This window comes from Protopterus annectens, chromosome 2.part1, assembly GCF_019279795.1.
Source record: "Protopterus annectens isolate FY-2018-M chromosome 2.part1, PAN1.0, whole genome shotgun sequence".
Taxonomy (NCBI): domain Eukaryota; kingdom Metazoa; phylum Chordata; order Ceratodontiformes; family Protopteridae; genus Protopterus; species Protopterus annectens.
In genome coordinates this window covers 1,874,945,236-1,875,017,324 of record NC_056729.1, presented here as the reverse complement: position 1 = coordinate 1,875,017,324, position 72,089 = coordinate 1,874,945,236, and the positions used below count along the sequence as shown (strand labels likewise).

General features: G+C 43.4%; 1 non-coding gene and 2 pseudogenes across 1 annotated transcript; all 3 read left to right on the top strand.

The window, feature by feature from the left end:
* Positions 1-25,912: 25,912 nt before the first annotated feature.
* LOC122795096 lies at positions 25,913-26,062 on the top strand (annotated as a pseudogene).
* A 307-nt stretch (positions 26,063-26,369) lies between these two features.
* LOC122795239 lies at positions 26,370-29,916 on the top strand (annotated as a pseudogene).
* A 2,712-nt stretch (positions 29,917-32,628) lies between these two features.
* LOC122795086 lies at positions 32,629-32,781 on the top strand. Its single transcript, XR_006363729.1, has one exon. It is a non-coding gene; the product is annotated as a 5.8S ribosomal RNA (ribosomal RNA).
* Positions 32,782-72,089: the final 39,308 nt, after the last annotated feature.

The window sequence follows — 72,089 nt, the reverse complement described above, 5'->3', positions numbered from 1 at the left end:
TAAACTATCCTGTAGAAAGAAGGAATTGGTTTAATTTTTTGAATCACATGTATTGGTGCTGCATCATCAACATGAGGGTCCTTTAGCTTGACATAAATATGACTTTTTAAAGGGAATCTATCTATTGCAGAGTGCTATGTTTATTTTAAGAATAAATCAAAGAAGTTTTAGACTTAAAAATTCATGACCCAGACTGAACGTTTGCACTAGGTTAGCTCTATGTATACTTCCATGAGTATGTCAGCTTATTTGCTCATACTTTAATAATATCTGCCCCACTGTTAGATCCCCAGATTGCTCCATCTGTTGGCTCCAATGCAAAATTTTGTCATGTGGGCTACAATTCCTTTGGGAGTCAAACTCAATGGTAACCCATTTATGCATGTAAATTTAACCCAACTTCAGAATGCTGGCACTACTGTGCTCGGCTAAGTAATCGGATACATGTAAGGTAGAAGGGTCCAAAGATTCAAAACTAGTGGTCTACAGCATTGTTTTATCAGCTCACAGATAATAATGTTATAGGATTTGATTGAGTCATTTCTAATGTTTGTTTTACTAATATCTGTCTGCTCGTTTTACCACCCATTGCTGTCAAGCATGCAATATTTCAATCAGTTAACAGACCAGATCCAATTAAATAAAAGGTTATAGTCATTCCAAGAATCTACATATTTTAAAAATATATAAATAACCGGCACCACACAGAAGAACAAAGGGCAACTATTCTTCATTTGCATTATTTGATCTCCCATTATAAATATTATGTTTTGTTATAATACTATTAGATGTAGTTTTGATACAAATATTTTCTAGAAAACAAATAAAAATCTTCTGAAAATGCACTTGTATGCGTTAAATGTACATGCCTTCATACTCATGTTAAATACATAAGAAGTAATATTATGACAGACATCAATAATGATATCATTAACCACTAGAGGGTAATTACTCTTGACAGTTTTAGAAAGTAAGCACAACTGTATACCCTAACAAGTACTGAAAGCTTGGGGTCCAGATATTCTGCTTGATCTCTGCTATTTGCGTTCATAGTTTTTCCTAGTTTGTTCAAAGGTGCATCCTTATTTTTCATTCGCTAATATCTTGGATCTACGATTAACCAAACAAACATTAACTGTATACATAACATATTTTCATATTATGTAATTCCAGATGTCATAACTGCAGTTTTAATAATTCTATGGTCATCTGAAATCAGTTTGTTTGAAAAAATAAACAACAAAAACACTTCAAACAAAAACCGACTTAAAGGAAAAGTGCTGATGCTGCTTCTAACAAATAATATTTCTAGTACTCCTCTGTAAAGATTCCATTCATTAATATTCCTTAGAAACAGTACTGACCTGTCGTCCCTGCATCACCTTACTCTTGTGGGCTGGTCCTAACCCTATTACATGCCCTGACATTAACTTCAACCCTGCATATTACCATCCAAAAAACCTTTCCGTAGCAGTACTACTACACAACACAGGCACAGAAACTAAATGCACAAATACACAAACAATCCCCCCCAAACACACACACACACACACACACACACACAGTGAATCCACTACCTGTCCTCCACAAAACTGCCACCGATCCTCTGCAGCTAAGTCCACAAAATGGCCGCCGATCCTCTGCAGCATGGGTCTCCCTCCACAAAACGGCCGCCGATCCTCTGCAGCATGTGTCTCCCTCCACAAAACGGCCGCTGATCCTCTGCAGCATGGGTCTCCCTCCACAAAACGGCTGCCCGCGCATGGGTCTCCCGCGAGAGATGGCTAGTCCCACAAGAGTAGTAGGCTGGAGCCTCTTTCCTGCGGGCAATGCAGTCCGGTGACCTTTCGGTCTGTGCGGTCATCACCGCACAGACCTCTGGGCTGGAAGGGCAGAGTTTTCTGCCTTTCCTATCTGGACTACCTAACAGAGCAGTCTGGAGCTCTGGAATGAGCACGCATGCATACATGGAGTTCTCAGGAACCATGCACGCATGCGTGGAGTCTGTGAATTTTTTTTTTTTAATTTTATTTTTCAAGTTTATTGTACAGGTGGGGGGCTGCAGTCCTGCAGTCCTATAGCATGAGCTGCCCCTGCCTGAACCTCACCTTCCAACTAATCGACAACGCTGCTGACATTCCTTTAGTAGCCATGTCTCCAGTATTTCCATAAACAAGTCCTGCCTGAACCTCACCTTCCAGCTAATCGACAACACTGCTGACATTTCTTTAGTAGCCATGTCTTCAGTATTTCCATAAGCAAGTCCTGCCTGAACCTCACTTTCCAACTAATCGACAACACTGCTGACATTTCTTTAGTAGCCATGTCTCCAGTATTTCCATAAACAAGTCCTGCCTGAACCTCACATTCCAACTAATCGACAACACTGCTGAAATTTCTTTAGTAACCATGTCTCCAGTATTTCCATAAGCAAGTCCTGCCTGAACCTCACCTTCTAGCTAACTGACAATGCTGCTATTTCTTTAGTAGCCATGTCTCCTGTATTTCCATAAACAAGTCCTGCCTGAACCACACTTTCCAACTAATCGACAACACTGCTGACATTTCTTTAGTAGCCATGTCTACTGTATTTCCATAAGCAAGTCCTGCCTGAACCTCACCTTCCAGCTAATCGACAACGCTGCTGACATTCCTTTAGTAGCCATGTCTCCAGTATTTCCATAAGCAAGTCCTGCCTGAACCCTCACTTTCCAACTAATCGACAACACTGCTGACATTTCTTTAGTAGCCATGTCTCCTGTATTTCCATAAGCAAGTCCTGCCTAAACCTCACCTTCCAGCTAATCGACAACGCTGCTGACATTCCTTTAGTAGCCATGTCTCCAGTATTTCCATAAGCAAGTCTGCCTGAACCTCACCTTCCAACTAATTGACAACACTGCTGACATTTCTTTAGTAGCCATGTCTCCTGTATTTCCATAAACAAGTCCTGCCTGAACCTCACTTTCCAACTAATCGACAACACTGCTGACATTTCTTTAGTAGCCATGTCTCCTGTATTTCCATAAGCAAGTCCTGCCTGAACCTCACCTTCCAGCTAATCGACAACACTGCTGACATTCCTTTAGTAGCCATGTCTCCAGTATTTCCATAAGCAAGTCCTGCCTGAACCTCACTTTCCAACTAATCGACAACACTGCTGACATTCCTTTAGTAGCCATGTCTCCAGTATTTCCATAAGCAAGTCCTGCCTGAACCTCACTTTCCAACTAATCGACAACACTGCTGACATTTCTTTAGTAGCCATGTCTCCTGTATTTCCATAAGCAAGTCCTGCCTAAACCTCACCTTCCAGCTAATCGACAACGTTGCTGACATTCCTTTAGTAGCCATGTCTCCCATATTTCCATATTCATTGTCATATATACTTCTTGCAATGCCGGACGGTGTTATTTTTTTCTTATGAGGTGAGTTTTTGATCTTGAAATAAATGTGGTGGATTCTCCAGGTATGGAAATACATGTCATAGAATGAACTTTGGTTATTATAAAAGATAACTTTATAACAGTGGCTCAGATAAACTACTTAGCAGTTAGTCATGTTTCTAGAATGTATTTTGCTGGCTTAAAAACATTCACTTCTGCATAAATTTCAGTTATAAATAATAATAAATAATTTCAACATTATAGTCTTTTTTTTTCTATTCTGTACCAAAATTATGTCATTCAAACAGTGCTCCCACAACCACCTTCCAGGTTCACTACACTATGAATATTTTCTTTCATTTCCCATATTATTCCACTTTCTTTTCCTTCATCATCTGTTTGATTTGCCAGCCTGTTGGCTTGAAATGCTTCCAGCACACGTGGGCTGGCCTTGTCACTGGTAGGGCGTGTCCTAAGTAATACTTTATATTACACATTGTATAAAATAATTATGAACCAACTGTAGTAAACTTTATTTATTTATTTATTTGGTTGTTTGATTATTTTCTTTGAATACAGAAGGATGGTGAGTGAACCTCACCATCCTTCTGTATCCAAACGATCGTGAGTGAACCTCATAACACTACAAGATCATACCTCGATACATCGGCTTCACATGTCGCATTTCTGAACAGACTGTTGCCACAGCCTGGAGGAGACGGCAATCACATTCATATCTCTAGCAAGGTACATAAATTATGAATTTTCTAACAAATACTTGTTGTTATGTATCCATTGTTTCATTTTAACAATCTTTCATTTTTTTCCTGAACTGCATTATCTGTATCAAAGACTTTGTCAGTAAATTTTAAGATTGATAGCAAATGTAAGTAATGTTTCTCTCAGAACATCTAAAAAGGTAATATCATTGTCAGTGGTTCATCAGGTTTCACAGTTACCTTTGGTGATTGGAAAATTATGGTGTGGGGTTCATTTGTTAATACTAAGCCATCAGTATGTAGACTATTACAAGCTTTGCAAATAACCAGAGATTAGAATCAACTCATGTACCTTACATCTGTACTAACCCCACCCACAGGGGTGCTTGTGCTCCACTAGATGTTTGGTTTCATGTTAAAGTACTGGTATTACAAGGCAGCATTAAACGTGCTGTACTCCAAGAGGTTTCTCTCTGAGCTGGTGTTAATGTAACTATATTTAAATATTCTTTAACACTTAAGGAGAAGACAAAGTTCTGTTGTCACTTTAACTACTAAGTCAGATCTCCACTGAAAACAGGCCATAGGCCCTACGAGACAAACCAGTGAAAAGTGATTTGCTTACTCATAAGGTGTCATGGAAAATGACAAAATCTATTTATTGCATGACTACCTAATTAGTAATGCAAAAAGAGAAAATGCACTTATTTCAATAGATGCTAGGCTAATTTGTTACTCCTTAACCAAAAGATCTACAAAACATTATCTCTTATTAACTTACCTAGATATACGCATTGATAAGAGATGCAAATTTCTGCTGACTCAGAAGGCATGATAAGATGACTGAACTGGTTAAAAGCTCTAAAGGCTTGGGTTGGGGGAGGAGTGCTGTGTCATATTTGTGTTGGGGAGAGTTGTGTAAGCTTGTAATGCCACACCCTTTCCTTAAAACTGAGTGAGGCAGAGTAAATTGTCTGCAGCTGTTACATCTGTGCATGCTTTCCCCTTTGTATCTCTTGCACTGTTTCTCCCTTTTTGCTATTTCCCTTTTTTGCTATTTCCCTTTGTGTATCATATTCAGTAACTTTGCTTGATGTTTGCACAGTTAGCTCTTTCAGGCAGAACAGCTACTCTGGTGCGTGAAAAGATCTGTGACTGTGAGTATTAATTACTCTCTTTGCATAATCACTGCTTGTTATTAATGTTCCATTTAGTTAACAGAAGGCCTCTTGCTGAAAGCATGAGTGTTTTTTTTTTAGGAATTGTGTTGTAATTGGTAGATGCATTTTGTTATTGCACCCTCTCCTGTGATTCGAGACTGCAAGCAATTTTAGGAAAGTGATGCTTTCTAAACCTTGGAACCTAATTTATGTTTCTGTATATGAGATGTAAACCAGATTAGAGAGTTAATAATGTGCAAGGTTCATAGCTAGGCTATTGACCTGAGGGTGTTTACAACCCTAGCTGTTAAAGCTCAATATAATACTAGATTAGAGATATTGTCTATGACCAATGTTTCTCTACCAAGGAGTAATCATGTCCAAGAGAGAAGCGGGGGCAATCCCCGGCACGAAAGTTACAGTTTCTCATCCAGTCGTCCAGGTTGTGCTAAAACAGGGTCATGGAGGTGCTCATCTTGGCATGGATTGGAAGCCTATTCCAGAGGAGTGGCAGCTTGACATTTGTTTACTGGGAAAGTCCGACTGCGCCAGAAAATGCCCAATTTCAGTGGAGGCTGGGAGAGAAAAGCTCCAAAGTAAGAACCTTAATCACTTAACCAAGGCTAAAAATAATGGTATCATTCTTAAAATAACCTTCTTCGAATGTTTACATGAACAAAGTAAATTCATCGTTGTTGAAAATTTCTCCACACTGTAATATTTTAGTACTTTGTTGCCTTTGTCCTGTCTAGCAAATCAATTTATTCACTACTTTGAGTCAACTAGTAATTTCTGTCAGTATATGATGGGAAGTTAGAAGAAGCTGATGACATGTAATAAACAAACTGGGTAGACCCCTTGCACAAAGATTGCATTGTCACCAAGGAAATAGTGACCTGTGGAGTCTAATCCCATAACAGACAGGTAGGGCAGGAAGGAGTGAAGGGTATGTGTGTGATAGGTGGTGAGGGAGGGAGAGGTTTTGGCTCCCTGTGCTGGGATTATTGCTAGCACTGTATTGTTGCAAAGAGCAATCGTTTTCATACCGTTATATGTATTTCTACTGCTTTTGTTGCATTACTATACTTTTAATGTTGCCGTATGGCTCAGGTTTTGATTGAAAAAGGTCCTTGGATCAGTTCACTTTCCTGGTTAAGGATGTAAAATAAATAAATGAGTCTCAGAATCCCATCATGTATGTTGGGAGTCAATACTGGACGTTTTGCATAATGTCTCTGGAATGGAAGGAAGTGAAAACCATGATGGCATCCTACCATTCACTGGACTTGTAGGATAAAAGATAGCAGGGTACAGAGAAGTCATGGACTTGACTGTTATTTTTCACTATGACAATTAACTAGACTAACTTCACAGATTATCACTGAAGGTTGTTTATACAAAGATTATACCATGCATAACTGACGGCTTCAGTTCATGGAGTAGGCATGCTTATCCTGACGGGGGGTGGTCACACTGGGGGCAGTGATGATTTTATTCATTTTTATTTTTTTGCAACTAGGGTAGAATGCAGCTCTAGTGGACCTCTTTCAGATTCAGCCCAGGGATACAGTAAATCTATAACATAGATAGAGAAAACCAAGAAATAATTGGAATTGCAAAGAATATACAAACTTTTTTTATTATGAGCTCAGTCCTCTGGTAAAATGAATAAGGAACATGACATCTAGGTAATTGGACATTGCAGGATGTGTGAGAGTCATTATGTACATTATTTAAACTGCCAGTTCAAGAGCTGTGACTGCCTTCCAAATACCGTTTACCTTCACACTAGAAAAACTGATGAGAGGGAAATGGGCAAAGGAAAAAGGCGAGAAGAGTATCGCAAAGGGTACAAGAAATGAGTGCGGGAAGGAAGGGGGATGCAGTGACGAGGGTACAGGTGAAAGTATAAAAGTATGTGAATGGTGGGTAAGGAGAAAGGTGAGAAGAGTTAAGGGTACAAGAAATGAGTGCGGGAAGGAAGGGGGATGCAGTGACGAGGGTACAGGTGAAAGTATAAAAGTATGTGAATGGTGGGTAAGGAGAAAGGTGAGAAGAGTTAAGGGTACAAGAAATGAGTGCTGCAAGGAAGGGGGATGCAGTGACGAGCGTACAGGTGAAAGTATAAAAGTATGTGAATGGTGGGAAAGGAGAAAGGTGAGAAGAGTTAAGGGTACAAGAAATGAGTGCGGGAAGGAAGGGGGATGCAGTGACGAGGGTACAGGTGAAAGTATAAACGTATGTGAATGGTGGGTAAGGAGAAAGGTGAGAAGAGTTAAGGGTACAAGAAATGAGTGCGGGAAGGAAGGGGGATGCAGTGACGAGGGTACAGGTGAAAGTATAAAAGTATGTGAATGGTGGGTAAGGAGAAAGGTGAGAAGAGTTAAGGGTACAAGAAATGAGTGCAGGAAGGAAGGGGGATGCAGTGACGAGGGTACAGGTGAAAGTATAAAAGTATGTGAATGGTGGGTAAGGAGAAAGGTGAGAAGAGTTAAGGGTACAAGAAATGAGTGCGGGAAGGAAGGGGATGCAGTGACGAGGGTACAGGTGAAAGTATAAAAGTATGTGAATGGTGGGTAAGGAGAAAGGTGAGAAGAGTTAAGGGTACAAGAAATGAGTGCGGGAAGGAAGGGGGATGCAGTGACGAGGGTACAGGTGAAAGTATAAAAGTATGTGAATGGTGGGTAAGGAGAAAGGTGAGAAGAGTTAAGGGTACAAGAAATGAGTGCAGGAAGGAAGGGGGATGCAGTGACGAGGGTACAGGTGAAAGTATAAAAGTATGTGAATGGTGGGTAAGACTGTAAGGGGGCAGTAATTTGTTTCATTACAGTACAGATGTGCCACTGGGTAGGAGTCATTATAAGGGGTGATCAGAATCCATGCTGGTTATTAGATCTGCGGTGGAGGATCCCAGACCATGGAAGACAGCATTATAGGTTCATAGATTAGATCTAGGCTAACTGCCCTTGCAAGTCATTTTAAGCCTAGCCAATTATCTCTTGTGAGACTCAAACCCTGCACCTTGTGTTTGTAAGGCAAACACCTTAACCAGTAGGCCACCCTCCTTCAAACTCAAATACCTACTGCTCAAAGGCAGAAGTCCCACCACTAGACCAAAGAGGCACAACTATTATTAACTATGTTTGAATCATAAATATGTCTACATTAACAAAATTCACAGCAAGGCTGCCAGTGTTAATGAGTAACTGGCAGTGTTGTAGTTTGCCATATTGGAACAAAATACAGTTTCTTTGTTTAGCCTTTAAATAGCATGTAGTTTAGAGAGTCAGGCGAGAGAGAGAAAATGTTTGTATAACCTTTTAGCCCATGTAGCCTCTTCTTGGTTTCACAAGCACACCGTGTCTGTTGGTCTAAAATGTTCTGTAGTCATTTATATTCTGCTTATTGTATTAATGCACCATACCTCTGCTGTATTGCACTGACATGAAAATGTAAGTACTGCGACTTAAATGGAGAGGTAGCAGTCGATAGGTTTCATGGTCTGGCCTAATAGCCTTATACACGCATGAAAAAATGAGATCTGTTTCAAACGTGGTGTTTGCAAGTTCATTGCAATGACTAGCTGTCTTTTGAAACTGCTTCTGGCAAAAAGTAAAGACAAATAAAAGAAGCAGTAGGTGAAAGTTCAGTTTTACTGAGAGGCTTCCTTTGTAGCTGAATGTTTCTAGGAGGGGGAAAGTCTTTTCTGTAGGGTTCTGCTTTGTGAGTACTGTTTAGGCTGAATTTTACAGAAGCTAAAACAGTCTCCAATGCTTCACTTCATAGAGATAAATTGTGCATCTGTACTGTACAGTGCGTACCTTCAAAAGCAGAAATGACTTAAATTTGTTAACTAACAGTACTGTTTAGTGTTTGAATGATGAATGTCCGCATATCATCACGTGAGTTAGGAGGGAGAGGCCGTCACTGAAGGTTGGATGTACTGCATAATATCACTGGAATGGGAAGAACTGAAAACCATGATTACATCCTACTGTTCATTGGATTTGTAGGAGAAAGGTTAGTCTTGAAGGTAATATACCTGTACTCACCAAGGTTAGTACAGCCTTGGAGTACTGTTTTACCTTCTATAAAATTCAGCCTTTTTTTACTGTTTGCATAAAACCCACCCAGGGTAGACCATACTGAGCTGCCCAGGGCAATTTTAGGCCTAATGCTACCGATGGAATATCATCAGTAGATGGGTGAGGTATTACTGGGCTTAGAAAACAGAGACTGTCAGAAAAATACTTTGAAACTGTTACTTAAAAATAATTTGTAGCTGACTTTTGAAATTAAATAGTTTGAGCACCACATAAAGAACCGCAGTGTAAAACTATTGGATGCATGCAGTTAGTTTCACACAACTGTTTTTGACTGCACAGAGCTCTACACACACACACACGCGCGTGAATATATATGTATATATATATATATATATATATATATATATATATATATATATATATAAAATGTGTGTGTGTGTGTGTGTGTGTGTGTGTGATATATATATATGTGTCTGTGTGTGTATATATATATATATATATATATATATATATATATATATATATATATATATATATATATATATTTATATATCTAACATAGACATATATATATATATTACACACATATATATATATATATATATATATATATTACACACATATATATATATAATATATATATATATATATATATATATATATATATGTGTGTGTGTGTGTGTGTGTGTATAATTAATATATATATATATATATATATATATATGTATATAAATGGGGTTCCTATTACGTAATCGAATAGCCAAAACATCGAAATGGCCGCATTTTGAAGTTTGTATTGTGGGATCGCAGTAAAGTGAAGACTGGGATATTTGCCCTTTCCTCACTGTAAAGCGATCTCTGAGTTGGAATATATATTTAGTAGGGGGTGTTGGGGGCACAGCCCCCCACAATAAAAGTTTTGAAATGCAGCCGTTTCAATGTTTTGGCCATTCGATTACGTTATCTCTTGATAACGTAATATGAACCCATATAAATGTGTGTATGTATGCATGTATGTTTTTGAGGTGTTAGATTTCATCTAAAAATTCTCATCTCATTTAAACATCCTTTGCCTGTGCAGTTCTGATTTCTAGCTGTTGTATTAAAGTGAATATGCTTAATGGTTCTGTGTAAGAGTAAATGTGTTTGTGTGGCGTTTGGCACAGAGGGTTAAGGCTATTAGATGTAGTTGCTGGGGTGCATGGTTTGATTCCCTTAGCAGTCATTTGCATACTGTGTAACTTTGAGCAAGTCGCTTAACATTGTCATTACTCCTGGGCTCTTCCTGAAAAGAGAATGTGTGCCCAGTGGATATACCTGGTTAACAAATTGGTATTATTATTAACCTGGTTAAGAAATTGGTATTATTATTATTATTAATGGTCCCTGATTTATTCTGTTTGTCTTCTGTGGAATGCTTACCATGAATATGTGTCAGAGAATGGATGAATTCCAGATTTCACTCAGTTCAGCAAGTGGAATGTACTTTTTACAACAACTGAAGATCTTTTCTCACAAAGGTTTGTTTCACAGAACAAGTGTTGTGTTTATTCTAATATCTTTTTCCTGAGAAAAAGTTTCTGTCTGTTACAAAATGTGTGATTAGTTTATTTGAATATGTTCTGCTGAAGTCTCTGAATGGATAAAATAGCTTAACAAACAATAAAAACATTTTTTTTTTTTTTATGAAAAAGTTTCTGTCTGCCATTTACTGGGCATCTTCAATGAAGCATAGATTGGGATATACGATTACCATATTTATTTGCTCAAGAATCAAGAGACACAGTCAAAATAAATGGGGGAGAGGGACAAGGCCCAAAATCATGGAAACCTTTTAAATATTACTCTAATTCATTTAAAATGTTCATGGAACAATGCATTTTACATCAGCTTGCATTTTCTGACCAATAAGTAAGCAAAACTAATGCATGGCATTACTGACATGAGATCGTCAGTGATGTACCTAAAGTCATTTTTGTAAATGAGAGGTGGGTCTAAATAAATAAATAAATGAGAAAAAATTAGGGACATTCTGCAAAAACGAAGGACAGTTGAAAGCTATAGGAAAATGAACAACAGCAACCACCAAACGAAAAGAAAACAGCTAAATACAACCCAAAGGTGATCCACAAGTTGAAAACAACTGTAGAAAAACAAGGGATAGTACCCATAGAATATATACTGTTTCTCCCAATAATAGGATGAGGAAACAGTATAATACTTTGTATTTTGTTACTACATGTGGGTACTTCAGTACTGAATTGATGAGATTGGTGAGACATTATTGGGAATATTTTAATTCCCTTAGTAATGTGTCAGTTTGGTTAAATGAAAAATTAGGGTTTTCCTTTAGAAGAGGTAAAAATATACATAATTTTTTGGTTAGGAGTAAATTTTCCATGCCTTCTATGCATTTAGAACGTAGTGTACTATCTAGTGGGACTTTTATGTGTGGTAAATGTAAGGCTTGCAAGTTTGGAGTAAAGAGTTTCCCTCATATGAATAATGTATTTTTTAATACATGGGATAATTTCACCTGTAATTCTGAGGGTGTTATTTATGCACTCAAATGTCCATGTAACCAATTTTATATTGGTGAAACTAAAAGGGCATTTAAAGCCAGACTAATGGAACATGCTTGAGACATTGTCAATAATAAAGAGGAAAGCTCTGTGGCTATGCATTTTAAAAAAATTTCATCAAGGTAAAAATGAGGGGTTAAAAGGAACAGTGTTGGAAAAAGTGAATGTTTCTTGTTTTGATGCTAACATTTCTCAAACAACAATTATGTAAAGAGGCTATTTATATTTTAAAGTTTGGCACTTTATACCCTCATGGATTGAATGAAGAAATGAATTGGAGGGTATTAATTTAATTATTTTATTGTTTTATTATATTAGTTGGATAAAAAAAATTAAGTGGGTAATTAACTAATTATCCAATTATTTGTTAGTATATAAAATGTGTGTGCTCCTATGGTTCTTTACTCCTTGAAGGCTACGGCTGAGATGTCAGAGGAAGATAGTGTGTTACAGAATTAACTTGTGGATCACCTTTGGGTTGTATTTTACAGTTGAGAGCTATGCCTGTGCCAGGTTGGCTAAACAGTAGTAAAAAATCTAATACTTTTTACAGCTCCCACATCAAGTGAGTACAGGACTTGTAGCAGCATTTAATTCTCTCTGCAATACTCAGATGAGTGTATACACTGATTCATTGTCAAGTGATGCCTTTACTTCATATAGGATCACAGGAGGTTGCTAGGCTAATGGCCATAAAGCCTTTTTAAACCTAGACATTCATGCCTCAGTTTTACCAATTATTAATACCAGTGCACTAGAATGTCTTTGCTATATGCCTGTGCAGGGCATTTACAAGCTGCCGGTGTCCATAAGGGCCACAGGGTATAAGCCAGAGGTGAATTTGCAATTTCCCATCCATTAGCCCAAATTACGTTTGAACAGGCTTAGGGAAGAGCTCTGTTTCACATGAATGGGGAGTCTGTTCCAGAGAAGGGGTAATTTCTAAGACACATACCTGTCCCCCCAACATGGTTTGTTTATTTCACAGATGAGGTTCGTAGTGTATAAACCTGGATGTTGGCTCATGACGCCATCACAACACCAAACACATCACACACACATAGACAACACAGCAGTGTCTCACAAACACAGCCCATTAGGCATAACAATAAACCAACGCAGCCCATAAGGCATAACAGTAAACCAAACATGCACTTAAGTCTCTCCACAACAGGTACAAGTATGACTCTGTCATTGTCCATGTTGGTGTGAATGAGACGTACCTCCCTGGACTATATATTGAGCTCTCTGAGTATGTGTCCCAGGCAGGTATGACGGCCTAAGCAGCATCCTACCTTCACCAAGAATGATAATACAATACCAACAAAAAATAATTGACTTCAGCAATTGGCTTATTTTCTGGTGTCTTTCCAAGGCGATCCAGTATTTCTCTACCTGGGATGACATGGTTGACAGGCCTCAATGCTTTGCCAGAGATGGCCTCCACCTGTCACCCCTGGGGTTATGGATCTTGGCCAAGGCTGTTGCCTCCCCCATTGTGCCTTCTTTAGGTTATGTCCCAAAGAAAAATCTTCCACTATAAAAGATCTGTCAAAAAAACAAATTGAAGGTCATGCTGCTTAACGCTAGGAGCCTTAACCTGAAAATACACTCACTGAGGGCTCTCCTCACACTGGAAGATGCTGATGTCTGTGCGGTCATAGAAACTTGGTTCAGGGCTGCGGAGAGTACCCCTGCCTTACCAAGCTGTACCTCATTCCACATTTCCTGACCCCAAAACAAGGTTGGAAAGACTAAGGGTGGCAGAGTCTCTATCTTCATTAAGGACAGGCACACCTTCAGACTGGTTTGCCTGCATGATGCACTGCAATTACTCCAGGTGCAACTGATAGTTGCCAAGACACTCATCCAAGTTATAGCCAGCTATAGACCCTCCCTCTCCATCACTCAGGGCACCCACTCCTCCTACCTGGACCTACTCGACTCCATCAAGGTGCCCCCTAACACCCTGATCCTTGGTTACTTCAGCTATCTCACCATAGACTGGGTGAACTATTCCTGCACTAATGCACTCAACCAACAATTCCTTGACTTCATCAGTTCTAATGCACTAGACCAGCTCGTGTCATCCCCCACAAGGGGACATAACATTCTGGACTTGGTTCTCACCAACATGGGTGACCGCTACACATACCTCTCAATTGTACAGATTTTCGCAGAATGTCCAGATTTTTGCCTCGTATTTTTAGTCCAATTTTCATAAATTTGTGGTTTTCTGGCAAATTAGTGGCAAATGCTTAACGATTAAAGTTAGAATATAATGACGGACATTTAAGTTTTAGACTTTCTACCCTTCAAAAAAATTAATGCTAATGCAAAACCTGCTATTCTATCGACTTTCTATGTTTGTAAGAGCAATATTTAAAAACTGTCCCTATTTTTGGGCCTTTGTCCCACTTTCCCTTATGGCTTTGTCCAGATTTATTGCTCTAAGATGTTGAGAGGTATGCCACTGCACCACTCCCATAGTGTGTTCTTCCCTGGTGAGATCAAATCGTCGGTCTCATTCAATGTTTCTGTCCCACCTTCCAGCCATAACCAGGCTAAAAAAACTTCTCAAAAGCTGATGGCTATCAGTAGCTTCACACCACTGCCCCCCTCAGAGGATGCAGACAACTATGCTGAACAGTACGCCAATGCAGTATACAAGCACCTGTACAACTGCATGGACTCAGCCATAATCAACAGAACTAAAACCTGCTCCTCCATGAAAGACAAACCTGTCTGGTGGACATCCAGTATCAACAGGCTTTACAACAAAAGGAAGAAACTGTTGTCCAAGGGTAAAAAGGAACAAATTCCAAATTGGAAAAACTCCCTCCTCATCCTCAAGCAAATTAGGTCACTAGCGAAAGCCTCCAAAACCAGTTATGAATTGAACCTAGCCTCTGAAACAAAAGGAGACCACAAAGCTGCCTTCAGCTGTACCAGGAACCTCCATGGCAAAGTCCAAGTTTGTTCCGAATTAGTACTTGATGATACCACTTACACTGATCCTGTTGACTTGGTCAACCTGCTAGCTGATGGCTTCAATGCAAACTTCATCCCCCTATCCCCCCCAAAGGCCCATTCGACATCACCAATACTTTTCTCGTACCTCACATATCTATAGATCAAGTGTTTAAAAGCCTTATCCAAGGCAAAGAATACAGCTTCCATGGGACCTGATTGTATCCTAGGCTGTATTCTCCACCATTTCCAGCAAGAACTAGCTTCGCCATTGAGCACCCTATTCAACCATAGCATAATTACAGGTTTCATTCCAGCAGAGTGGAGAACTGCCATTGTCATCTCCTTGCACAAAGGTGGTGCCACTACTGACCTGGGAAACCATTGCCCCATTAGCTTGACAAGTATGAGCTGTAAAGCCATGGTGCATATTATGGATCTCATAAACAAGGACATAGGCAATCTCCAAGCAGTTGACCCCGCCCAATTCGGATTCGTCAGGGGCAGATATTGCCTGTTGAACCTGGTTGATTTCTTAGACTGAAGATACCAGAAACACATTCACAAGTACAGCAGGTGCAAATGGCCAAAACTCTAAGCCAACAGTTCAAACCCAGCAGCCAGCACCAAAGTGTAATAAGCACACATATAGTTTATTGGCTAAAATAGAGTGGTTCCGCCAACATCTTACTGGTTTCGGCATACTTACCTTTTTCAGTGACAAAATAACATGTTAGTAGATTCAACACACAATTATTTATAAAGAATAATTTAATTAAATAAATCCATCTTCCTGTTACATTACGTCATGTGGGGACCAGAAACTAATTTAAAATTGATCATTAAGCCCAGGAGAAAAAAAGACCCCTTAACTTAATTACCCAGCTCCTCTCTTTTCTGTTTGAGTGCCTGCCAAGTTTGTTACTTCAATCCCCTGGATTTTATCAATAATCATAAAATAGAATTTAGCAGAATTATGGGAAGTGCAATGTCTGTACAGGGCATTGGTTAATCGTTTGTTCCATATATCGCTAAGGTGTTCAGACATGTGAATACATAGGGGACAGGAAGTTTGACCTATGTAGAATGCTGAGCAGGTGCAGGTGGCCAAGTATATAACCCAGTCAGTTCCACAATTAGCAAAGAAACTTGTATCATAGAAGTGATCAGTGTTTTTGCTAGGAAATTGTTTGGACTTGTACATATGCTTGCAAAATGTGCAGTGGCCACATGGAAATGAACCCAACAATTTGACCCCAATAATAGTCAGTTGGTGGTCAGAGAATCCCCTGGTGCTATCATGTTTATAGTGTGAAAAATATGATCCCAGAATCTTGCCCCTCTGAAAGGAGAATTGACATTTTGAGTTAAGGACTTGGTACAATTCCTCATTGGCCAATAATATGTTCCAGTATTTAGCCACCATGTCCCTAACCAAATTGACATTTTGCCCATAAGTCGCGACAGACCTGATGGTATCTGAGTTATCCTCATGTGTTTTATTTTTATATTCCCACAACTGTGATCTTTCTTGTTTAGAGGCCCAATCACTGGCAGACATGATATCCTGTTTGTAGCCCCTGACCTGAAACCTATAGGTCAGGTCTTGCTGAAATGAGACAAAATCCTCTTGTGTTGAGCATATTCTTTTAATGCATAAAAATTGAGATTTAGGCATATTTTTGATGATATGGTATGATTGCAGACTGGAGGCAAACAGTAGATTGTTATACTCCCCAGTATAATAAGACCTGAGCAAGACCTGATTTTCTTTTCTTTCCAACACCTTCCCAGACTCTTTAACTTTCCCTTCCTTCCTGTGGCACCATCTTTACCTCTCTGAACCACTCTAATCCTTTCCCTATACCACTGCTAGAACGTCCCTTACCCCCTTGCATACTTACCTCTGAACTTACTTTTTTTTTTTTTGTTCATTGAACTTGATTCTTCCTTCCCTTGGCTCTACCCGTTCCATTCACCATGCGGGCTCACTCCGCTCCCTTACCCTGCTCCCAAATCTCACCCACCCCCAGTACCTTTACACTTATACTTAGCTATCCACTCCCACCACTTCCACTATCCAATCCAAACTACCCATTATACCCTTGGCAGCCTGCAAGCGATGTGGGAGAAGACTGGTACCATGGTGCTGTGGATCGGAAAGCAGGGGGGCTTGGAAGCCCCGATGGGAGCATACCTGCCCCTCGGCAGCCGAGGGGAGTTCTGCAAGGCTGGCTGGAATCTGAGGGAAGCTCCCTGTGAGGCCCCCTGGGGCATGGGGACACTTCCCATCTCAACAGCCTTCAGAAAATCTGGGGGAAGAAGGGGGCCGTGGTGCTCTAGATCGGAAAGGAGGGGCACTTGGAAGCCAAGGGAAGTTCCATGGGGCTGGCCAGGATCAGAGAGAAGTCCCCTGAGAGGCCCCCAAGGACACGGGGACACTGCACAGTCTGACAGCCTTCAGGAGATCTGGGGGAAGATAGGGACCATAGTGCTCTGGACTAGAAAAGATGGGGGACTCGAAAACCCCAATGAGAGAGGACCTGCCCCTTGGTGGCCAAGTGGAGTTTCACAGGGCTAGCCAGGATCAGAGCAAAGCCCCCATAGAGGCCCCCAAGGGCACGGGCACACTGCAAAGTCCAGCAGCTTGCAGGGGACAGGGAGGCAGCGGGGTTCCCCAAAGTGAGGCTGAGGCCGCAGGAGGGGAAGGAGGTCTCTCTGCAGCGTCGAAGGGGAGGCCCGCCTGGGGTAGGCCTCAGCAGATGTCCTTGGGGAGTGTCAGGCAGAGGTCTGCGAGGCCCAGAGAGCTCCCAGCTGGACAGAGACATCCGACCTCGCCCCATTCCTGGAGATGTTAAAATCGTCCCCAGAATCGCACTGGACCGGAAAAGGAGGGGGACTCACAAGCCCTCATAAGAGTGGATCTGGCCCTCCACGGCTGAAGGGAGTTCTGTGGGGAGTCCCACCCTGCAGATTCACCCAATCCCAGTCATCCACTGGGCATGCACAATCTGGCACGATTTGGCAGACTCCAGGATGTAAGGGACAATGGGATGTCCCATCGGAAGTGCGAGTCTGGATCCCAGCCCTGGGGAGAATGTCTCCTGCTAGGCGCCTGCATGGTGGGGTCGAGGTACCTCTCCCCACCATTCATTGATCGGGCCGAACGACTCCCACTGTTGGAGTGCCCCTGTGGCATGGCTCTGTGGGTCACAGCTTGCTGGTCAAGCTTCTCCTCCCTGGGAGAAAGGCGTGGGTAGGGGCTGCAGAGCATTCTGCTCCCCTCGGGGCAAAGTCAAGGTAAGACCGATGAGCCAGGGCCAAGGCGAAGGGGTCCTGTCAAGTGCCAGGCTGCTGCAATCCAGCGGTTGCCCCTGAGCAAGGAACAGCAGGAGCTCTTTCCCTTACTCTCTGGCTCTGAGCACTGCCACGCTCCACACTAGCCTGCAGCCCTCCGGGAACATATTCGCCTGTCCACGACCAACACCCGGGCTTCCCCCTCCATGGGGAGAGGGACTTCTCCCATTGGCAGAGGTGCAGGCTCTGGCCCCTCCTCTCCACCTGCCGAGGTGCTCCTATCTTGTTGATCCTGCCAGTAGCCTATGCTTGTCTCAAAGATTAAGCCATGCAAGTCTCAGTGCACATGGACGCTACAGTAAAACTACAAGTGGCTCTTTAAATCACTTATGGTTCCTTTGATAGCTCCACCATTACTTGGATAACTGTGGTAATTCTAGAGCTAACACATGCTGATGAGCGCTGACCTCCAGGAATGCATGCATTTATCACACCAAAACCCAGCCGGGTCATGGCCTAGCAGATTTAGTGACTCTAGATAAACTCGGGCTGATCACGTGCTCTTGTGGCGACGCAACATTTGAATGTCTGCCCTATCTGTGGCTACTATAGTGACCACGGGTAATGGGGATTTAGGGTTCAAGTCCGGAGAAGGAGCCTGAGAAATGGCTGCCACATCCAAGGAAGGCAGCAGGCTAGCAAATTACCCACTCCAGACTTGGGGAGGTAGTGACGAAAAATAACAATACAGGACTCTTTCGAGGCCCTGTAATTGGAATGAGTACACTTTAAATCCTTTAATGAGGATCTATTAGTGGGCAAGTCTGATGCCAGCAGCCATGGTAATTCCAGCTCCAATAGCTTATATTAAAGTTGCTGCAGTTAAAAAGCTCATAGTTGGATCTTTTGATCGAGCTGGTGGTCTTCCATGAGGTGAGCTACTGCCTGTCCCAGCCCTTGCCTCTCAACCCTCCCTCGATGCTCTTAACTGAGTGTCCCAGGGGTCTGAAGCATTTACTTTGAAAAAAATAGTGTGTTCACAGCAGGCTGATTGCTTGAATACTTCAGCTAGAAATAATGGAATAGGACACTGGTTCTATTTTGTTGGTTTTTGGAACTGGGGCCATGATTAAGAGGGATGGCTGGGGGCATTCGTATTATGCCACTAGAGGTGAAATTCTTGGACTGGTGCAAGACGAATGAAAGGGAAAGGATTTTCCAAGAATGTTTTCGTTATTCAAGAACGAAAGTCAGAGGTTCGAAGATGATTAGATATCGTCGTAGTTCTGACCATAAACACTGACAACTAGCTATCCAGCGGCATTATTCCCATGACCTGCCGGGGAGCTTCCAGGAAACCAAAGTTTTTGGGCTCCAGGGGGAGTATGGTTGCAAAACTGAAACTTGAAGTAATTGACAGAAGGGCACCACCAGGAGTGGAGCTTGCAGCTTAGTTTGACTCAACATGGGAAAACTCACCTGGCCCAGACATGGAAAGGATTGATAGATTGATAGCTCTTTCTCAATTCTGTGGGTGGTGGTGCATGGCCATTCTTAGTTGGTGGAGCAATTTGTCTGGTTAATTCCGATAACGAATGAGACTCTGCCATGCTAACTAGTTATGCAGCCCAGTGCAGTCATTTCCAACTTCTTAGAGGGACAAGTGGCTTTCAGCCACACGTGATTGAGCAGTAACAGGTCTGTGATGCCCTTAGATGTCTGGGGTTGCACGTGTGCTACACTGAATGGATCAGCATGTGTCTACCCTTGGCCGACAGGTCCCGGTAATCCGCTGAACCCCATTCATGATAGGGACCAGAAATTGCAGTGATTCCCCACGAATAAGGTAAGTACAAACTTGCAGTGTTAAAGCTTTACTGCATTTTATTTTATTTATCTGTGTATTTAATTGTCTCATTGGTCTGGGTCTCTCTAGCTTATTTTTCTATTTAATTGTTTCATAGAATACTGTGGTCTCTCTCTGTCTCAGCAGTTAGTTTCCCACTCACCCTCCCTGTTCTTGTTGTGGTATTAATCTTGGTGGCTTTGGAATTGCCCGCCCCTCCTGTAAATTTGTGTTTGAGCACTCCTCCTGGGTCTATCTCATTTGCTTACTCAACCAAGTACAGTGAGATCATATTTTGACTTCAGACACTCCTACCAGTCCCATCTGTTTAGCTCTATCTCAGCTCTAATCCAGTCTAGTGTCACTAGCTCATTCTACCTAATACAGAGAGAACATTTGTGAAGGGCAAGCCACTTGGGTCCTTAATTTTGAATTATCTTCTGTTTCTCCTTTCTCCCTTTCCACTTTCCAAAAAAAAAATTTCTAAGCATGGTTCCTGCCTTTAATGTAACTAGTTTAGTCCAGATACAGATTTGCTGTTGTAATCTTCTGAGCCCGTAAAGCATTCCTGTGTTGGAGGGAAGCCTTCTAGCCTGTCTACCACAAGAGTGGTTTCTGGCCCAGAAATTGTAGTTTATTGGCCATTTGGGCAGTTTTTCCATCTCTTTCAACGTTCTGGTTTAAAAGCCCATGTTTGCGCTTGTTTCCCACCTTTCCTGTAACTAGTCTAGTCCAGATACAGATTTGCTGTATCCAGGACTGTTTTGTAAGCTTCTGAGCCCCCCAAGCCTTTCTTTGTTGGAGGGAGGCCTTCTAGCTTATCTACCACAAGATCCAGGTAGAGATTCTTAGTTTTAGCACTTGAATTTGCTTATTCACGCTACAAATTACTACAGCACTCAACCTTCCTCTTTACCTAGAGGAAAACAGTTTTTGTACTTACTTTCCTCACTTACATAGAGAAAAACAGCTCTTATACTCACTTTCCTCACTTGTCTAGAGGAAAGTATTTTTTTTGTTCAGGCATGTCCAAGGCTCAGCTCCCAGTGTTCTCTCCTGTCTAGCTGATGAATCTGGGGATCTTTAGGCAATGTAGCAATTGCCTCATGTACACAGATAACCTCTCATCCTACCACCCAGTACCATAACCTGTGAGAGATGCACTTATCTAGATAAACTGGAGGTACAGCTGTCTCCAACCAAGACTGAACTTGACAGTCAAAAGGAGAAGGTAAACACTTGCACCACACCACACTCATCACATAGTCCCACTAAACCTACACCACCAAAATCCACGTTTAGAAACACAAAAACATTCATAGAGGCTCTCAATAATAATCTGCTCAAGCAACAGAGACCTCCAAAGCAGAAACGCAAGCAACCTCCACCCCCCAACACAACCCAAATGACACATAGCCCGCAGACTCAGTGTGCCAATAAACCACAGCCCATAAGGAAAACCAACATACCCAATACACTAGTCATAGGTGACTCTATAGTCAGGCACACTGATGTCCCACTCACCAGGCTAAACAAAGAGAAAGTTACTGTCAGCTGCCTGTCAGGTGCCAGGATCCGTCACATAACCCACACACTCGGGTCACTCCACAACAAGTACAAATATGACTGTCATTGTCCATGTTGGTGTGAATGACGTGAGATGTACCTCCCTGGACTACATGAAAAGAGGCATGGAAGAGCTGTCTGATCTTGTAGCCCAGGCATGTATGACCCTAGCCCTGTGCAGCATCCTGCCATCACCCAGAATGATACCACAGTACAAGGACAAAATGATTGACTTCAACAATTGGCTAAGCTTCTGGTGTCATTCTAAGGGGATCCAGTATCTGTCTGCCTGGAACGACATGGTCGACAGACCACAATGCTTTGCCAGAGATGCCCTGAACCTATCGTCCCTGGGATTCTGGATACTGGCTAAAGCTCTTGCCACCCCTGTAGTGCCTTTTTTAGGCAAGGTTCAAATGACAAATTCACCACCATAACAGGAACAGGCAAGCCCAAACTGAGGGTGATGCTACTCAATGCTAAAAGTCTAAATCTCAAAATGCACTCACTCGAGGCACTCCTTAAAATGGAGAACATTGATATCTGTGCAGTGACTGAGACCTGGTTCAAGGCTGTAGAGAGCATCCCTGCATTACCAGGCTATAACTCATACCATACTTTTTGTCATTTTAACCTGGACCAGAACATCAAAGGTGGAGGTGTGTCCATATTCATTAAGGATATCCACACCTCCAGGCTAGTTGTGCACCATAATGCATATGAGGTTATCCAACTGCAACTAACTCTGGGCAAAACTGCAATCCAAATTGTAGCTTGCTACAGATCCCCCACCATGCCCCAGGATTCCCACTCTCCTTTTCTTGATATACTGGAAAATATTAGGGTTCAACCAAACACCCTAATAATGGGCGATTTCAACTACCCCACCATTAACTGGGAAAACTACCAACTCCTTCACTCATCGCTTTCTGGAATTCATAAATTCCAATGTCCTGGATCAACTTATCCACACCCTGGGGATCACATCATTCGCCCTGCTAGACAGGGGTCCAGGGAAGTAAATGCTCTGGGAAGAAATAGCCAGGGAATTGTTATGACTAGGCTTGTATAGACCCTAGGGCCGATAGCCTAGTACCAACCTATGAACCCCCACCAGGGGCAACAATATCCTAGACCGTGTCATTACCAACATGATTGACCAGTGTTCCACACCTGAAATCAACTCCTCCTTGGTCAGATCCGACCATAAGCTAATCACCCTAGATATCCGTATCCCGCCCCCACCATTAAGGAAACCACGGTAAATAATTTCTCCAAAGCCAATTTCATTTAAGACAGACGTGGTGAACTTCATGACACCCATGCAGATGGACAATACAGTTACGACTGCTAAATCCTACACAAATGCACTTACACGAATGCATGGATAGTGCTATCCCAAACAGAACCACAACGCTATCCTCCAAAAAAGGAAGCCAATCTGGTGGTCCCCTGCCATAAACAAACTCTACAACGGAAGAAAGAAACTGTTGCAAAAGAGAGTAAAATCCCATGAGTGGAAGAGCTCCCTGGCCAGCCTCAGTAGGAAGCTGAGATCCCTTATAAGATCCTCCGAAGCTATAAGATCCTCCGAAGCTAGCTACGAAAACAAAATCGCCACTGATTCTAAGGGCAACCACAAAGCATTCTATAGCTATGTCAAGAAGCTCAATGGCAACAGCAATGGCAACACCCAGATCCGCTCTGAGTTACAGCACAATGGCACGAAAATTACAGAACCAACTGATTGCCAACATCCTGGCAGATGGGTTCAGTGCTATCTCATGCCCTAAAGGGCCATATCTATACAGGAAGAATGCAGAGTCCCTGTAATCACATCTGTGCAGGTAAAAGCTGTGCTCTCTACAACCAGAAACACAGCATCCATGGGACCAGACACATCAGAATGAACTGGCTCCCCACCTAAGCACCATGTTCAATCATAGTCTCATGTCAGGCTTTGTGCCCACTGTATGGTGCACAGCAGTTATCCCACTCCACAAAGGGGGAGCCACCGCTGTTCCTGGGAACTATCGCCCTATTAGCCTGATGAGTTTGGTCTGCAAGGCCATGGAACGTATTATCATGGAACTCATAAACAAAGACATAGGTAACCTCCAAACTCTGGACCCCACCCAGTTCGGGTTTGTGAAAGGCAGATCATGCCTTCTGAACCTGATTGACTTATTTGAGGCAGTCACCAAAGCTGTAGACAAGGGTAAGGTGGTTCACACAGCCTATCTTGACCTCACCAAGGCTTTCGACACCATCCCCCATTCTGGAATTATAGCTAAACTCGCTAAACTAGGTATAAATCCCTACGTCACATGATGGGTTGCCAACTGGCTCACTGACAGAACCCACACTGTAAAAGCTGCAGACTCCAAATCTGACTTCAAACCAGTGACAAGTGGAGTACCACAAGGTTCAGTCCTGGGACCTCTCCTGTTTGGTATCTACTTCTCTGAAGTACAGGCTAACACAGAAGGCCTCTGGCTAACAAAGTTCACAGATGACTGCAAACTAGGAGCCATAGACAAGTCCCCAAATGATGTTGACATCCTACAGAAGGGCCTCAGTGAGACAGATGCCTGGTGTCAGAGGCATGACCTCAAGCTCAATGCCAAAAAGTGCATTGTCATCCCCATTTGGTAAAAACTCTGTACCGTTGAACTACCACATAAACGGAAGTCTGCTTAACGTTGAATGTGTGATAAGAGACCTTAGGACCCAGGTGGACAGTAGTCTCTTCTTTGATAATCATATCACCACAGTAGTCAGGAAATCCTTCTATGTGGCACACCTCATCACAAAAGAGTTCTCATCCAGGAAAAAAAGAGGTCATTGTTCCCTTCTGCTCAGCATTCATTAGACCCATTATAGAGTACAATGTCCCTTTTGGAATGTACCTCACAAGACATCTGCAGCAGCTGGAAAGGCCACAGAAGTACCTCACAAAGAGAACTATTGACCTCAGATGCCCTACAATGTCAATCTCTAAAAACTCCAGCTTTACTCTGTAGCATATCGCCTACTCCGTCCGAGAAGATCACTGCCTAACATATAAAGCTAAACCCAGAGCTGTTGGACATGCTACACCTAAAGAAATCCCATTCCCTCTGAGCTACACACTCTAGGGACCTAAACCTTGTCACCACAATAAACAGGACATGATGGAGGGATAGATTCCTGTCCCAGAGACTTCCTATAGTCTGGAACAAGCTACCCATCTATGTCAAGCAAAGTTTGTCATTAGCATGCTTCAAGAAAAATCTTGATGAGTGGATGGGAAATACACACCGGGGATCACGTCTGTGGCTCTGCTCAACAGGGGCACAGCAAATTATCTTTCTTGGGAGACGTAAGCCAGAGAACCTTGTTGGCTAGGCTTACTTAGGCCCTTGAGCTGATAGCCTAGTACCTACCTATGAACCTGTAAACAAGGAATTCCCAGTAAGTGTGGGTCATAAGCTCACATTAAGTCCCTGCCCTTTGTACACACCGCCCGTCACTACTACCAATTTGGATGGTTTAGTGAGGTCCTCTGATGGGCCCCGCTGGAGTTGGTCACAGCCCCGGCGGTGCACTGAGAAGACTCTCAAAATTGACTGTCTAGAGGAAGTAAAAGTCATAACAAGGTTTTCGTAGGTGAATCTACAGACGGATCTTTAATGCCGAGGGTCCTGGGATGGTGCTGTCCCCTGGTAACAGGGCCACTCATTGCTCCACCTCCCCGACCCCCTCTGTCTCTCACTGGTCCTCTCTCTCTCTCTCTGTGCGCCCCGGTGGAGCCCGGCATGACTAAGCCCATAACTCTCGGGGGGAGGGAGATGGCAAGGGGGGAGTGAAAGGAGGAGGAGGAGCGGAGTCCGTCCCCACTCACCTCCCAGTGGCAGGATGTGTGGGCTCTCCTCTGCCTCCCCCAAAGGGACGGCCATGGAGAGGGCACCCGGCTCGGTGGTGTAGACTGTTGAGTGCCATGGTGGTGACCGGCTCCGCATGCGGGAGGGGAAGGGAAAGGGTGCTATCCTGGTGGGGAGATGCAGGCCCTCCCATCCGGCCACACTGGACCACTGACGGATGTCGCAGACAGGTGTCCTCTCCTCTCAATGGTGATTGCAAGTACCTGTGGAGGATGCCCCACATCTGTTTAAAGACCCAGAAGGTCAGCATTGCAGCCATGCATCCGCCACTGGGGCACTCCATACCATCCAGCGGTGTAGGCCTAGTGACCCCAGTCTGGGTGCCCATGACGATACCCATGAAACCTCGCATGCTCATCACAACTGGAACGATGCGTGGGCAGCGGTGCACCTGGTGAACGAGAGGAGAACTTGTTTGACTATGCCGTGGCTCACTCGGCTCGTGCGTCAATGAAAAACGCAGCTAGCTGTGAGAAATAATGTGAATTGCAGGACACATTGATCATCGACACTTCAAATGCACTTCAGCTCCAGGTTACTCCTGGGGCTATGCCTGTCTAAGGGTTGTCGTGCCTTCCATCTCCCCGGGGTTTCTGGCCCCCATCGAGGGAGCAGCCAGGGAGTCGAGGGGGCCTGCCGTGGGCCCCGCCCTCCCTAGGGAGAGATGGATTAGAGGAGTCTCCCGCCGCCCTGAGCTGGGAATCCTGGCCGCGAGGACTGGGGTAGCAGGCACGCATCTGGTCCAACCCCTCAGAGGCTATAGATGGTACCGCCATCAGGCTGCCCTCCCCGGGTGGAGCCCAATGCCCATCCAGTTCTCACGGGCCTGGGCCCCATAGTCCATCCCCGTGGCTCCTGCCAACCTGCCCCCCCGCGACCACAAATCAGACGTGGTGACCCACTGAATTTAAACATATTACTAAGCGGAGGAAAAGAAACTAACCAGGATTCCCTCAATAACGGTGATTGAAGAGGGAAGAGCCCAGTGCTGAATCCCTGCCCGGGCGAAGGGCACAGGGAAATGTGGCGTACGAAACTCCATCTCCCCAGTGTCACCCAGGGGTCTTTGTGATTGAGGCTCAGCCTGTGGACGGTGTGAGGCCGGTGGAGGCCCCTTGCACATTGGGATCAGGTCTTCCCAGAGTTGGGTTGTTTCTGAATGCAGCCCAAAGCGGGTTGTAAACTCCATCTAAGCCGAAACACCGGCATGAGACCTATAGTGTACAAGTACCATAAGGAAAAGTTGAAAAGAACTTCGAAGAGAGTTCAAGAGTACATGAAACTGTTCATAAATAAATGGTTGGAGCCTGCGCAGCGGTTTGTCGCGACAGTCTCCCGGTTGGGTGGGAAGGCCATGCGGAAGGTGGCTCCACCTACCCAGAGGGGAGTGTTACAGCCCACGGTATCAGCCCTTGCTGTGCCCTGGGGTCATGGGAGATGACCGCCGCCACACCCACCCCTGCCCTCATGGTGGGGGGCCCTTGCTCCTGATGGGACTGTCGACTGGGCCGGACTGCCCTCAGTGTGACCCGACTGCGTCCTGCTGGTGGGCTCATCTCGGGTGCCCGGAGTCCACGGCAATGTCTGACCCACCCGTCTCATCTTGAAACACGGACCAAGGAGTCTATCAAGTGTGCGAGAGCGGGCAAGAGACCCCATGGCGCAATGAAAGTGAGGGCCGGCACATGTCAGCTGAGGTGGTATTCCCCTGCCTCGCCTCACCCATCCCGTTGGGGAGGTGTAGTGTGAGCGCACCTGGTGGGACCCAAAAGATGGTGAACTATGCCTTGGCAGGGCGAAGCCAGAGGAAACTCTGGTGGAGGTCCGTAGCTGTCCTGATGTGCAAATTGATCGTCTGACCTGTGTATAGGGACAAAAGGCTAATCGAACCATCTAGTAGCTGGATCCCACTGAAGTTTCCCTCAGGATAGCTGGGGCTAGGCAGATGCAGTTTTATCTGGTAAAGCGAATGGTTATAGGTCTTGGAGCTGAAACTATCTCAACCTATTCTCAAACTTTAAATGGGTAAGAAGCCCGACTCCCTGGCTTGGAGCCGGGTGAGGAATGTGAGAGCCCAGTGGGCCACTTTTGGCAAGCAGACCTTGCACTGTGGCATGAACCAAATGCTGGGTTAAGGAGCCTGATGCCGACACTCATCAGACCCGAGAAAAGGTGTTGGTTGATATAGACGCAAGAAGGTGGCCATGGAAGTTGGAATCTGCTAAGGAGTGTGTAACAACTCACCTGCCGAATCAACTAGCCCTGAATATGGATGACGCTGGAGCGTCAGGCCCATACCAGGCCATCGCCAGTGCTGGGAGCCGAGGGGGCTTCGCTGTGACAAGTAGGACAGCCGCTGCGGTAGCTCTGAAGCCCAAGGCAAGGGCCTGGGTGGAGCGCCGCAGGTGCAGATCTTGGTGGTAGTAGCAAATATTCAAATGAGAGCTTTGAAGGCCAAAGTGGAGAAGGGTTCCATGTGAACAGCAGTTGAACATGGGTCAGTTGGTCGTGAGAGATAGGTGAGCGCTGTTCTGAAGGGATGGGCAATGGCCTCCTTCACCTTCGGCCGATCGAAAGGGAGTCGTGTTTAAATCCCTAAATCTGGAGAGGCAGAGATGGGCGCCTCATGGCATCCAGTGCGGTGATGCAAACAATCCTGGAGAAGCCGGTGGGGGGCCCTTGGGAGAGTTCCCTTTTCTTTGTAAAGGGCATGGTGCCCTGGAATGGGTTTACCCTGAGAGAGGGGCCTGCGCCCTGAAAAGCATCATGGTTCTATTAGCGTCAGGTGAGATCTCTCTGGCCCTTGAAAATCCGGGGGATAGTCTCCCACCAGGCCGTACCTATATCCACAGCAGGTCTCCAAGCTGAACAGTCTCTGGCATGTTAGTACAGTGTAGGTAAGGGAAGTGGGCAAGCCAGATCCGTAACTTTGAGATAAAGATTGGCTCTAAGGGCTGGGTCGGTTGGGCTCAGACATGAAGTGGGGCTGGGCACGTGCCATGGCTGGACGAGGTGTCACCCCCCACCACCTTCTCCCCTCCCACAGGAGCCAGGGGGATAGTGACAGTGACTCTGGACGTGCACCAGGCCCTTCCTGTGGATCGCCCTGGCTGTGACTGGTGCCGGTCCCGACCAGCGTCCCATATTGTCTGGCAGCTAGCAGCTGACTTAGAACAGGTATGGACCAGGGGAATCCGACTGTTTAATTAAAACAAAGCATCACAAAGGCATGAGATGGGTACTGACGTGATATGATTTCTGCCCAGTGCTCGGAATGTCAAAGTGAAGAAATTCAGTGAATCACGGGTAAATGGCGAGAGTAACTATGACTCTCTTAAGGTAGCCAAATGCCTCGCCATCTAATTAGTGACTCGCATGAATGGATGAACAAGATTCCCACTGTCCCCACCTGTTATTTAGCGAAAGAAGACCCTGTTGAGCTTGACTCTAGTCTGGAACTGTGAAGAGAAATGAGAGGTGTAGAATAAATGGGAGGCCTCAGCAGCCAGTGAAATACCACTACTCTTATTGTTTTTTCACTTAGCTGGTGAGGCAGGGGCGAGCTCCACCAGGGCTCTCGCTTCTGGCTCCAAGTGTCCAGGTGAGACCCACTCCAGGGACCGTGGCAGGTGCGGAGTTTGACTGGGGCGGTACACCTGTCAAAGAGTAATGCAGGTGTCCTAAGGCAAGCTCAGGGAGAACAGAAACCTCCCATGGAGCAGACGGGCAAAAGCTCGCTTGATCTTGATTTTCAGTATGAATACAAACCGTGAAAGTGGGGCCTCACAATTCTTCTGGCTTTTTGGGTTTTAAGCAGGAGGTGTTGGAAAAGTTGCCACAGGGGTAACTGTGGTGGCCAAGAGTTCATAGCGATGTCGCTTTTTGATCCTTCGCTGTCTGCTCTTCCTATACTTGTGAAGCAGAATTCACCAAGCATTGGATTGCTCACCCACTAATAGGGAACGTGAGCTGGGTTTAGACCATTGTGAGACAGGTTAGTTGTACCCTACTGATGATGTGTTGAGATAGTAATCTTGCTCTGTATGAGAGGAACAGCAGGTTCAGATTTGGTTTATGTGCTTGGTTGAGGAGCCAATGGTGCAAAGCTACCATCTCTGGGATTATGACTGAATGCGTCTAAGTCAGAATCCCGCCTAAACCTAACAATACCACAGCGCCGTGTATCTCCGGTTGGCCAGGGATAGCTGGCTGCAAGGTTGGTGAGGAGTGCCGCTTGTCAATGGGTTGGAGCGTGGATGGAAGGGGGCTGCCTGTCTCCATCAGTACACCACATTCGTTTGTGCAGAACCGGGTGCTAAATCATTCGTAGATGACCTGATTCTGGGTCAGGGTTTCGTACATAGCAGAGCAGCAAAAAAGCTGCAGTCTATTGAAAGTCAGCCCTTGAGCCAAGCTTTTGTCACAGGCAGGGGCCATGCTCCACACCCTTGCGGGGAGAGGGGACCTCCTTGGCCGGCCCACCCTGCATGCTGCCCATCTTCCCTCCATGTCCAGATCATGGGTAGGACTTTGCTTCTTGGTGGCGGGTGTGGGATGTGGCCCGGGGATCGAGGGAGTGGGGTCTGCGGGCAATCCAGTGGCGGGGCATACCTGAGGTCCCCAGTCACGCCCTTGGAGCCACACCACCTGCCACCTCCATCCAGATAGCTGGTGCCCCTGTGGGTACGGAGGGGCCTGAGGATCACATATCCAGGCTTGAGGGTCATCCCAAGAGAGGAGACCGGGGTGTGCAAGGTTCCCGGGAGAGGGTGAAGGGCCATCCGGGGAAGCCAGGTCTGGGTGTCCCATCCCGGGAAAGCTAGGTCCGGGATCTCATCCTCCCGGCCCCCAGGGGAGTGGAGACATGGCCGCCATGGTGACTCGCACCAGGCCCGGCCGGGGGAGTCTGCCATCAGTGCGGGCAGGCCGAGGGCTGCCCCAGGATGCCAGGTCTGCAATCCCATCCTCCCGGCCCCAAGGGTGCGGAGATGAGGCTGCCATGGTGTCTCACACCCGGTGCTGGCTGAGGGAGTCAGCCATCAGTGCTGGTGGGCCACTGGCCACCCTGGAAGTCAGGTCTGTGATCTCATCCTCCCGGCCCCAGGGGTTGAAGATAATGCTGTTGTGGCGTCTTGCACTCAGGGCCGGCCGGTTGAGTTGGCAGACAGTGTGGGTGGGACGAGTGCCTCCCCAGGAAGTCAGGTCTGTGATCCCATCCTCCCGGCCATCAGGGGTGCGGCGATATGGCCGCAGTGGTGTCTCATGCCTGGGACCTTCCGCGGGTAGCAGTTCGGCCTCTGGGTCCTCCACCTGGCACCATGGGGATGCCGCCCTGAAAATGGCACTGTGCAGGGGGCAAGGGGCCATGTGCCTGTAGGCTTGAAGCAAAGTACATTCGTCGGCACCTGGTATGGTGGGGCAGAGAGCCGGACGCAAGTGGAAAAATGAACAGAGATCTCCTGTGCGAGTTTGAAAGCCCTAGGTGGAGGGCAAAGCGCAGAACTGGTGTCACGGAAGTTTGGATGATGAGGGACTGTCTGAGGCCTCATGGCCCAGCACAGTTCCACAAGGCTGGGAAGGATCGGAGGGAAGCTCCCCTGAGAGGCTCAGAGAGCACGGTTTACACAGAAAGATTTGGCAGTCTTCAAGCGATATCTAACCCGGGAAAAGGAGGGGCACTCGGAAGCCCCAATGGGAGAGTACCTGCCCCTCGGTGGCTGAGGGGAGTTCTGCAAGGCCAACTGGGATCAGAGGGAAGCCCCCCGAGAGGCCCCCAAGGGCACGGGGACACTGCACAGTCAGGCAGCCTTCAGGAGATCTGGGGGAAGACAGGGACCATGGTGCTCTGGACCGGAAAGGAGGGGGGACTCAAACTCCGATGAGAGAGGACCTGCCCATCGGTGGCCAAGGGAAGGTCCACAGAGCTGGCCAGGATCAGCGGGAAGCCCCCCAAGAGGCTCTCAAGGGCACTGGGCCACTGCACAGTCTGGCAGCCTGCAGGGGACAGGGAGGCAGAGGAGTTCCTCCGAAGCGAGGCTGGGGCCGTGGGTGGGGAAGGAGTTCTCTCTGCAGTGTCGAAGGGGAGGCCCGCTGCGGTAGGGTTCAGCAGAAGTCCTCCAAGGGAGTTCAAGGCGGAGGTCTGCAGGGCCCGGAGAGCTCCCGGCCTGGCAGAGGCATCTGACCTTGCACCATTCCCACAGGCATTCTCAAAAAATCCCAAAGTCCCCAGAATCGCACTGGATCAGAAATAAGGGGGACTTGGAAGCCCTCATGAGAATGAATCTGGCCTCCTGCAGTCGAGGAGATTTCCACTGGGGTGGTCACACCCTGCGGATTCGCCCTCGGTCATCTGGCAGGCACATGCAATCCAGCACGATTTGGCAGCTTCAAGGAGTTGACGGATGACGGGGCATCTCGTCGGGAGTGTGAGTCTGGGTCCCAGCTCCAGGGAGAAGTCTCCTGCCAGGTGCCCGCGTGATGGGGTTAAGGCGCATCTCCCCACCGTCCATTGATCGATTGGGCCTACCGACTCCTACTAGTGGAGGGCCCTCACAGCATGGCTCTGCAGGTCACAGCTTGCAGGTCGAGCTTCTCCTCCCTGGGAGCAAGGTGGGTGGGTGAAGTTGAGGCGAGACCGAGCCCAGGCTGAGGCGAAGGGGTCATGTCATGGGCCATGCCGCTCTGCTCCGGTGGGCAGCTCTGATCGAGAGAGCTGCGGGAGCTCTCTCCCTCACTCTCTGGCTGTAAGCACTGCTGCGCTCTGCACAGGCCCACGTACCTCTGGGGTCGTGGTTGCCGGTTCATGACCAGCACCTGGGGTGCTCCCTCTGTGGGAAGAGGGACCAGCTCCCTGTGCAGGAGGGAGAGGGTGCCGTCCCGGCAGTGGGATGCAGGCTCTCCCCTCCAGCAGCATGAGGCCAGCGATGGGGGTTGCACACCGATGTCCTCTCCCCTCAACTGCGGTCGCGAGTACATGTGGAGGATGCTCCACTCCCTGTGGGGCATCAGTTTGGTACCTGAAAGGTCAGTGTTGTGCCTGTGACGATGCCCGTAAAACCTCGCATGCTAGTGACGTCCGGAGCGATGCTGCATGGGCAGCGGTGCCCCCAATAATGAGAAGAGAAAATTTGTATGACTCTGAGTGGTGGATTACTCAGCTCATGCATCAATGAAGAACGTAGCAAGCTGCGAGAACTAATGTGAATTGCAGGACACATTGATCTCAACACTTTGAATGCACTTTGCAGCCCTGGGTTATTCCTGGGGCTGTGCCTGTATGAGAGTCATGCTTTCAATTGCCCCGGGGGTGTCTGGCCCCTATCGAGGCCATGCCTGTGGAATTGAGGGAGTCTGCTCTGGGCCCCCCATCCCCCTAGGGAGAGATGCAGATGGAGGAGAGGAGTCTCCTGCCGCCCCGAACTTAGAAGCCTGTCCAACTCCCCCTGGAGGCTGTCAGTGTTACCGCCACCAGGCTGCCCTCCCGGGGTGGAGCCTGACGCCTGCTCACTTGGTTCTCATGTGCCTGGGCCTTGTCAGCTGTCCGCCGCCTGGAGTCTGGCAGTGGGGAGCGAGTGCGTGGGCCAGGGGAGTACGAGTAGTCCATCTGTCCCCAAGGCCCCCGTCATCCCGCCACCCCCATGACCACGCTCGGAATGCGACCTCAGATCAGATGTGGCAACCCGCCAAATGTAAGCATATTACTAAGCAGAGGAAAATAAACTAACCAGGATTCCCTCAGTAGTGGCGAGTGAAGAATCCAGTGCCGAATCCCCGCCCAGGTGATGGTTGCAGGGAAATGTGGCATATGGAAGTCTGTCTTCCCGACGCCACCCAGGGGGCTCAAGTCCTTGTGGTTGAGGCTCAGCCCGTGGATGGTGTGAGACCGGTGGCAGCCCCCGGCACCTTGGGATCCTGTATACTACACCCCAAACAAACCAAATACCTCATCCATCATCTTATCTCTATTCTTCTCTCCGGGGACATCCACCCAAACCCAGGTCCCTCTACCACACTTAATCCAGCCCCCAACTCCACCCCCTCCCAAGCAACAGGCAAAACCCCTCCACTTTTCAGCTCTAAATACTCAGAGCCTATGTAACAAAATTCCAAACCTTCATGCCTGGCTTCTACATAACCAGCCTGATGTTCTCTCCATCTCAGAAACCTGGCTTAAGCCCCACATAAAAGATTCTGAACTAACTCCTCCGAACTACCGCATGTTTCGGAATGGCAGAACACAAAAAAAGGTGGTGGTGTAGCACTCCTTTATTCAGCATCATTCTTAGTCAACTCCTATACCAAACTCTTTCCCAAATTTGGCAAGGCAGAAATTATACCAGCCCTACTCTACCTAAAGAAGCATAAACTCATATTTGTTCTCTCCCTCTATATTCCCCTGGAGACAGTATTGCATCCTTTGAAGATATTCTCTCCTGGGTCTCCACCAACATTACTCATGAAACCATAATCCTGGGGGATGTGAACATAAACTGGGCCATAATCCAATCTCCCACCGACTCACTGAATATTAACATATAACTTTATGCAACTAATCAATTCCACTACCAGGCCTTCCTAGAATTCCATTACTGGAAGTACAATAGACTGGATTCTAGTATCCCATCCTCACTATATCTCTGATAGTGGTGTTCTCCCAGACCAACTAGCTGACCACTTCCCCACTTTTGCCTGCTGTTTCCCCTCTTCCATACAACTAACTCACTTGCTGCCTAAAAAAACTTTAGTTCTGAAACCTTCTCAATTGCACTAAAAAGCATAAACTGGAACCCATTAAAGACTCTTCCCATAGATAATCCTCTCTCATACTTTAACTCTACTTTCACAAACCTGCTCAACTCCTTTGCCCACTCTAAAAACAAAACATACAAAAAGTAACGCTGTACCCTGGTTAACCAAAAACACCTTAGCTACTATGCAATGCCGTGACAAAACCTGGACACATTACCATAAAAATAAAACTACTATCAGCCTTAAACAAATATTAAACACTATTAAATAAAGTCAAAAAACTTATTACGTCAGCTCACAAAACCTGTTTCTCCACTCTCCAAACCAACCACAACACCATTCCCAAACTATTTTGGAAAAGAATCTCATCTCTCCTCAACCCGGGAAAAATGAAAACCCTTACCCTGACCCAGACAACTCTGACATGGACTTAGCCACTCAATTTAAGTCTTTCCTCAGAGTCCATAAGCAAGCTAACATCACCCTTCATCAACACCTCTGCTCTCAGCCTGCACCCATCCCTTCCTCCCCTAGCATCCCTTGCCCCCAACCTCTAACCTCTCTATGAATCCCATCTCTATGTCCACCATAAAATAAACTTCTCCCAAAATTAAAACCTGGTTCCAATGCCCCTGATGAAATTTCCTACTACCTTCTAAAAGTAACCACAGAAGCCATTGCTCTCCCTATCAGCATACTAATTAATTGGTCTATCTCAGAAAGCTAGGTCCCCCTGCTCTGGAAGAAAGCCTTTATTATTCCTCTATATAAAGGAGGCAATAATAATGACATTCCAAATTTCCACCCTATTCCTATCTTATTCCCTATTTCTAAACTTCTTGAAAAATGTATCCAACAACCAGCTTTTTACCCCCACACAGCATGGATTTAGACCCAGTCATAGCACCTTCACTGCTCTCCTCTTCTTCCTTGAAACAATTAACAAAGCCCGAGATTCCGGCCATTTCATGTCCACCTTTCTCCTCAACCTCTCCAAGGCATTTGACACTATTTCCCACAACCTGCTTCTTAATAAACTCTCCAATCTAAACTTATCCCCTTCCTGTACCAAGTGGTTCTCCAGCTACCTCACAAGCAGACAGCAAGCAGTCAAATGGAAAAAGCCACTTCACCTTTCCTTAATACTCCTACAGGTGTCCCCCAAGGTTCCATTTTAGGCCCCCTACTATTCAATGTATTCATTAACTTCTACCAAGCCATTCCAAACTCCAGCCTCATCCAATATGCCGACGATTCTACCATTATCTGCTCCTCTCCTTCTATCCCCACTCTAAATAAGCTTGCCGAAAGAACCTTCCCCTCTACTGAGCAGTGGATGCTAGGCAACCATCTGGCTCTTAATGCAACTAAAACGAATGTCATTCACCACCTCCAAAACCTCCTCCCTAGATAAACACTCATTCATAATCACCAGCAAAAACAATACTCCCCTAGAAATAGTCTCTGACACTAAACTACTAAGAGTACTCATAGATGATCAACTAAAATTCAACAAAGATTTACAAGTAAATATCAAAAAAACCCAAAAACAACTTGGTATGCTATACCACCATAATCATTGTATATCTCCTTCCACCAGACTCATACTAGCCAATACTTATCTCATCCCATCCCTCCTATCTGGTGCATCTATCCTCACCAACCTACAATCCTCCCTCAAAACAAAACTCTCCTCTTGCTATAACAAGATATCAAAATTTGCAGCAGGTTACAGAGCCATTTCTCACCATTGCAATTCTCTTCACCAGCTAAACTGGCTTGAGCTACCTAACCTCCTCCCTTAAACTCATCCAAGCACACAAACGCATTTACAACCCCTCTCTTTGTCTCTCCCTAGCCACCACCTTTGAAATACATGAACCAGAGTGACTTCTAAGATCTAATTACCAAAAACTAATTAAATTGCACAAACCCACATGTCCAGCTGGGAATCTCCTAATGTCCTTCTCTCTTGCACACCTCTGGAATTCTCTATCATCTCCTATCTGCATCACCATCAGTCTCTCCTCATTTAAAACCTTGCTGCTCTGGCACCTAACTTCACAATGGAAGTGCTGCTGTTCCCATCCTACCTAATCTTTTTAATATCACTTCATACTCTCCTAGAACTAAATACACCATCACTGACTCCTATAGTTCAACAGCTGTATTGAATTATTTGACCAACTACTTAATAGTTACCCTATGCTGCTACTTTTGTAAAAAAAAAGTTTTATTGCTGTTTAATGAACTATACTGATGTATTCTATCATTGTTAACCTTTTCTTATCATATTTACTTTCCATTCCTATGAGATAATCTGTAATGTATATGTGCAATGTGTACTATGTATTTGTATTTTTCTGGAGCTTTTCTCCCCAGGACTCCATTGAAAGTGGGCTCCTTGTGGCCCAGTGGACTATCCTGGCAAACAAACAAACAAATTAGTTTAGCTTGGCAGAGCCGGTATGCATATCTGAGTGAATCAAACTAAAATACACCATTGTGGTAATTTTTATTTTGTTTTATGTGATACCAGATGTCTGAAGTATATACAACCAAAAAATACATTGTTGTGGTCATTATTATTATCTTTTATTGTTTTTATTCAGACATCTGAGGTGTACACAGTTATGACAGTGGCTCTATTTTATTTATTGTATTTATTTACCATTTGTTGGCTGTAAAAGTCCGACTAGGACAGAGCTTATTTTCACCAGAGACCCGGGGGAAAAAAAAACGCTCCAGATCTATGTCTTTGGAATGTATTTGAGGGGTACTGAGGCAGACTGTGGATGAAAGTCACTGACTCCTGCTCTCTTTTGATCACCTTCAACCTTCATTGATCTAGTTTGTCAGGGCTTGTACGTGTGGGGGATTGAGTATAACAGTTTAAATATATTACTGTGTCAGTTATTTTGTTTTATTTGTTCACAGACATCTAAGGTATACACCACCAGTAAATTGGCTATAACCACTTAGTATGACTGAGATGACTGCTCTTTTTCAAAGTATCTCTGGTGTGTCTTCAGAAGAAGAAGAAGGCCCTGCTAGAAGCCTGTTTAGCATGTACAGTAATTTAGTGATTTTTATGTACAAGTGTAATCATGTTCCAATTTGAGTAATTTAATTCCTATTTATGTAAACTTGTAACCATGATCAGAATTGACCCTGTCATAATATATACCCACTGTCCATTCCAGTTAACAATGATTTCCAGCACCCTACCCTTTTGTTTTCATGTTACCTCCCGCCACTCGAGCTACAGTCACATACCTAGGATGTTCTGTCACAAGGCTAATGAATGTTGTTGGCATTGATGTGAAAGGATATTTTGGATAGTAGCTATTTTCAAGTCCATTTTCTATAGTACTTTTATGATTTTGTACTAATTTATGAATATATGCTTCAGTTTGAACACCTTATAAATGTTTTTAATCATTATTGTTTTTATTTGAAGTGTAATAAAATATGATTACATTTATATGAAAACTGTCAAGTTGGGTTAGTGTAGGACTTCTTCACTGATTATATTTCATTAAAACATGATAAGAAAAGAAGAGTACAGATCTGTCTGAACAATAATCATCACTATGTGTCAGATTTATTCATGCTTTCTGCTCCGTATTTCCGATCTTTGCTTAAAAGCCGCTTCGATATTTTGCCATTTCAGGCTTTTGAGTTCGACCAAGACACATTCAAAAGAATGCGTCTTCAGTCTTCTAATAGGGAACTTATTAAACAGTACCTTCCAGATCAGTTTTTTCAACTCCTAGCTTCCAAACCTCCACAGGAATAACATCTATTCCTGGGGACTTTCCTGTACATTGGTTATATGTCACCATATTTATCTCATTTTCTCCTATACTAACTGTTAGTAATTTAGCCTCCTCTACCTCTAATCTTGGCATATTTAATTCTTCCATAAACATTTCCATTTGTACCTTTTCTTGATTTCCATCTTTCTCTGCTATAAACAGACTTTCCTAGATTTTTTAAATATTTCTAATACTTCTACAGGATCCCTTATCTTCCTTGTTATAGGCTTCCTAAGCTTGGTAGCAGCCCTTTCTACTTTCTGTTGCCTGAGTCTTTGGCTAAAAGTTTTTGTGCTTTAGAGGTTTTTTTTTATAAAAACAGTTGCTTAAAAGCATTCTTTCTAAACTTATGCATATTATCAAGGTGGTCCCTTATTTCCTGTTTAGCATTATGCAGTTGCTCCTCTTCTTCTGTGAGATCAACCCTATTTTGCAATTTGCCATTCCCTCTAAGTAATTCTTGTTACTTCTTAACCATATCTCCCTTTCTTTTATTTATACCCCATTTTTAAATTCCACTTTAATTTTATCCCACTTCCTAGCCATACTTTCAGAAGAAATATCTACCTTCTTTAAAGTCTCCTGAATAATTTCCAGTACCTGTTCCTTAAATTCCTCTCTTTTCAACAAATAGGTGGGAAAGAGTAAGTGTTTCATTTTTATTTCATTAGCCTGTGTTTTTATTTTAGTTATCATTGGCGCATGATCTGAAATTGTTATTGGGTGCGTATCAAGACCTTCAATTAAATGCACATGTTCCTGTGAAATGTAAATTCTGTCTAGCCTAGCTCAGTTTTTGTATCTTTCTTTAAACATCTACCCACCTTTGTTATATTTTCCCTTCAGGCCCCCCAGACACATCTTCACTGTTGCAAATCAAATTCCATTCCCCATCTGTGAGTAATATTCCTTGCTGAAACCTGATTATTTCATCCAGAATTTTCTTAAGCGCCATTATAGCAGTTTTTGATGGAGAGTAAATGCATGCTAGTGTAATCTTTCTTCCTTGCCAGTAGCCCCTCAGTACTAAAAATCTGCTATTATTACCGTTTATATTTTCTTCTATTATTATTGGAGCTCCTCTTGCAATTAATATAAGTACTCCTCTCTTCCTTTGCCCCAGGCTTTCTGCTGAATAACCGCCTTGAAAACCTTTCGTTATCAAAGTCAGACGTTCAGTTCTTTCTAAGTGTTTCTCCTGAAGCATAGCTGTTTGCGCTGTACATTTTTTAATATTGTTCAGTACTCTTTCTTGTTGTATATATATATGTGAGACCATGAACGTTTAAGGACATTCTAGAATCATATTCTTGAGGGATTATTATTCCCTCCGTTTATATATAACAAATTTTTTGTTAAATGTCTGGTTCCAACTTTTGTGTTGCATACATGCTCCATTTGGCAGGTTAATCTTTTGTACAGTTATTTCTTGTCATCTCCATTTGAGCCTATTTTACATCTTGCAGAATTTTTTGCCTTATTGAAAACCCTCAAAGAAAAATAAACACCCCCACTACCCCCTAAAACCTATTAACTTAATAATAACACACAAAACTATGCAGATAATAAGAAATGTTCTAAACTGTGGTAGCCACAGCCACAGGCTAGAGACAACCAAAAAGAAAGTTCATTCATGCTAAGATGCATGATACAGCCTGTGCTTTAGTAAGTGCTATCTGGTTTCATCCTATCTTTATATCTCTCGCAGGTAAGAAAATACTTGAATGCTTTCAGTAAATTATTTTCTGCAAGCTATTTCTCTTTATCAGATTGTCTTCTGGTGACATGCAAACCCGACACAAACTGCTAAGAATACCTTGTTTACCTGAAAAAAAACTTATAATATTCAATATTCTTTTCCATTTATGTGCTTTGTAGTAAACTTGTTACTGAATAAATCCTAGGGTTAACCCATTTATTTCCCTATGCAAGCATGAGAAAAACTGCACTAATTATTTCTTTTATCATGCTCTCGTAACCAGACCTTTGTTCTCTCCCTTTTTTCCCCACATTGCAGTGCCTATATTTATTAAAACTGAACAAGGAAAAAGAAAGAAGGGAGAGGGAAAAAAGCAACTTTTTATATTAGTATCCCCATTACATTAAAAAAAGAACTAAAAAGACTTTACTTCATAGCTTGCTAAGAAAGTCATGCAACATTTAAACATTACCATTAAGAAAAAGAAGTAAAAATAAAATGGTTTTACTTACAGTTAACTTTCTCCCTTCTCCTCCCCTCTCCAAATGAGTTATCCGAAGATTAATGAAAGGACATATGCTTTAGAGTCCCTACAAGTTTAACAAAGTCCACAAAAATCCAAGATTTCCAAATCCTCTTGTTCTGTCATGTTTCACAAATATAATTATAGCTTTGTAAACTCACATTTGTCGTTTCCAAGTTACTGATTTTAATCTCTGAACATTAATAACACAAAGCAGAGTATATGCATTAAAGTCCCCCACAAGCTGGAAGTCCAGAATTTTCAGATTTTCATGTTCTGTCATAGGATCATAAGATCATAGCAAGTTACTGGGCTACTGGTCCTGAGGCCCTTATAAGGCTAGTCAAGAGTTTAGCCCATGTTTACACAAGTGGGCACCTGATGCCCCTGTCCAGCAGGAACATGTGTGGAATCCCAGGGATGTATTTTCTGTTTCCCATCCAGTTGTCCAGGTTGCACTTAAAAAGGGGTATAGAGGTACTCTGCTTGACGAGGAGAGGGAGTCTTTTCCACAGATGGGGGAGTCTCCGGGACACAAATCTGTCCTGCCAACAAGTTCTATTGATATCACAGATCAGGTTGAGGCCATGTGTGTGGGTTACTCGAATGGGGCTCGACTTGTGGATATGCAGCACTCCCATCAAGGCTGGGTCTAAGATCGACTTGTATTCCAGACTGAGGTCACCTCTGAGGAGTCTGTATGAAACTGAGTAGTGGGACAGGTCATTTAGCCTATCTGTTTGGTAGATTGTTGAGGTCTTGGATTCTCCTGGTGAGGAACCTCTGTGGTCTGTCCAGCTGCCGCATGTGCTTTGCAAGGTACATGCTGAACGGGGTGTTGTATTCAATAATGGGCCTTATAAGGGAAGAATACAGGGATGTTATGATGCCCTTGTCCCTGAATGAGATACCCTTAATTATGAGGTGGGCCATGTAGAAAGCTTTCTTACAATGGAAGCAACATGGTGGTCAAAAGTCAGGTTGCTGTCAACCTGGGTGCCCAAATCACTCATGACTGATTGCGTGTTTAGGACATTGTTATTAATCTGATAATTTATGGGGACGTCACTCTCCCCAAAGGGGATGATGATGCATTTTTTGGTATTCAGCTTGAGGCCATGTTTCTGGCAGCAGTCATTTCTTTAGGTGAGACCCTCCTGGAGGATGTCCACATCACTAGGAGAATTGATGACTATGCCCATCTTGCAGTCATCTGCAAATTTGGTCAGCCATAGCCCACTGGTTTTGGCCTGCACCTCAGAAAAGTATTTCCCAAATAACAGAGGGCCCAAGACCGAACCCTGGGGTATGCCACTTGTTACGGATCCACTGCTTGAGGTGGCTTCTCCTGTTTTGACTAGGTGAGTTCTATCAGTGAGCCAGTTAGCTACCCATCTGGTAACACATGGATTGATGCCTAGCTGAGAGAGTTTATCTATTATACCTGAGTGGGGAATAATGTTGAAGGCTTTGGTCAGGTCAAGGTAGGCAGTGTGTACCATCTTCCCCTCATCCATGGCTTTGGTGATTGTCTCAAAGAAGTCAACCAAATTTAACAGACATGACCTCCCCTTGATGAAGCCAAACTGTGTGGGATTGAGTGTTTGGAGGTTGCCAATGCCCTTGTTAATGAGGTCCATGATAATCCATTCCTTGGCCTTACAGATCAGGCTAGCTAGGCTGATGGGTATATAATTTCCTGGCTTGGTGGATGCTCCACCTTTGTGCAAAGGAATGACAGTAGCTGTCCTCCACTCAGCTGGGACAAAGTCAGTACTCAGGCTTTGATTGAATGGAGAGTGTAATGATACTGCATGTTCCTGCCAGAGTTAATGTAGGGTGCAGCCTGGGAAATTATTGGATCCCATGGAGGCTGCATTTTATTGCCTTTGAGAGAGCAGTGATGATCTGTATATAAGGGAAAGGGGGCAGGTACTGGAAATGTCCTGATTTACTGATGGGGCGACAGAGGGGTGAAGTTTTCACTGAATCTGTCAGCCAGAAAGTTTGGTATATCTATGGCATTTGTATATGTGGTGTCCTTGACCACCATTTCTGAACAGATCTGGGCACGTCTTTAAGATTGCGGACATATGTGAAGAAGGCCTTATGATGGTCTCTAGTAGATGTGGCCAATTTGGACTCTAAGTTTGCTTTGGAGGATTCCACTAGGGCTCTTATTTGCTTGTTCAGGAGAGATCGCTTCCAATTGGGCACCTGCCCCTTCTTGGTCTTGGACAGCAATTTTTTCCCTTTTGTTAGAGTTTATTTATTTCAGATGTCCACCAGACAAGTTTACTCTTGCTTGCAGAGGAGATTTAGTCCTGTCAGGTACTGATTCCATGAATCTATATAAATGGTAATATAATGCTTTGGTATAGCTTTGGATACTGATGCCAGTTCCTAGAGAGGGGGAGGGGGCTGTGAAAGCTGTTAATACCATCCCTCAGGAGGCTGTAATCAGCTTTGGAGAAGTTTTTGTTTGACCCGACATACCTGCCTAGGACACATATTCAGTGAGTTCAATCATGTCTCTCTTCATATAGTCCAGGGAGATATGTCTCAAGTCATTCATGCCAACATGGACTATGACAGAGTCATAACAGTACCTGTTATTGAGAGACTTGCATGTGTATGTGATATGGTAGATTCTGGCCCCTGGCAAACAACTAACTAACTGTGACTTTCTCCTCATCCATCCTGGTGAGAGGCACATCTGTGTGTCTCACAATGGAGTCTCCTATGACTAATATGTTGTGTTTATGGTTAAGCCTTAGTGGCTGTGAGACACAGGTGCATGAACTATGCTGGAGGGCTGTGGAGATTGCGTGTGTTTTTGCCTCAAGATGTCTCCTTTGATTTGGAATGTTTTTGTTGAGGACCTCCGCATATGTGAGTGCGTGTTGTGTAGGTGTGGGTGGTGTTTGAGGTATAGTGATTCTTTTGACAACCTTCTCAGTGCTGGGTATACTGGCTTGTGAGGGAAAAAGCATAAACTTTAGGTTCCTAATGTAATTGCATCTCTTACAAATTTTGTTCCTAAGTAGTAGTAGTAGTAGGTGGTTGTCTGTGTAGATGAGGCAGTTGCTACACTGTGTCAGGATGCCCATATCAACCAGACTGGCAGGAAAAACTGTGGGAAATTGTCCATCCATATTTGTCAGAATCTGAGAGAGAAAGGCTGGGGAGAGGTAAGGCTAGGCCTAAAGCCCAAGTGTTTAAACCAAAACTAGGAGGCTTAGAATAACACAATTTAAACAGACTATAAACACGTCGTAATAAATGCATCAGAAAAGATGCAAATGAACACTTTAGAGAACAAGCAGCAGCAAGTAGTCGAAAAAACAAGATGAAGCAATAGACTAGTGGGAGGAAACAAATATAGTAAAAGCAGCTGAATGAAGTGTGTTTTTTTTTCTTGTTTGTTTGTTAGTAAAGTGGAAAAGAGAGAGAAGAGGAGGAACAGAAGATAATTCAAGGTTAAGGAACTAAGGGTTTGGCCTTCCCAAATAATCACTGTATTAGGTAGAATGAGCTAATGAGATGGGACTGGGAGGAATGTCCCAGATCATATTTACAGTAGGGGCAGGCAACTGCAAAAGCCACCAACTTTAAGAACACAGCAGCAGTTGGGTGGGTGGGTGTGAGAAAAACAGAAATTCAACCACAGGTCAGAAAATATATAAATGCAGACACAGAAAAGTAAATATTTCAGTCAAGCAAATAAATAAAACGTGCAGTACTGTAAAGCAAATAAATAAAAACAGTGCAGTACTGATAAGAAACACTGAACAGTTAAAGTGCAAAAAATGTACTTATGTCAGCTCTGTAATTCCAGATTATTTAAGAAACACTCTCAGTCAGGCATAGTGTTTCACGAATATTATTATTGCTTTATCATCCCACAGTTGTCAATTTCCAAGTTACTAGCTTTAACCCTGTTCATCTCCATCTCCCAAGTCCTGTCTGATTCATTTCAAACATATTCCTGATTCTTCTAGTTTTATTTAATCTATTTTTGATCAAATTAACTTGTGGAAATGGGAGCATAAGACCGTATGGAAAAGGGGAAATTAAGCAGAGGAATGCTTATAACATAAACTGCTAAGGAATGAAGGGGATGGGGAAGGGAAAGGTAGGGTAATTTTTTTTGGGGGGGGCATATGCCCATTTTCAGGTCTATATTATGTTATCACACGCTTACAAAAGCAAACGATAAATAATCAACCCCATCTAAGCGAAAGCTTACAATGTCGAAACCTCAGAACAGCGATTTTTTTCCAAGGAAAATAATTGCTGTTCAAAATTAAAAAACAAACAAAAAAGCTTTAAAACATTACATAATGTGGGGGGCTGTGCACCCCACACCCCCTACTTAAATATACCAACTCCAAGCTTGCACTACAGTGCCGAAAATGGCAAAATAATGAAAGTGGCTTATTTTCCAGGGAAAGAATTAGCTGAAAAGCCGCTTCACTATTTTGCCTTTTTGCTCTTTTCGGTTCGATCAAGACACATTTGACAAACTGCGTCTGCGATCTGGTAATAGGAACCCCCCCATTTTCTAAATACCAAGATCGTAAGGCAGGGAAGAAGTAAGTAAAGTTACAGGAGTGGTAAGAGGGTGAGGGTAGGAAGCAGGGGCACATGGACAAACACAGAAGAGAGACAAGACTGATCAAGGAGGTGCAGATGCATAGAGGAAGGGGGAGGGGATAGTGGATTAGGACACATGAGACAAAGGGAAGACAGTGGTGATGAGAACTGGACAACAAACAAGGGAGGACATAGACACAAAAAAGGAGGGGGACACTAGGATGGGAATAGGTTGGGAGTGATCTTCAGAACCACCATACCTGTATCACACCCAATGGAAATCTAGATACCATCTTGACCACTGGGTCCTGACTCTGAGGAAGCAGCCAGTAGGAGGCAAAGAAGTGACTCTAATTTGCAAGAAGAATCTTACCAGGTGGCTGATGTGGACATCAATATGCAGGTCCATGAGTTCCCCACCATCTCTGCCAGCTGCCTCTGGGTGACATATTCCTCACTTCCCCTAGCAGAGTCACTAGCAGAACAACAGTGCTCTCAACAGGTGAAGCCTCACTAGGGTCAGGGTTAGACGGCCTATCAGCTTCCACCGATACTGTTTCTGGAGAGTTAGGCCTGGTAGGCTGTAATGCTTATGTCCTCAGTGGTGTTGGACAAGGGAGAGGGGCTGGTGGTTCACAGCATAGTTGTAGGCAAAATAAATGGAGGGGAAATAATATGACAATTCTCTAAAAAATATCATTTAACAAAAGGGATAGTGACAAAGAGGGTGGGGGAGAAAAATACAAACTTACTGTGAAATACAGTAACTAATGATAGCATATTAGGTTAAGTACAACTACAGTAGTCTCATGATAAAACATCAACAACAATAACAGGGGTCTCCTACAAATTCAGATGTATGTAACCTGATACATGTAACCTTCTATAAACTAAATCAATTGTATGTGCAACTGTATACTAGCTGTACTGCTTGTGATTGTCCAGTTAAGTTATATGCTTTTAAGAAGGATTAAATACAGTAATGCCTCTGCATGGGAATATTTAGGCATATCTTCTCTACATGACAGAAACTATCTTTTCCTTTTTATGTTTGCATGTATGCATGTATGAATGTTTATTTATTTATACATTGGTTAACAGGGTGGAGCATGATCACTGCCTGACCAATTGCAGGTACTGCCCTGGTTACATTCAAAACTGTGACGACATGAATTTTCAAAGAAACAATAATAGATATATGGATGGAACAAGCAATGTGCATGCATCATTACATAAGCAGAGATATACATGATGCAATGACCATCTAATGTAGCAAGTGCATTCAAAGTAAGGGATTGCATAGTAATTCCATTAAGGTTGATGTAGGATAGTAATAATCTGAGTGATAACAATGTAATCAAAGGTCTTGTAAGTTCTGTTAGGCCAGTGGACTCTTCTTAGGGAAACTCATTTGGAATTTCTACTAAGCATGGGAAATTTTTCAGATTACTAGTGAAGTCACCCTATCTTTTCAGTAACTGCTATGGAATTATGTACATCCACTGGAGCTACCACCAAGTTAGGCAAATGTGGTCTTAGTAAAGTATCATCTAAAGGGCAGCACACTCAGAATTGTCTCCCCACTGAACTGTAGTTTCAGTAATATATAAGGAACCAAACTGCCCAGGTTGGGAAGAGAACCCACATCCTTCTGATTGTACAACATGGGAGGTGAACATGCTACTTGTTGAGTCACTGTGTTAACACCACTATAGCTAAACACCAAACAATGCACAGGCACACATGTGAACTGAGTACCACAGTGGCCTAACTGGCTATGCATGGTAACCAAACTGTGCTAACGAATGTCTCATAGATAAGCTAAGAAGTCTGTTATTGTCTTATGATGAGTGTGTCCAGTACTTATACTGAAGAAAGAATGGATAACTGTACTTCTAACTGTACAGAAGAAAACAAGTGTGCCTGAAAAGGTGGATCCTCCTCCTCTGTTATTTTTAGGTATTTTCCACTGTGCCCTCCTGTGCTGTGGAACAAATAAAGAGGTACATAAATTATATACAATCCAGAACAGTAAGAGAGGACAAAAAAACGTACAGTACATCTCAGGAGCTGTCAGTCTGACCTCTTCTTCCTATTTGTGAAGAAGGTCTGAATGGTGCCCCTTTGGGTCACTGTAGTGGTACCTGCATTGTTTAACAGTCCTAGAAATGCCAGTGGCAACTGTAACTGATCTAGTAAGACAATGCCAAGCATCCACTTTATACAGTGGATCGTCATAGCAGTGCTCAAGTAAACAGTCCTATGGTCCCTATGAAGCAAGAAGAAAAAGATCTTGCATTCCTGTGAGCACCACCAGGGTGCTCGGCATCTATCACTACCATCTGAAACTAGGGCTGTACCCTAGGTCACATACAAGGGAATAATGGTTGGCATCTTGTGGTCATGTCCATTTCCCATTGTGAGACTTGCCTTGCAATATAGAGAAACTTAGTTGTGTGGCCAGTGGCAGGGTTTGGCATGGCCAATGTCATTTTGAACATGTGTAGAAAAGGAATAGAAGCTGTGAAATATGGCAGCCACAGTTCAGCTTTGCAACATGCACTGTACCTAGTAGAATTACAATACCTTGTAATGACTTCATGCCTAGCATGCTTAACCAGGGAAGTGCAGGGAGCCTCCTGATGGCGAGACCATGCCCACACATACACAGTGCTACTTGCAGTTGTGTAGGCACATACACAGTGCTGTGTACAGCTGTACACCAAACTATGTCTCCAGGCACAATGTGTAGAATAAGCAGTTCAGAGACATTCATGAGCTCAATCCTCATTTGCATAAACATCATGCTCAGAGCAGTAGCGTAACTAGGGTGAGATGAAGGGGGCAACTGCCCTGGGTGCAGAATGTTGGGGGGAGTGATCAACCAATCCCCGTCTCTGATTAATGGAATACAGGCTTTTAAAAGACTGTATTGCATTTGCAGTCAAATCTGAGCACTGTAGCACTCAAGTGTGTGGTCTAAACAATTTTTTTTTAATAAAAATCTGAGTGTTGTAGTGCTCTGTGCAGGCAGAGTATAAACTGTAACAGCTTTTTGCAATATTTGTAGCAAGCAGCTTGATGCAGTTTAAAAAAGAAGAATTTATTTTTAACTGAAACGCACCCACTGTACTGCTCTGTGCAGGCAGGGTGCAAACTGTAGTAACAGTTTGCTACATGTCCAGCAGACAGTTTGATGCAGTTTTAAAGAATAAGTTATTTTTTAATTAAATAGGTTGAATGAGGGTTGGAGGCAGGGCACAGAAATCTTACCTGAATGGCTGGGACAAGCAGGAGAGTGTAGCTGTATCTGGTTACTTGTTTGGAGTGCCACTAAGAGGAATGATTTAGGGATATAGTTTATCCTGTTTTTGAGTAAGAAAAGAGCCAGATTTTAGCTATGAAGTCTTTCAGAGTGGGTTTGAACGATGAGAGGTAGGATATAGAACTAATATACAAGTAATGAGTTTTAGGCCTTAGTAACCTTGTAAGAGTACAGATAGTGCCCAGCAGATTTGCCAGGTCTGTAGACAGGCAGAATTATTTGGTCACTGGATTGCAATGACTGACTGAGAACATTGTATAGAATGTTTTTATGTTTTTTAGTGCTGGATAATTTTATAGGTGGTAAGAATGTTGTGTATATGTTAATTGATGTGACCGTTCTAGCCAGTTTAGGCTTTTCAGTGCTTTACAGTGGTGGGTTCTGAAAGGGTATGTGCTGCAAATTTAGCAACTTTGTTATAGCATTGTTCAAGTTTTACATTTTTGTGAAGCCTGGAGGTTAGTAAGAATGGGAGCACCATAAAGAAGTCTGGGGAGGAGATAAGTAGTGGAAGTGTAGTTTTAATTGTGTCAGTCAGAAAGTTTTTTGGCTCTGTAAAGCACCCTTAGTTTTTGGGTCTATATTAAATCAGCAAATGAACGCTGAAAATCCCGAACGCTTGGTACAGCGTTTTTTTTTCCCCAGAGAAATAAATCGCTGTTCCACCAAAAAAAAAAAAAAAAAAACTTAAAACAGTATTCAGCCCCACACCCCCCACTTAAATATACCAACTCCGAGATCGCACCACAATGGAGGAAATGGCAAACTCCCGAAACCGGCCCAGCAATTTTATTCCCTGAGAAAAAAAATCGCTGTTCCAGGTGTTCGGGATTTTCAGTGTTCGTTCAAATAGGGTCGATGAATCAGCCTTCACTTTTTTAAGCATTCATTGATTCTAGACCCTAGTTTTTGATGAGTTTTCTTATGCAATTTTGTATCAGCAGATTGAATGTAAGATTATCATCCACTCCTGATTGTTTGCTATGAGAATTGACTTCAGTGGTTGTAATATCAAGAGATAGAACTTTACATTTTGTTGTTTCATGAGAGAGGGATTTGGGGGGAAAAGTAGTAGTTTAGTCTTATTTGGGTTGAACATGAGTTGTGAGTTACTAAACCATGTTTCAGTGGCTGTTAGAGCTTCCTGATTTCTTTTTGGGAGGTGTGCCATGTTGTTAGATGTGGAAATGAGAGTGGAATCCTTTGTGTATTGTATTAGGGTGGCCTGTTGTGTGGAAGTGTAGAGGGTGTTGGTGAAAATGTTAGAGGAGGGGACCAAGTATAGAGCCTTGTGGCACACCAGTAATGACCTGGAGATGAGGAGAGAGCATGGAGGGCCATTTTACTGACTGATACCTGTTGGACAGGTAGCTTTTAAACCACAGAAGGGTGGGCTGAGAGAGACCTAGTGATGACATTTTACGTAGACGTTTGCTGTGAAAAACTGTACTGAAGGCTTTGGAAAAGTGTAGAAATAAGGAAGAGACTAGTTTTCTATTATTTCTAGCTTTATTGACAGTATCTGTATAGGTTAGAAGGGCAATGTTAGTACTATGGGAAGGACAGAATCCATGTTTTGTAGGGGATAAGAGATCTTCCTGCAGGAGATAGACTGAAAAATTTATTAATCAAGAATTGTTACACTATCAATTGTTAGACTATCAATTGTTTTTAATAGATTTTTCAAGTATCTTCAATACGTTAGGACACACACACACCTGTTTATAGCATTATCTTAGGACATACATACATCTGTTTACATTACCTCAGGACATACATACCTGTGTATAGCATTATTTATTTATTTATTTATTTATTTCAGTTTGATTACCGGGGAAGTCCACTGGGCCAGAAAGTGCCCATTTTCAGTGGAGGCCCGGGGAGAAAAGCTCCACAAAATAAAAACCACACACTACACACAATAAGAGGTTACAAAAAGAAATTTCAAATACAGAGGTAAAAATACAAGTATGAATTCATGCAAAACAGGTATAGTAAAATAATAAATTGTCATTGTGCAAGCAATGAGACAAAGTTGCAGGTTTTTACATTCAGAGCAATAGGAATCAATTGTCAAGAAATAGGCATCAGTGATTACTGGACAGTTGTATTATGTACATGCTAAGAGTTGAGAGAGAAATTGAAAGAACAGAAGGTGATGGAATAAGTTTGAGTAAGGTAAGTAGAAAAGGAGAGGATGTAGTGAAGTTTGCATCAGGAGTTTAGTAGGCTCTATGGGGAAATGTATTTGTATTTATGTAGGGTGAAAGCAGGAGCATTTGCGTTTGGAGGATAGAAATGAGAAAAGTTGAGTTTTGAAAGATTCTGGGTAAGGTATTGTCCTAAGTGAGGGAGGAAGAGAGTTCCATTTTTTGCCTACTATGAAAGAGAGAAGGAGTTGGCCTGCAGGGCGTTTGGGTTTATGAATAGCAATGAAATTTTGATGTTCAGATCTCAGGGATCTGGTTGGGATGTAAGGGGGAAGGATGTTTGTTAGAGCTGGGCACTTATTAGGAAAAAAATATTAATTTGTGAGCAGTGGTAAGTTGGAGGTAGTCGAGGTAGTTAGGGAGTTCCAGCCAGTTCAATGATTGTAGGGAGAGGCAGTGGTGAGTACAGGTTTTGGATTTGGTTGCGAATTTGGAGATTTTATTGTAGCAAGTTTCAAGTTTAGAGGTGAGGGAAGAAGACAGGTTAGTTAGAAGAGGGGCTCCATATAGTAAGGAAGGAAGGAGATAGGTAGTTGCTAAAGTATGCCTGGAGGAGTTGGAGAGAAAGCGGTTATTCCTGTAGAGCATACCAAGTTTTTGGTGGGTTTTCTTGATGTTTTGTTGTACGTGGATATCAAATTTGAGGTATTCATCTATGGTGATATCTAGGAGTTTTGCAGAAGGAACCACTTCTATGGCAGTGTTGTTTTGGCTAAGGACTTTGAAAGCATTTTTGTCGAAGGAGTAGGCCCTGGTGGGTGGGAAGAGAAGTATTTTAGATTTATTAGAGTTGAGAGAGAGATGGTTGCAGTGCATCCAGTTCTCAGTAGTGGAAAAAGCTATTTGAGTTTTTGACAGTAATTCTGGCAAGTTGGCAGCGGAGCAAACTAAGGTGGAGTCATCAGCGTATTGGATAACTGTTGTGTCAGGGATGACAGAGTGAAGGTTATTTATGAAGATGTTGAAAAGCATGGGTCCAAGGATGGATCCCTGGGGAACACCGGTGGGAGTGGGCAGGAATGAGGAGGTAGAGTTATTCCATCTGACAGCTTGTGATCTGTCAGATAGGTAGCTGGAGAACCAGGAGACGGTTTCAGGGGAAAGATGAAGGTTAGAGAGATGACAGAATAGGTGATTGTGGGAGATAGTGTCGAAGGCTTTAGAAAGATCTAGTAGTGTTGAGGATACTAGTAAGCCCGAGTCTCGGGCCCGATTTACTGTATCTAAGAAGGATAGTAAGGCGGTAATGGTGCTGTGGCCAGGGCGGAAACCATGCTGGGTGGGAGTTATGAGGTTATTTTGGGTTAAGAAAGGCATAAGTTGGTGGTGGACACATTTTTCAAGAATTTTTGATATAGGTGAAAGAAGGGCGATTGGACGGAAGTTGGAGATATTAGTGTTTTTGCAACCTTTATGAAGAGGAAGGATGAAGGCAGCACGCCAGAGTTTGGGTACGTAAGATTCTTTTAAAGATCTATTGATTAGGATGCTGATAGGGATGGCAATACCTTCAGCAGCAGCTTTGAGGAAGGAGGAGGGTATGTTGTCAGGGGCATTTGAGCAAGGCTTTAGTTTAGTGAGGAGTCCCTTTATAAAAGTAGTAGGAACAGGTTTGAGATTGAAATTAGGAGGGGAGTGAGGAGGGTAGGAGGGAGAAGAGGAATGAGAGTAGGAAGGATTGTTGTCTGGGAAAGATTTGGTAAGATTAGCTATAGAGTCAATAAAAAATGTGTTAAAGAGAGAGCTGAGTTCTGAGTCAGTTATGCTAGGGTCAGGGCAGGGATTATTCCTGGATCCTGGGAGGAGTAGGGAATTAATAGATTTCCAGAATTGTTTTGGGTTTACGTTATTGTTAGACTGAAGTTTATTATAATAGTTTTTTTTGTCAGAGATGATTAGTTTTTTTGCTTGGTTGCGAAGTTGTGTGTATTGAAGCAGGGTGGAAGGTATCTTATTCTTCTGGTAGAGCTTCCAGTATTTGTCCCTACAATTCATGATTTGTTTGGTTTCTTTGGAGAGCCATGGAGCAGAATTAGTTTTGACTCGTTTGTTTCTTGGAGGGGCTTGGGAGTTGAGAATTTTTAGGAAAGTGGAGTTGAAATGTTCTACTGCATTGTCAAGGGGAAGAGTATTTAGAATTTGCCAGTTAATGTGTTTAAGAGTGTTTGAAAAGTTAGAGGGGTTGAAGTTGCTGAGATTACGAGTGTGGATGTAATGGTGCTGATGTTTAGTTGTGTTGTTTGAGCGATGTATGAATGCAGGGAGATGGTCACTAAAGGTGTCTGGGATAGTGCCAGAAAGTGTTATTTTGTTTGGGTGGGAGACTAAGATCCAGTCGATGATGGATCCTGGGGGGTGGTGTTTATTTGGGCGTGTGATAGTGTGAATTACTTGGGTAAAGTTGTACAGGTTAATGAATAGGGAGGGAGAAGGAGAGTTAATTTTATTCCAATCAATATTAACATCGCCAAGGATGAAAGTTTCAAATTTTATTTTGGTTGAGGCCCAGTGAAGAATATTTTCAAGGGTAGAGATGATAAAGGCACACAGATAACTGTGTATAGCATTACCTTAGGAAACACAAGTGCACCTGTTTATAGCATTACTTAAAGAAACACACACGGCTGTTTATAGCATTACCTTAGGACACATGCATAGCTGTTGATAGCATTACCTTTGGACACACATATCCATATATAGCATTACCTTAGGGTACACATTGCTCCTTAATGTATTACCTTAGGACATACATACCTGTGTATAGTATTAACTTAGGTGTGTGTGTGTGTGTGTGTGTGTGTGTGTGTGTGTGTGTGTTTAGAATAGTTGCATGTGGTAGAGCTGTTTGCATATGTCAGTGTTAACTTCTCGAAATTTGTATGTGTGTGCTTGTTTGAGAGGGTTTCATGTGACAGACTTGTTTACATATTGCTGTGCTGTTAAATCCATGTGTTAGATTTGTGTTTGTATGTGTGTGTTTATGTTGTCTGTGTGTGTGTTTAGTAGGGTTTCATGTGGCAGTACTATTTAACTCCATGGATTAGATTTGTGTGTGTGAGGGCTGAATGTGATGTGACCAATGCTGTTTGTGTATGGCAGTGTTGTGAACTCCATGGATTAGGGGTGTGTGTGTGTGTGTGTGTGTGTGTGTGTGTGTGTGTGTGTGGTTACATATTGCAGTGCTGTTTGCATATAGCAGTGATACTAATGCCATGGGTTAGATTTGTGTGTGTGTGTGTGTGGGGGGGGGGGGGTTACATATTGCAGTGCTGTTTGCATATAGCAATGATACTAACGCCATGAGTTAGATTTGTGTGTGTGTGTGTGTGTGTGTGTGTGTGTGTGTGTGTGTGTGTGTGTGTGTGTGGGGGGGGGTTACATATTGCAGTGCTGTTTGCATATAGCAGTGATACTAACGCCATGGGTTAGATTTGTGTGTGTGTGTGTGTGTGTGTGTGTGTGTGTGTGTGTCTGTGCATGCACGTGTCTGTGCGTGTGCGCGTGTTTGTGCATGCGCTTGTGTGTGAGTGCGCACGTGTGTGTGAGTGCGCGTGTGTGTGTGAGTGCGCATGCGTGTGTATGAGTGTGTGTGTGTGTGTGTGTGTGTGTGTGGCAGGTTGGTGGTGGCATTTCTTTGCCTGTTACTCTGGGGATATTGTACAGCTTACTTCAATGTTTGCATATTAGTACTCCCAATTAAGTGTACAGGCTGGGAGTTACTCTTGTAGATAGTCTAGCTCAACAAGAAGTCCTTACTGGAATACTCATGGAATACTCACATGGTGCATTATTTTTCCATGCAGCAATATGCCTGACAAGGAAAAGGTGAGTCTGTACCACTGCATACTGATCCTATTTCCATCTAGCATGTTGATCCCCTGCTGCTGTATCTTTGCCAGTGCCACTGCATACTGTGTCTGTGCCACTGCATACTGTGTCTGTGCCACTGCATACTGATCCTGCTTCCATCTGTCATGTTTATCCTAAGCTTCTAGCACCTAAACTGACTACTCATCTGGTTCACCATTTACTGCCTGGTGTGCTTGGAGGTTTTCGTCATACAACTGGCTTTCCAGCTGCAACTGCCTCCTCATTATCATGTTTTGTAACTTTGTGCACACTGAGAAATTCTTAGCGCACGTGCCAGGGTCTTACTGTAGGGCACCACCATTTACAGCCAGGTAGTAAAGGCATGCCTTCAGTAACCCAAACACATGCTCCGCATTGACTTAGGTTTGTGATTGGCCTGCCACATTCTGTGGATTTTGGATGGGTGTCATCAACCAGGGTTCCAGGGAATATCTGACATTGCCAGTGAGGGGTTACTCTTCACAAACCAGTCAAAAAGGTCACATGTGCTGTATGTGTGAGTCATCGTAGCTGTCTGGGATGCATGCAGACACATTACAGATGATACCCTGGGCATTACATGCGACCTGGCATTTGACAGAATGATACCCTTTTTGGTTCGCATACCTTCTTCCAAGGTCAACAGGTGGTGCCTTTATGTCCCTTCAGCACCTCAGGGAAATGTGCCATATGCTAGAAATCCCTCATGGTTTGGGGTCTTCCCTCTGTGGTATGTGGGAACCACATATGCTTCTGTGCATTCTGCAGCATGGCATCAGGGAAACTGATGAAGTATTCTCATGGTAAATGCTTGAGATACTCCCATTGTGTCCTCATTTGGTTGTTGAAGGGTCGCTGTAGCTAGTATATGTAAAGCCACACATACCTTGGCAATCACTTGGATGGGTACTCCATGACTACCACTGGCCCTCCATGACTACCACTGGCCTGCAGATAAGGCTGACACATATTTACCAGCTCCAGTGTGGTGTTCCTGTCCAGTGTCCACACAGTGTGTTATGAAGGTCATGAATTGTTAAGGGAGGATGGATGACAAGGCACTTCTGGGAAGCATTAAACAAAAATGTAAACTCTCTCCAGTGTTGTGTGTATTTAATTATAGTATGTTGTGCATGCAAAGTACAAGTTTCGCAGAAAGGTTTTCCCAAATGAAGCATAAGCATACGGTATAGCCAGGAATATATATCATAAGTCACAAGATGGAAGTAATTTGTTGATGAGGTAGTACAACACTTTGTCAATCACAGAGGCACTAAATTCAAAGTCTTACAACACATAAAAAAACAAAGGGTACTAGTGGGTCAGTAAATCAGGTAAAATTGTTCAGTGATGGACTCATAAGATTTCCGTTGTAAAAGTTTTTGTTTATCTGTTGCAAGTTTGCTTACATATTTAGGATGTGCCATAAGAAAAAAAATAGCAGTTATTTTAGGAGCTGACAATAGCAAGACTGCATAATTTTAATTTAGTATTTATTGATTATTTATGCACTGAAATTTACAGAATCTACTTTGCAACTAACAAGGAAATATTTATGGCACTGCCTCTTTAAGGCATAGTGAAAGCATAGCATGTGACACACATGATGTCATCAGAGCTTGAAACTGCAGTTAACTATGGGTTCAGTGGAGTAAAGCTGCAGTAGTTGTATGTCTGCTTCCTCAAAAACAGCTTGGTAAGTTGAGAAATAGTTTCTTTTGTGGTTGTAAATTACTTCATTCTTTACCATTGTTAAATTTTTTAAATGAGTGTGAAATTCTTGTACATCCCCAGCTTGAGCATCAATAAGCCCTGCTTTTTTTTTGGGTGGGGGGCTGGATAAGGTAGCGGAGAAATTTTTACATTTCGGCAGCTGCACACCTCACTGTCAGACTGCCCATGCAGGGCATGAGTAAGCACTATGCTATTTCTGCTGCTTCAGGGAAGGGAGGCAAAGTCTATGTAGAGATGCAACCGTGGAAGTGTGCCAAAATGTCAGTCTGTCATTTTACTGAAGTCCTGATGCTCTGCATGTGTGTAATTGAGAAGTGTAGTTCAGTATATAGGTTCATATTTATATTTTTGAGTATAATTTGCAAGAAGGACAGAGACTGAGGCTCTGACAGAACAGAATGCCAACCAGTACAGGCTTGCTTTGCTTTAGTAAAAAGGAAGTGAAAAACGAAACTTGTATTATGAAACAGAACCAGTAACTATTGCGAAATGGCTTTAAATTAATACTCTGAGACATTTTCTTCAGAAATGATTCTACATTTTTAGCTACCAAATGTGTGCATGTGGTGATATGCAGACCAGTCCAGAAGGAATCCAGTACAGAAACTGCAACATCCTGCTTTTTTTTTTCTGGAGATGGGGTGGGGGGGGTCACTGCCTGCCAGCCATTATTTATATAATGATGACCCCGAGTATAAACAGAGTTGGAATATTTGATCTTTTGGTTGCTTTTGGGTTTGTTTCTGGATCTGGATTCAAACTGTAGCTGTACTGCACAGAACACTTCCTCACTGGTTTGGGATATTACTTTATACACACACGCACGTGCACATGTATAGTTTCTGGTTTGTGCTCACTTGCAAACTCAAGATATGTTTATTATGTGGCTTTCATTATCCTTGACTTTGTTTTAAATATTTTTGACTTTTGCACCGTAAAACCAATTTGGCCCTTCACTGCTTTTTTTTTTCCTTTTGTTCTCAGTAATGTTTCTTTCAAAATATGGCGTATGACTAAGCTTGTTAAAGGGAGATCGTTTTACTAATGTAACTGATCTGTCTGCAGTGATATAGCTCATATTTTGTAGCATATGCATTATTATAACCTGTATTTTGCCTGTAGCGTAGGTCATGGCTGAATAGGGTCTTGTATCAAGTCTAAATATCTAATAATTGCACAATAAAGTAAGTAAGTAAAGGTCAGAATAACCTATTTTTTGTGTGCATGTGTAAGAGGTTAAAAAATAGTAACTAGCCCTGATTACAGCCCAGGTGACCTGAATTCGAGTAGCAGCTTGTGGTCTTGATGGAGCTTGCATGAAGGATGGGCACACCCTTCCTGGAGGGAGGTGGTCCCTGGCTGGGTCACTGATGTTCCAAGGTAAGTGTTGACTTGTCCGGAGGAACAAACTAATGGACAGGGGATGTGGGTTTTGGCCTCCCATGCTGGTAAATGTAGGCCTTGCTACTGCATGCAAAGAAGTGTGCAGACATGAGGGTATAGGCACTTCCTACAGTGACACAGGTGCTGATGCAATCACCAGAGGTGGGTTTAGATTCAAAAGGTATGCCCTCATTTATGAGGGTGCCAGCAAGGACACAAACAGCCCTCATGGCTGCCTATATGACACCCTGTCCTGGATGACTCTGCTCTATATAGTACCGGGCAAATGTCCCTTTCTACAGTGGAATATACGTGCTAAAAAACAGAAAAACAAAACAGTAGTTAACATACGTAATACACGGAGCACTGTGAGTATACTCCTAAAACGAGAAAAAATAATGTTGTTCTAGTCAACTTCATGTGTAAAAACCTAGCTGTTGTGAAAATGCTTTAGCTAGGTTCATGCATGTGAACTTTGCTGTTATAAAACTAAGAGAAACCCACACTGCCTTAAGATAGCAATCGCATAGTAATAGCAATGGAAAACAACTAATAGCTTTTAGCTGTTAACGCATCTCACTTAACAGTAACTTCTCACTTCTTCAGAAGATCTGTATCTCTAATTAACCAGTAGCTTTGAAAGCCATAATACACCAGTTGTACTGCCAAACAATGTCTTATTTTGTAGAATTATCATGGACTGTCTGAAATTCTCCATTTGTTAGTAGGCATTATAAATGGTTGTGCAGTCATAACCAGTTCTTAAAATGGATGTCAAGAAATTCACCTCCTGAGCGTCACACTTAAGGTGAAATTCTTGCCATCCATATCTTCAACATATAATGACTTAGACATGACTAGAGACTGATCGTAATCCACTGTTTGAGATTCTGCTCTGAAAAGCTAATGCTGCAGAGGCCTCCACGAGGTCTTACTAAAGAACATACAGGCCCACGTGTAAATGTTGTAGATTTTACAGCTATGTTCAGTAGTGTCTTTGCCATTTAAGTTGATCCTATGATTCATTCTGCACAGTTGATCAAGGCTGATTCTATCCCAGTTGTTTTGTTTTAATGGGGCAAGTGTCTTTCCAGACACTGACAATACCAGAACAAGTATCTGTATCCATGATTGAAAAAGCTCGCTCCCAAAAGAGAAGTGAATTAATTTAAACCTCTATTTTATCAACTAAATGACAGTTTACTTCAAACGCAGTCGATATTGCTATAGAAGCAGTGCCCACAAGGTTCAGAGAAAAAGGACAGCCAGAAATGACAACAATTTTTAAAAAGTGAAATTAAAACAAATGAAGAACAAGCAAATATTTATTATGTGAAGCGTTCTCATTTTAATAGAGACATCAGAACACAGGTTAATTCAAGCACATGAAGTGATAACATAACAAATCAAAATATTCTAGTTTAAAGAGTAAACCAACCATAGTGTGCATTTTCCACACTCAAAAACTGATTTGACAGTATGATAGCAGGTCTGTAGCGCAAGACATCTGATGTTGACCTCTCCCTGGTCACCCAAAAGGGTTAACTGTACTACTCTATCCATTCCCACACAGGCCCATTTTGTGGAACCATCAAAAGGTTCATTTAAAAACTTACAGTAGCAGGGATTGCTTGAGCTGTGCTACATCCCTAGGTCTGGAATTTCTCCCATCTAGTTACCATCTGTTGTCGACTCCTGTATCCATCTCTTACTTCTCTTGTACCCATAACAACATTTGCTTTGGAACACATTTATCCTTGTTATTTCAAAGCTAATGCCAATTAAGCCTGTCTGGAAATATATCTCACAACTATTACCAGTTAGCAGATGTGACAGGTTTACAGTGGTGGCATTTTGGCCACTATCTTTTGATGCCTAATGTTAATGAAACAGGTGTCCAGATCCATTTTTATATCCGTCCTCTGTCGATCATTACTGGGTCTAGTGGACTACACATGTACAGTGGATATAAAAAGTGTGCACACCCCTGTTAAAATGCCAGGTTTTTGTGATATAAAAAAATGAGACCACACTAAATCATTTCAAATCTTTTTCCACCTTTAATGTGACCTATATCCTGTATAATTCAACTGAAAAACAAATCTGTTAGGGGAAAAAATATAAAAAAAAAATGTACAACAAGCTGGTTGCATAAATGTGCACACCCTTAAACTAATATTTGGTTAAAGCAGCTTTTGATTTAATTACAGCATTCAGTCTTCTTGGGTAGGAGTGTATCAGCATGGCACATCTTGCCTTGGCAATATTTGCCCACTTTTCCTTGCAAAGGCACTCTTTGTCTGATAGCGACGGCATCTCTTGTGCACAGCCCTCTTCGGGTCATCTTCTATTGGATTTAGGTCTGGGCACTGGCTGGGCCATTCCAAAACTTTAATTTTCTTCTGGTGAAGCCATTCTTTTGTTGATTTGGATGTATGCTTTGAGTCATTGTCGTGTTGAAAGGTGAAATTCCTCTTCATCTTTCTAGCAGACACCTGAAGGTTTTCGGCCAAAAGTGACTGGTATTTGGAACTGTTCATAATTCCCTCCACCTTGACTAAAGCCCCAGTTCCAGCTGAAGAAAAGCAACCCTAAAGCATGATCCTGCCACCACCATGCTTCATCGTGGGGATGGTGTTCTTTTAGTAATGCAAAGTGTTGTGTTTGTGCCACACGTACCAGAAAGTTAAATATTGGTCTCATCAGACCATAACACATTTTCCCACATGCTTTTGGGAGACTTGATGTATTGTTTTGCAAATTTTAGCTGGGCCTGGATGTTTTTCTGTGTAAGAAAAGGCTTCCTTCTTGTAACCCTACATATTCCATAGTCCAGACATATGGAGAATACCAGAGATTGTCACATGTAGTACACAACCAGTACTTGCCAGAACTTCTTGCAGCTCTACAGTGTTGCTGTAGGTCTCTTGGCAGCCTCCCTGACCAGTTTTTGTCTTGTCTTTTCATCAGTTTTGGAGGGATGCCCAGTTCTTTGCAATGTCACTGTTGTCCCATATTTTCTCCATTTTTTGATGAGTGTCTTTACTGTGTTCCATGGTATATCCAATGCTGTGGAAATGTTATTGTACCCTTCTCGTGACCTTTCAACAATGAGATCCCTTTGATGCCTTGTAAGCTGTTTGCGAAGCATGTCTTTTGCTGTAGCAGGCAACTGAGTAAATGTCAGGAAAATCCTACCAGGACAGCTGAACTTTTATTTGGGGTTAATCAGAGTCTCTTTAATTGATGGTAATTAAATCAAAAGGTGCTTCAACAAGGTATCAGTTTAAGGGTGTGCACACGTATGCAACCAGCTTATTGTAAGTTTTTTATTTTTTATATTTTTTGCCCTAACATAATTGTTTGTTTTTCAAGTGAATTGTACAGGTTATAGGTCACATTAAAGGTGAGAAAATTTTGAAATGATTTATTGTGGTCTCATTTTTTTTATATCACAAAAACCTGGCATTTAAACGGGGGGGGGGGGGTGTAAACTTTTTATATCCACTGTATGCAGAGTACATGTTTTACTGTTGTATTCCAGTAACACCTTGACATCCACTAAAAGGCAGCTTCTCCCCAGAATAAGTCTTCATGTAGTATCCCAATTCTTTTGCTAGTATATGTAGAAACATGTATTGTAGTAATCATGAAATATTAAAAAAAAAAAAAAAAAAAAAAATTAACAAGCGCAGAAATCTGCCTAGTTCCAACCTCACCACCATGAGTATTACTACCTGGGTTTCATGATTTTTGGAAATTATTGTGAATGAGCTCATCAACAGAATTTTAAGACCACTGGTTTCTCTTTTTTTTCTTAATCCTGAAATAATATATACTATTGTGCCAGTACCCAATTCCATTTTCCATCATGGTTAGCCATTCTTGGGATGACCCGCATACAGTATTTATCAAGTCCATTTTCAAGACCATTATACGAGTGGGGCAAATCAGCAGTTGCCGTAGGTGCAAGCATTTGGGGGGCATAACCGTCCACTTTGAAGAATGACTGACTAGTCAACGCCTGGAAGTGCAAGCACTCTAGCTCTGTACTTAAGCCCTTAAGTGTGTGAAGACAATGAAGGACTGTTATGCATATACATAATTGCTCTTTGCAACATTGTATGAATGATAGTGCCATTATTTTTAAGCAAATAAAATAATACCTTTTTTGCTTTAAGCAGAGGTCATTGTGCAAGCATGGCAGCAATGTTCACACATTGAATTATGCTTAAATCAAGGCACTAGTAGCCTTTTTGCCTAAGTTAACACTTGTCCAACCGCTCCACCTCTTGCTATAAGTATTCTACATCACTTTCCCTAGCTCAGGCAAAGCAAACTGTCTGCAGTTTAATGCACATATGATGTGAGTGCTAACTACTGTACTGTTACATGTTTTTAATCAGCATGTTCTTGAGGCATTTGCAACAGAATTTCCCAGAACTAGCAATCACTAGCACTGTCATGTGTTGCCCAAACCAAAAAAAAGTGCTTAACAGCCATCTTGTTAATATCACACTGTAATACCACCTCTGTTTTGAGTGGGTACTGCCTTTTTCAGATGTTTCCATAAGCAGCACTATCTTCAGGACTTTACATAATGCTAGTTTTTCCTTAAACAGTAACCTTCTTCCTCATATATGCCACACACAAGTCTGTCTTGTAAAAGTTCAGACAGTTCTTCATAAAACACGGGTAGCCTGCACAGCTCCACTACATAACCAAATAGACTTTCATCTCCCCTTTGATTCCCTTTATGGAAAGTATATGCTCTAATTAAGGGTGGGTTTTGACATAAGTGCCCAGGTACAGGAAGTAAGACTCTGGCTTTTGATGTAAGAAGATCAGAAGGTTCTGTATTTTTGGACTTATTTTGGCATTCCCGTCCTGTGCAGGGTGTACTTTTCCCCCCCCTTCTCTCTTTCTTGTGTGCATTGAAGAGAGGAGATGTACTTCAGTCCCTAAAACACCTGAAACTTTGTTTCTGATTGTGAATCTTTCACATAATTTAAACTGTACTTTCTGCCTCTGCGAGGGGCAGTAGGAGAAGTTAATTCCAGATGACACAGGAGTGTAGCAGATTGTCAAAGCCTCCAGAAGTTTACTTTCCATCTGGGCAGAAACTCCTGGATTTTTAAATTTTCAACTTGTTGCATAGTTTGTCCTATTCCTGTACGCACTGTGCATTCTAAACTTTTCAGCACAGACTGGAAGGATAGAAATAGATAGAAGATAACTGCACTTTAAACCCTACAATAACTGATTTTCAGTCCGATTGTGTAGCTGCTTTAGGACATGCTGAATTTGTTTCATCTGGGGGTTTGTGCCTCTGCTTGCTGCCTGTGTGAGGGGGAGCAGGGAAGGTTAATTCCTGATGACAGAAGAGTCAGGGTAGCTTCTCAAGGCCTCCAGAAACTTGTTACTCTTCATCTATGTGGAAACTCCTATCAGATAGGTACAGACTCCCATTCCTGTCGTCTACACAGTGACCCTTAGCACAGTTCAGACAGGCACAGACTCCCATTCCTGTCGTCTACACAGTGACCCTTAGCACAGTTCAGACAGGCACAGACTCCCATTCCTGTCGTCTACACAGTGACCCTTAGCACAGTTCTGACAGGCACAGACTCCCATTCCTGTCGTCTACACAGTGACCCTTAGCACAGTTCAGACAGGCACAGACTCCCATTCCTGTCGTCTACACAGTGACCCTTAGCACAGTTCAGACAGGCACAGACTCCCATTCCTGTCGTCTACACAGTGACCCTTAGCACAGTTCAGACAGGCACAGACTCCCATTCCTGTCGTCTACACAGTGACCCTTAGCACAGTTCAGACAGGCACAGACTCCCATTCCTGTCGCTCACACAGTGACCCTTAGCACAGTTCAGACAGGCACAGACTCCCATTCCTGTCGTCTACACAGTGACCCTTAGCACAGTTCAGACAGGCACAGACTCCCATTCCTGTCGTCTACACAGTGACCCTTAGCACAGTTCAGACAGGCACAGACTCCCATTCCTGTCGTCTACACAGTGACCCTTAGCACAGTTCAGACAGGCACAGACTCCCATTCCTGTCGCCTACACAGTGACCCTTAGCACAGTTCAGACAGGCACAGACTCCCATTCCTGTCGTCTACACAGTGACCCTTAGCACAGTTCAGACAGGCACAGACTCCCATTCCTGTCGCTACACAGTGACCCTTAGCACAGTTCAGACAGGCACAGACTCCCATTCCTGTCGTCTACACAGTGACCCTTAGCACAGTTCAGACAGGCACAGACTCCCATTCCTGTCGTCTACACAGTGACCCTTAGCACAGTTCAGACAGGCACAGACTCCCATTCCTGTCGTCTACACAGTGACCCTTAGCACAGTTCAGACAGGCACAGACCCCATTCCTGTCGTCTACACAGTGACCCTTAGCACAGTTCAGACAGGCACAGACTCCCATTCCTGTCGTCTACACAGTGACCCTTAGCACAGTTCAGACAGGCACAGACTCCCATTCCTGTCGTCTACACAGTGACCCTTAGCACAGTTCAGACAGGCACAGACTCCCATTCCTGTCGTCTACACAGTGACCCTTAGCACAGTTCAGACAGGCACAGACTCCCATTCCTGTCGTCTACACAGTGACCCTTAGCACAGTTCAGACAGGCACAGACTCCCATTCCTGTCGCCTACACAGTGACCCTTAGCACAGTTCAGACAGGCACAGACTCCCATTCCTGTCGTCTACACAGTGACCCTTAGCACAGTTCAGACAGGCACAGACTCCCATTCCTGTCGCTCACACAGTGACCCTTAGCACAGTTCAGACAGGCACAGACTCCCATTCCTGTCGCTCACACAGTGACCCTTAGCACAGTTCAGACAGGCACAGACTCCCATTCCTGTCGTCTACACAGTGACCCTTAGCACAGTTCAGACAGGCACAGACTCCCATTCCTGTCGCCTACACAGTGACCCTTAGCACAGTTCAGACAGGCACAGACTCCCATTCCTGTCGCCTACACAGTGACCCTTAGCACAGTTCAGACAGGCACAGACTCCCATTCCTGTCGCCTACAGTGACCCTTAGCACAGTTCAGACAGGCACAGACTCCCATTCCTGTCGTCTACACAGTGACCCTTAGCACAGTTCAGACAGGCACAGACTCCCATTCCTGTCGTCTACACAGTGACCCTTAGCACAGTTCAGACAGGCACAGACTCCATTCCTGTCGTCTACACAGTGACCCTTAGCACAGTTCAGACAGGCACAGACTCCCATTCCTGTCGCTACACAGTGACCCTTAGCACAGTTCAGACAGGCACAGACTCCCATTCCTGTCGCTACACAGTGACCCTTAGCACAGTTCAGACAGGCACAGACTCCCATTCCTGTCGTCTACACAGTGACCCTTAGCACAGTTCAGACAGGCACAGACTCCCATTCCTGTCGTCTACACAGTGACCCTTAGCACAGTTCAGGCAGGCACAGACTCCCATTCCTGTCGTCACACAGTGACCCTTAGCACAGTTCAGGCAGGCACAGACTCCCATTCCTGTCGTCTACACAGTGACCCTTAGCACAGTTCAGGCAGGCACAGACTCCCATTCCTGTCGTCTACACAGTGACCCTTAGCACAGTTCAGGCAGGCACAGACTCCCATTCCTGTCGTCTACACAGTGACCCTTAGCACAGTTCAGGCAGGCACAGACTCCCATTCCTGTCGTCTACACAGTGACCCTTAGCACAGTTCAGGCAGGCACAGACTCCCATTCCTGTCGTCTACACAGTGACCCTTAGCACAGTTCAGGCAGGCACAGACTCCCATTCCTGTCGTCTACACAGTGACCCTTAGCACAGTTCAGACAGGCACAGACTCCCATTCCTGTCGTCTACACAGTGACCCTTAGCACAGTTCAGACAGGCACAGACTCCCATTCCTGTCGCTACAGTGACCCTTAGCACAGTTCAGACAGGCACAGACTCCCATTCCTGTCGTCTACAGTGACCCTTAGCACAGTTCAGACAGGCACAGACTCCCATTCCTGTCGTCTACACAGTGACCCTTAGCACTGTTCAGACAGGCACAGACTCCCATTCCTGTCGTCTACACAGTGACCCTTAGCACTGTTCAGACAGGCACAGACTCCCATTCCTGTCGTCTACACAGTGACCCTAGCACTGTTCAGACAGGCACAGACTCCATTCCTGTCGTCTACACAGTGACCCTTAGCACTGTTCAGACAGGCACAGACTCCATTCCTGTCGCTCACACAGTGACCCTTAGCACTGTTCAGACAGGCACAGACTCCCATTCCTGTCTACACAGTGACCCTTAGCACTGTTCAGACAGGCACAGACTCCCATTCCTGCTCGCTCACACAGTGACCCTTAGCACTGTTCAGACAGGCACAGACTCCATTCCTGTCGTCTACACAGTGACCCTTAGCACTGTTCAGACAGGCACAGACTCCATTCCTGTCGTCTACACAGTGACCCTTAGCACTGTTCAGACAGGCACAGACTCCCATTCCTGTCGTCTACACAGTGACCCTTAGCACTGTTCAGACAGGCACAGACTCCCATTCCTGTCGCTCACACAGTGACCCTTAGCACAGTTCAGACAGGCACAGACTCCCATTCCTGTCGCTCACACGGTGACCCTTAGCACAGTTCAGACAGGCACAGACTCCCATTCCTGTCGCCTACACAGTGACCCTTAGCACTGGAAGTGCAAGCACTCTAGCTCTGTACTTAAGCCCTTAAGTGTGTGAAGACAATGAAGGACTGTTATGCATATACATAATTGCTCTTTGCAACATTGTATGAATGATAGTGCCATTATTTTTAAGCAAATAAAATAATACCTTTGTTGCTTTAAGCAGAGGTCATTGTGCAAGCATGGCAGCAATGTTCACACATTGAATTATGCTTAAATCAAGGCACTAGTAGCCTTTTTGCCTAAGTTAACACTTATCCAACCGCTCCACCTCTTGCTATAAGTATTCTACATCACTTTCCCTAGCTCAGGCAAAGCAAACTGTCTGCAGTTTAATGCACATATGATGTGAGTGCTAACTACTGTACTGTTACATGTTTTTAATCAGCATGTTCTTGAGGCATTTGCAACAGAATTTCCCAGAACTAGCAATCACTAGCACTGTCATGTGTTGCCCAAACCAAAAAAAAGTGCTTAACAGCCATCTTGTTAATATCACACTGTAACACCACCTCTGTTTTGAGTGGGTACTGCCTTTTTCAGATGTTTCCATAAGCAGCACTATCTTCAGGACTTTACATAATGCTAGTTTTTCCTTAAACAGTAACCTTCTTCCTCATATATGCCACACACAAGTCTGTCTCGTAAAAGTTCAGACAGTTCTTCATAAAACACGGGTAGCCTGCACAGCTCCACTACATAACCAAATAGACTTTCATCTCCCCTTTGATTCCCTTTATGGAAAGTATATGCTCTAATTAAGGGTGGGTTTTGACATAAGTGCCCAGGTACAGGAAGTAAGACTCTGGCTTTTGATGTAAGAAGATCAGAAGGTTCTGTATTTTTGGACTTATTTTGGCATTCCCGTCCTGTGCAGGGTGTACTTTTCCCTCCCCTTCTCTCTTTCTTGTGTGCATTGAAGAGAGGAGATGTACTTCAATCCCTAAAACACCTGAAACTTTGTTTCTGATTGTGAATCTTTCACATAATTTAAACTGTACTTTCTGCCTCTGCGAGGGGCAGTAGGAGAAGTTAATTCCAGATGACACAGGAGTGTAGCAGATTGTCAAAGCCTCCAGAAGTTTACTTTCCATCTGGGCAGAAACTCCTGGATTTTTAAATTTTCAACTTGTTGCATAGTTTGTCCTATTCCTGTATGCACTGTGCATTCTAAACTTTTCAGCACAGACTGGAAGGATAGAAATAGATAGAAGATAACTGCACTTTAAACCTTACAATAACTATGATTTTCAGTCCGATTGTGTAGCTGCTTTAGGACATGCTGAATTTGTTTCATCTGGGGGTTTGTGCCTCTGCTTGCTGCCTGTGTGAGGGGGAGCAGGGAAGGTTAATTCCTGATGACAGAAGAGTCAGGGTAGCTTCTCAAGGCCTCCAGAAACTTGTTACTCTTCATCTATGTGGAAACTCCTATCAGACAGGCACAGACTCCCATTCCTGTCGTCTACACAGTGACCCTTAGCACAGTTCAGACAGGCACAGACTCCCATTCCTGTCGTCTACACAGTGACCCTTAGCACAGTTCAGACAGGCACAGACTCCCATTCCTGTCGCCTACACAGTGACCCTTAGCACAGTTCAGACAGGCACAGACTCCCATTCCTGTCGTCTACACAGTGACCCTTAGCACAGTTCAGACAGGCACAGACTCCCATTCCTGTCGCTCACACAGTGACCCTTAGCACAGTTCAGACAGGCACAGACTCCCATTCCTGTCGCCTACACAGTGACCCTTAGCACAGTTCAGACAGGCACAGACTCCCATTCCTGTCGTCTACACAGTGACCCTTAGCACAGTTCAGACAGGCACAGACTCCCATTCCTGTCGTCTACACAGTGACCCTTAGCACAGTTCAGACAGGCACAGACTCCCATTCCTGTCGTCTACACAGTGACCCTTAGCACAGTTCAGACAGGCACAGACTACCAAAAACACATCTGTGGTTAGATAGCAGTTTTCATATACCTGTATGAATTCATCAACATCGTAACATGCAGTTCTTTGCCATCTTCACCAAGATGGTCTGTTTTTTTATATTCTGTGCTTTATACCATTTGCTTTTGTTTTCTTTTTTGATTGTCTACTACAATGTTTAAAACTACCCTCACAATGTTTTCTTTCTTTTTTTTTTTTACCACACATATCACTTCTCTGTACTATAGCTGCTGTCTACACATATTTGCTACTGCCCCCCCCCCCGACTATTTGGTGCTCATAGTCCTGTTAAAGTGACATGAAATAGTTGTACTGTAGTTGCTGTTTTTTTTTTTTTCCACTTGTGTTTGTGTTTATTTTCAAAATTAATTCACTGCATTCAGTTTTTATTCCTTCACATTGGTTTATGAATTTCAGACGTGCCCTGAAGTGTCCGCCCGGTATAACAAAATGCTGTACTTTTTCATTACTGTTCCACATCTTGGCTGTTTTCTGCTGTACTCTGTTGTTACCTTTCAAATACTGTGCTTTGCAGTTTATGTTTACAGTTGTTTATTAAGGGAGAAAAAATAGTGCTTGCTGTTGTTGCACTCAAGTTATCTGCAAAGTACTACTTCCGCGGTGGTACATCGGTAGCATTGTTGCCTCACAGCAAGAGGTTCTCCTGTTCGATTCACGGCTGGAGTGCCTTCTGTGTGGAGTCTGCATGTCCTCCCCGCGGTCGAGTGGCCTCCGAAAGACATGCGTAAATGGGCGTGCCTTCGCTGAAGGTTGGGCTTTGGGCTGGCAACAATGCACCATAAAAATCTACTGCCAATCATTAGCGGACCGGAGTTCCGCTGTGGCGACCCTTAACCAGGAAAACCTGAAAAGACAAACAACCAGCAGATATTTGTACTGTTTTACTTGTATCCTACAGCTGGCTACCAAGTATGATGCTCTGTTTCTCACTTTGTTTTCTAGCACTCCTAAAGACAGCAAATTACTGCCTGCAGTTACTACCACCAACATTGTTTCCAGTCTGTTTACTGTTAGTCGCTCAGTTTTGCAGGTACTCCTTAATGATGCCACAATGTTGCTACTCTCTTGCTTGGTCTTTATAATGTTTACTGTTTTGTAGTGTGCTTCATGAGTTACTGTTTATCTACCATAGTGATGGTTCTAGCATTGTTTTTCCTGCACTTTAAATTTACTGTAATGCTTTCTATTTTAATTTTATTAATTTAAGTAAAGAAATGCAACGGCAGTAGTTCTTTTGCTTTAAATGGTCATATCGCCACTGTTCAAATCAGCTGCAGCTGTGATGCTCTGTTCCTTTCTATTCCACAAGATAAACTGATGTAAAAAATGGATGTTAATCACTTGATATGCAAATGAGTGGCAGTAGCTGGAAGATGCCTGAAGTACTTTTTGTTTTAAATCCTTACAAGCAACAAAATATGGGCAGGGGAGAGGTCAATTAAAGTAATTATTCTTCTTATGTCACCTGGTGTTTGCCTGTTTAATAGCCAGTTTGGTCTTCCTGTATTAATACAGGTTGTATATTTTTAAATATAAGGATTAACAAAAATTATATATAAAAACGATAAAACATATAAGATAATGTTTTATATAGTTCAGCAAGTATGCCATCATCACCTGCAGCTTTATTTTCCTTCAGCCTTTTCATTTGCACCTTTTGTTTTTATTATGGAAGTATTTTTTTCTAATTTCCTTATTTACTCAGAAAACAATTTATATATCTTATTTAAAAAGCATCACTTTTTATTTCTCATGCTACTCTTTTGTGCACTCATTTTCTCATATAGCAATAACCCATGCCTGGGTGTGGGTAATGCTGGATTTACCCCATGGTTGGTGTTGTTTGGTCACGAGGGTGAAGCCCGAGTGGCCAAACAAAGCCAACTGTGGGTGAATCCAGCATTACCTGCACCCAGAAGTGGGTTATTGCTATTATACAATGACATTATTTACGAAAAAAATAATTACTTTTCGTAAATAATGGCATTGTATAATGCCTCCTTGCTGCCCTTCCGCAGCTGTCTGGTATTCTGCGGCAGTTCTGATGTACTGCGCATGCGTTTACTTACGCAGTACATCAGAGCTGTGGGCAAAAGCAACAGAGAAAGCAAGATCTCCGTTGCTTTTTACAACCTGTCTCGCTATGTTAAACGAGTTTAACACAGCAAGGCAGCTTTAAAAAAAGCAACGGAGAAAGGAAGCTCTCCGTTGCTTTTTAAAGTGTCTCGCTATGTTAAATGGGTAGTTATACTAATGGAAAAAGTCCGGGCGACCGGACCTTTTTCCATTACTATAACTGCACGTTGACCAATCAGCTTGTACATTTTGGAATATTAATGGGGGGGGGTCATTGTATAATAGTTTTTAATAGTCTAGAATTTATGCCATGGCTGTATTTCCTATTTCTATCAGGGACAGAGATGATGTTGATGTGATAACTTGTATCCAAAATGATACCAAGAATTAAACTTTTTAGGGATCACAGAATAAGAATGTAGTTTAACTTCTAACCTAATGGAAACCTTATGCCATAGGATCTTCTGAAAAATTTGCATTCTTTTTTTTTCTTTTCTGATAATAGGTCCATTTCTCCTTTTTGTATTTTGACTGTATGTTGTCCTTCCTTACAACTCAAATATTTATCCCTTCACTTTCTATTGTTGTAGCACCAAGCAGAGGCTACATATAAATGGGTTCCTATTAGAACGACGAAAATGCATTTTGTCGGATGCTTTTTCGTCGACACATATAGAGCGAACAGGCAAAACGGCGAAGCGGCTGTTCAGCAAATTCTTTCCCTGTGAAAGAAGTTGCTTGACCACTTTGTTGCTTTGCCGTGTTCTGCAGTGTAGTGTGGTCCCTTGTCTGGTATAGCTCCTGAGTGTGACTGCGCAACAGTTACTGACCTTAGGGTTAGGGTGCGGGTTAAGGTAGGTGCATATGTATGAAAGTGTTTACTGTTTTTTATTTGCGATGGATGTATGGTTGAGTTACATGTGCATGTGTTTTCAGCTGTTTACTTCTGTTTGCGGGGGTAGAATTAGGGTTAAGGTAAGTGTGTATGTGTTTGGAACAGTTTATATAAATGTACTAGAGTTACTGACCTTAGGGTTAGGGTGCGGGTTAAGGTAAGTGCATATTTTTTAAAATGTTTACTGTTTTTATTTTTCGTTAGATGTATGGTTGGGTTACGTGCATATGTGTATTTAGTTGTTTACTGTTTTTTTGGAGGGACATAATTAGGGTTAGGGTGTGTGTTTGGAAGTGTTTATTGGGGGGGGGGGGTTGGAACAGCGATCTCTTTCCCTAGGAAAGAAATCGCTCTTCTGTGGTTTTGACATTTTCAGCTTTCGCTGAAAATGTGTTGAATCATCGTTCGCTGTTTTAAGCGTTTGATGTTTCAGTATGGACTCCATATAAATATGCTTTCTTTGGGCTCCACAAGATCAGATTATTGAACTGTAAAAATAAAAGTATTGCATTTCTGTTAGAAACCACTCTTTAAAATATTTTAACTGTATATATGCTGGCAGTGTATTAAAAAAAGAAGCATTTTCAATAAAAAGCTTGGCTCTCTCTATAAAGTAAAACACTTTCTCACTCCTCACGCTAAAATTACAATTGCCAGCATACACCTACTATCAACTCTTTTCTATGCCTCCCCCCTTTACAAAACAAGAACAGACAACCCTTTAACAAACTTGCTACAATCACAATCCATCAGCTAGATTTGCACAAAATCCACCTTTAGAATGCACCACTGCACTAACTTGAGCAACTAGGGTGGTTAGAGTTTTCCAGCCAACTCCATTTCAACCAACAAAAGGCTCACCAGATACTATCACCAGAGAAAACACCAGCTCTGAAAACATCATTCACCCCTATATTAACCTGCAATCTTTACGGCTCCCAATAAGATCTTAGCTCAAACTACCAAAGCCAATAATTCTGCTTTTCTCTTCTATTCTCAAACTTTGTAGGTAAATCTCTGGCAATGTCCCTGTTCCAAACCTTAAC